The 72,089-nt window shown below is 43.6% G+C and overlaps 1 protein-coding gene across 1 annotated transcript; it reads left to right on the top strand.

Moving 5' to 3' along the window:
• Window positions 1–24,543: 24,543 nt before the first annotated feature.
• SLCO4C1 (solute carrier organic anion transporter family member 4C1) lies at window positions 24,544–55,224 on the top strand. Its single transcript, XM_035100188.2, has 13 exons — window positions 24,544–25,205; window positions 30,254–30,517; window positions 38,881–39,078; window positions 39,630–39,726; window positions 40,210–40,331; window positions 43,985–44,094; window positions 44,457–44,601; window positions 46,346–46,541; window positions 49,607–49,763; window positions 50,147–50,328; window positions 51,601–51,665; window positions 52,660–52,797; window positions 53,907–55,224. Exons 1-13 carry the CDS (start codon window positions 24,968–24,970, stop codon window positions 54,029–54,031), a joined length of 2,037 nt encoding a protein of 678 aa, XP_034956079.2. The 5' UTR covers window positions 24,544–24,967; the 3' UTR covers window positions 54,032–55,224.
• Window positions 55,225–72,089: the final 16,865 nt, after the last annotated feature.

The following is a 72,089-nucleotide window of genomic DNA, read 5'->3' on the forward strand; positions in this document are numbered from 1 at the left end:
AGTGAGACCCGGAGACTGACCTTCTGTGTTGTGGGTGGGTAAGATTGGTCAGCCTCAGCACCCGATTGGTAGGTCCCTCAATGTTGGGTTCAATCTGGCCAATGGGGCGCAGTCCAAACGGATTGAGGGACCTATATATGCCCATGCACGTGACCCAGAGCTTCCTATTTCGGCGCGTGCATTCGGAACAGCCGCCCACTTCTCCCTACTTTTAGGGCTTTTTTTGCTTGACCATGCTATGCTGTCATGTGTCGTCTGTCGTTGGGACAGGGGCACGGCAGGAATTTTCCCCACTTGGCTGATTGGCTGTTGCCATTTGGGTTTCACCTGCCGCGTAGCAAATCGTCACAACTTGTAAGGTTGCAGAGATAGGCACTGGTTCAGGTGACAGGGATGGGAGAATGCTCTCGGCATCCCTATGTGAGGGGCATTCCGTTAAAGCAGGCATCCCCAAACTGCGGCCCTCTAGATGTTTTGGCCTACAACTCCCATGATCCCTAGCTAACAGGACCAGTGGTTGGGGAAGATGGGAATTGTAGTCCAAAACATCTGGAGGGCCAAAGTTTGGGGATGCGTGCATTAAAGGAATCCAGGGACTCAAATGGTTTGGTCAACCCCTGAGAGGGAGTTGTGCCCGTGCCTGAGTCCAGGGGGACATCTGGGTGGTGGACGTAGCCTGTTCCCGGCTTGCCGCCTATCCAGTTGTTCACCCTAGCTATGCTGGTGCCCTGGGTCAGCGCTACCTGCCAGGGTGCAGGGAGCTAGTCGAACCAGAGCCTATGCAACCACTCACTTTCTGTAATCAGTAAAGTTGTGGCCTAAATTCTGCCAAAAACCAAACTATAATTTGAGTTGTGTGAATTTATTTAGGGGGGAGGTCTCTGGGTCTGAACACGCAAGTGGAAATTCCATTGAAAAAAATGAGACTTACTAGTCATCCATTTGCAGCAAACATAAACATGCACTTTCTAATTTCAATAATGATTTGAATGAGATACAATAGATTTGCATAAATGAGAAAGGGTGGATAATTACAGGGGATTGCTTGAAATGATTAAACAATTGGGCACTAGTGTGTGTGTGTGTGTGTGTGTGTGAGAGAGAGAGAGAGAGAGAGAGAGAGAGAGAGAGAGAGAGAGAGAGAGAGATTTGGTAAACAGATTGTTTGGTGTGCTTCTTTTTAGACTTAATAAATATTCCCAGATATTGTAACTTCTGATCTTGTCACCTCTCAGTGACATGTTAAAATATTTGAATGACCATTCATGTTGTCCTCTGCCCTTCAAATATAATATAAAATAATAATAATAATAATAATAATAATGAGAATTTTTAAAAAATTCAGGAGAATTTCATGGCTTTAATTCTGCATTAAATCCATCTGTGGAATAATGTTCTGTTTTCTCCTCTCACCCTCTTTCAGCACAGCAGCTTGACATAATTATTTGTACTGGCAGATGCAATGATGTTTCGAAACATCCTCTAGTTAACTTTACTTTCAGTTTGCCAAGTTTTCACTCTGCCTGCACTGACTTGTTGGTAGTGGCTGGAATTTGCACAGTTCTTTCTTTCTTTCTTTCTTTCTTTCTTTCTTTCTTTCTTTCTTTCTTTCTTTCTTTCTTTCTTTCTTTCATAATGTTTAGAGGTACTCTCAGTTTCCTACTCATATTGAAATACTGCCCCTCAATGAGGCCAAACTTAGATTCACAAAATGTTTAGGGGTATGCGTACCCCTGTGGCCCCCCAGAAAAAAGCACTGGTTATATTACATCTTTGCCCAGAAAACTGTAAGAGCAATCCAGTAGCAATGGGGGTGGGAAATCCTGCCGCAACTGTGGCACCTGAAAGCCTGCCAGCTAGCTGTGGCCAGGATGAGATGTGAGTGGTGTGTCCTTTTCTCTCCCCTTCCTCTTCTTCCCCTCTTTTTTCTCCTCTCCCCATTGACTCTGAGATGCCCTTAGAAATAAAGATGTACCAAATTTTAACACAGCTGTGATCAGTTTGCCTACCCCACCCCCAAACAAAGACTGCCAAGATAGCTCAGTTGTTAGACATAAGACTATTAATTTCAGGGTCGTGGGTTCAAGCCATACATTGGGCAAGAAGATTCCTGCATTGCAGGGGGTTGGAGTAGATAACCCATTTGTGGTCTCTTTCAACTCTACAGTTCTATGATTCTATGACTTTGGTCCCTGCTCTTTATAACTCCAATTTACCCACCCACCCCACCTGCCAAATAAATGTTGCACACAAAGTAGGGAGGAGGAGGGATTCATTTGTAGAAAAGGAGGTGCAGTCGGTACTTGCTTGCGTCATATCCCTTGTACGGTGCAAAGCTGATCAGTTATGAGTTGCAGTATACAAACATTAACATAGACCTGAGAACTGGCTATAGATTGAGAACTGGCTGTAGATTGGGGTGGCCCCCCCATTTGGTCCACGAGGACATTTTGGCCAAGCTACACCACCTGCCCTTATATCAGGTGTGGGTCTGGTCAGGGCAGGGCTTGGCTGAAAGAGCATTTGCAGGCATTGCTGACCAGCTGGTTGAAAGTGCTTGCAAAGGCCCTTTCAAAGCGCAGAGCAAGATAGCACTTTGGGAGGAGCTTCTGAAGATTCCTCCCGGCAAAAACCTTGTAGAGAGATAACAATCTGGATTGCTGGGCTAGAAAAGTTCTCCACCCCAGTGTAAATGTTAAACTCAGTTCAATCTTAGTTTTCAAACACTGCTCAAAACAGGTGCTACTAAAAGAAAATTGCATTCCCTTTTATATGATTCCTTTTCCTGCTGCTGTTCAAGTAGGCTTTTGCGAAGTAAGCTGGTACTTGCAACAGAGATATATTGCGGTCTGTGCAGTAGAAAGCCAGGAGCTATATCTGAGACTTTGTTTGGCATCTATTAGGAGGTCACTTCCCTGTAGCTAGAAGATTCTGACTGTACAAGATTCAGTATAACAGGCAGAGAAAGACAAACCTGAGCACTGTGTGCTGTTAGGCAGGAATATAGATTAAGAATGAATGTTATCTGTTTTAGTCCTCACTCATGTCATTCTAATCACTACTTAGGACCTCTCCCTCAAATGGAAATAATTTATTAGAGATAAGAGTAGGTTAACAGAGTACATTCTTTTGATCTTCCAGGCGTTGGCATAAGTGGATCTCTGGCTGGGTTAGGGCCACGCCAGCTGAAGTCCCTCATCCCAACTCAAAGATATGGCAGCATAAATCCTCCATTCTAGCTCAGCTGAAGGAACCCTCACTGAGCTGAAGCTAGGGTAGCCACGGTCCTAAAAGAGCAGGATGGGGCAATGGAAATTGCAGAACACACAAAAAATATGTATATTTCCATATTCCTATTCCAAACTATCTTCAGCTTGGTCATATGACCTAGCAACTCAGTGGAAGTTACACTGGCAAAACGGGTGGTGTAATTTTTGGTTTTTTTTTTAAGATGAGTAGCTCCATTCCTGAACAGAGTTTGCAACTGAGATAAAGTTACACATAATTTAACTCAGTGTAAATTTAGTTGGCTTCCTATACTTTGAATTGTTGTTCGTTTGTTGCCAAAGTTTAGTCACCTGCCAGTGTGAGGCAGCCTTGAAGTACCCAGGAACTTCATTTTTTGACCCTGGAGGTACATATGCAGCAAGAATAAGAAAAACATGTATCTCAGATGACAGAATTTACACAATCAAAAAAGTATGTTACTGTAACTTTGTTAAGAAAATGTCAACATGTTAATCTCTTCGTTTACAAAACAGCTTCTCATTATGCTGAACTGCCAGTACTATTTTACAAAGGGGATTACTAGAAGGCAAATATTGCTTCATGTCTTTTAAAGGTTCACTTTTCTTACTGGATACTTAGGTACAAATTTATGTTGTACAGTAGAAGAGGGGAATGACTTTTGCCTAAATCTACGTGAATGAATAGTTTCAAGAACCTGGAGAGTGGATTGCACAAACATACTTACAGCAGCGCCATATCTTTCAACTTGTCAAACAGGGCAAGTCTGTCCTGCTATTGCTGCATGCCAATTTGAAACCTCATTATAAAACGTTATTGCGGAAAATGCTAGGTGTGTCAAGTTGTGCCAAGTTGTGGAGGCAACTCAACCTACTCATAGGCTGCTTCACAAAAAACAATCTCTTCATCATGGCTCTTGTCTCCCAAATTTCTTATGCCTCTGCATTCTCTATTGCATCATCCAGATGATGAATGCATTTATGAAATTCATTTGTCAACATAACAGTGCATAAAAAAATGTTAATGGGTGCCAGTTTTTCTTGCTTTAGAAGCAGCTACTCACAGTAAGCTTGTAGGTGGTTGAGGCACACATTTCATACCTCCTTGTAAATGTCTTTACCTAAACCACATCTGGCATTTAGTGACTCAATTGACAACACAAATGGCCTGCTCATATTTAAGCTGGTTAACTACAGTTGACTTACATTTAAAATCTTTTTACCTGCTTCCACACTAGGCGTTTACTGTGGAATAGTCATGCTTTATTCATTCACTTTTACAGGACATCTGAACAACACTGTGAGGAAAACACAGCCCTCTCATTCCCTCCCTACTCAGCGTCCAATATTTTTTTCAGTTATCAGAAAATTCAGCTTTTAAGAAACTGAAAGGAATACTGTAGTTATGGAATTTCCTCATGTGTAGATGGCTTGATGTGCTGCTATTTTGGTGGATTCTAGCCATTTCTTTCTCTGTGGTCTCTCTCTCTTTTCTAGGAATCAACACCCACCTGGAAACAACTTCTATCAAGAACGGGTAGACTTTCACAAAAGTTATGTGTATATATATCTCAGTAGTTACTATTGTTGTGGCATGCATCTGCCTCAAGAGAGAATGGAGTGCGCCCTTGGGGGTGAAGTCAAACTGCTGTGTTAACAGTACTGAAGTGACCTCCCCAGGATGTAAGCCTGGGCAGTGTGTATGGAGGTCCTGGGCTGCCCAGACAAGACCCCCCCCCTTTCAGTCTCACTGATGTGGTCTAAAGGAAAGCAGAGCAATAGGCTTGGCACCAGCTCGGCTGCAGAAGTTGCCAGAAGGAGGCATACAAGATGCCATCCAACTGCCTTAGGGACCCCACTCAGGATTTGTGTAGGGTTTATCCCTTAGCCTTTTCTTTCCCCAAAGATAACCTGCAATGCAGAGGAGGTTAAGGATCAGAGTTTTCCTTCTCCTAAATGGGCCACCTTCCCAGTTTGCAAGCACCATTTGTCACTCACTTCCCTCTACAGCACATGCAGAAACTACCTTCTTGATCACTGGTCCCACGCCATAGGGTCAATCCACCAGAGCCTGTCATTGCATGCAGGGAAGGTCCTTAATTTATCAAGGCTACCCTCACCTGGTTAAGCTGGTCAGTCAAAGCTGTTGCCAGGATGTGGCCACTGTTGCATGTTGACAACTTCAAAGAGTCGCAGGTGAGAGCTGGGGGCAGGGAGGGCACCAAAGATAGACAAAGTATCCCAGAAGGAGCACAACATGTCCCCCACCAGAGTGCCAGATTTACATATAAGCTAAACAAGCTATATCTTAGGGCCCCACTCTCTTGCCCCCCCCAAAAATTAATGGAACCCCCCCCCCCCTGGATGTACATTTTCAAAGTATAAGATAAAAAAACAACTAAAATAAAACATTCATACAGCAACAGTGTGTTGTGTTGTGTTGTGTTGTGTTGTGATGTAAGTAATGGGCCCTGCCTGCTGGCCTGCCCCCTAAAATATCACTAGTTTGCTCATTTCTATATATAGGGTGCCTACATTCTGCATGGACTTGTTGTATGCCAACATGTGCAAATGGCTTTGGATACCTATTAGGAAGGGAGTCCAGTTGGTGGTATGGGGTCTTTTCGCTGTGCTGTTGTATTGTGAGGGGAATAGTGGTTGTATGGGGTACTTTTTTCTTTTATTTACATTGCAATGTAGTCGAAGCAAAATTCCAAGTATGGTTGATACTTGGCCAATAAATTATTCTATTCTATTCTACTCTACTCTATTCTATTCTATTCTAATTTCCGTATAGCATATATTAAACACAAAAAGCAGTGACAATTTGTTGTTGACAGCTGGACATATAAAGGGCTCCATTACCTTCAGTAGCTTTGGGCCTCATCAAACCTAAATCCAGCCCTGCTATCCCCTCCTCTAATAACCCATACATACTATAAGGTGTGCTTTATGACACAACTCTACAGGGGTTTTAAGATGAAGCAAAGATTGAAAACCAAAACCAAAAAAGGAGAGGCATGACATCGAATACTTAAGCAACTTAAGCCACAAAATACATAAAGACAGAATATTCTTATAAGGGCAGCAGCTATTTTGTCAAATGCATTCTAAACATGACCTCCTGGGCTTTTACTAGACTGTTCCAGAAAAGTGACATTTTCGTGCTTACTGATATAGATCTAATTTATTGGCAGATGGGCAGGATTATAAGAGGTGAGCTGCACCGCTTACTGATTTGCCCTTCTTACTATCTGAGTTATAATTAGCTGGATGGTTACAACAGGGCCATTGATTTATGCAATGCAGGGTGCCAGCACATTACTCACATAAACAGATTGCTTGTCACTGGACATTCAGACATGTTGAACATAAAAGCCACCCAACAAGTTTGCTCAATCCCTCTTGTTGTTCTTCCAACGAGGAACTTGATTTCACCAGCACTTTCTCTTGTCAACGCCAATGGGTACTTTAAATCTGGCAGAAAGGGCAACATTGTGGATTTATTCCTTTGCACCGGTGGAAATTGAAGGCTCAGGGTGGGGGAAGCTCTCAGTGTGAATTAGTTCAAACCAAATGCAAGTGTTGCTTTTCAAACCCCTTTTGTGTCTTCCCAATATTTAGCTGTAATTCTTGCAATGCAGGGGGTTGGACTAGATGGAGCTTGATATCCCTTCCAACTCTACAGTTCTATGATCCTTTGAATTTTGAAGGATCTGTAGGGTTGGTCAAAGACATTTTGTTGACTTTAATCTTACTTCAACACTGGAAGCATCCTCCACACATATAGGCCCCAATGCTCCTAGGGGCCAAGGCAGTTTCAGCTCCCCAAATTATTTTTTTGAGGGGGCTGGGCCCCCTCAATGTTCAGAGGCTGTTCCGCTCCACCCCATGGCTCCTCACAATGTTGCACATGCGATGTCACAACATCGTGTTAGAGCCCCTCAATCAACTAGATGGATATCAGGTTAGTTTTCGGGGCTCAGGAGGGCATGGTAAAACACACCTCTCCTCTGATTCCTTGCTACTGTTCCCTCCCCTCCCCAAACATTTGGCTAATGGTAGGGTCTGCCTGGTCTCTTTGCCTCCTACACTTGCAGTTAACTTTTTTGTACGGGCCACAGTCCCCAAGATTATACTGGATGGATTCACTTCCACAAGTCTGACTGAAAATGAATGAATTTGCCCGAGAACAGATCCAAGCATGTGCAGTTAGGACCGGCGTGTTTCTTCTGCACTTATAGAAGCAGTTTTGCCACACACAAATTGTTCTACAATCGTACTGATGCTCAGTGGATTACAGCAATCCTAGAAGGCAAAGCAATTTCAGTGCACTGAACTGGCAAAAAATATGAGAGTTTTTCCATATTGCGGGGAAAACAATGTTCAAATTGTTCACTCAAACACCTAGATCTTTTCCCTACACTTTTAAAAAAATGAAAATGCCCTATTTTTTAAAAAAACTCATTTCCTTGAGTTTTAGGGCTCAGCTTACAAGTTTCTATAAAATGCAGTATTTCAAAACAAGCTAAAACATTCCCCACCTTTCCCTGAGAGTACAAATTGCACCACACTGCACTTGTGAGGATGAATCATGTCTATGTGCTATTTTCATGCATACCCCTCCTCTGTATTGCTTTAGCAATGTTCTCCAGCCTGTGTCTTGGACTGTGTGCAGATGTGACATTTTCCTTGTGATATGAATGTGTCATCATTGCCTGCAGCAGTTCCTATTTACATTTTTTTAAATAAAAAAATCATCTTGCTGTGGTGTTTCTAGCGTGTTTCAAGCACTGCCTGCAGTATTCTGGTTCATTCTTCCGGAAGAAAGAGGAAGTTTGCAGGTGTCTCTTGGTTAGTTCCTGTGACATCACTGCAGCTGAGAATAAGGAACATTGAAGGAGCAGTTTTGCAACTGTTTTAAATAATAAAATTAAACCCTGATTCTTTTTTTTTAAAGTAAGATGAATAAATAATACATATGCGGGTGGAGCTGTGGGTTAAACCACAGAGCCTAGGGCTTGCCGATCAGAAGGTCGGCAGTTCGAATCCCTGTGACGGGGTGAGCTCCCGTTGCTCGGTCCCTGCTCCTGCCAACCTAGCAGTTCGAAAGCACGTCAAAGTGCAAGTAGATAAATAGGTACCGCTACAGCGGGGAGGTAGATGGCATTTCTGTGTGCTGCTCTGGTTCGCCAGAAGCAGCTTTGCCATGCTGGCCACATGACCTGGAAGCTGTACGCCGGCTCCCTCGGCCAATAAGGCAAGATGAGCGCTGCAACCCCAGAGTCGGTCACGACTGGACCTAATGGTCAGGGGTCCCTTTACCTTTACCTTTATGCATTATAAAAGCATTGAGCCTCCTTTAAAATGGTACTAGTGCAAATCTACCCATTCCTCAAAATGCCCTGACATTTTTCTTTTAATTTCCTAAAAACTACAGTATATTAACTAAGCAGACCATGTTTCTCTTCTCTGAGACTAGAGCAGTTGTGGGGCTTGCTATAAGAAAGAAAGAAAGAAAGAAAGAAAGAAAGAAAGAAAGAAAGAAAGAAAGAAAGAAAGAAAGAAGCTGGAAAATGAACAAATGAACGAACTTTACAGCAATAATCTCCTGTATTATGTTTGCCTGATTACCCAGCTAGGGGTTATTAGTAACTTCTTGTTGTTGTTTAGTCGTTTAGTCGTGTCCGACTCTTCGTGACCCCATGGACCAGAGTACGCCAGGCACTGCTGTCTTCCACTGCTTCCTGCAGTTTGGTCAAACTCATGTTTGTAGCTTCAAGAACACTGTCCAGCCATCTCGTCCTCTGTCATCCCCTTCTCCTTGTGCCCTCCATCTTTCCCAACATCAGGGTCTTTTCCAGGGAGTCTTCTCTTCTCATGAGGTGGCCAAAGTACTGTAGCCTCAGCTTCAGGATCTGTCCTTCCAGTGAGCACTCGGGGCTGATTTCCTTCAGAATGGATAGGTTTGATCTTCTTCCAGTCCATGGACTCTCTATTAGTAACTAGGTATAAATTATTCTTCTAAATTAAAGTTCCATCTGCATCACTCCGGTTTCCTTTGGAAAGCAGGCATAGACTGGAACTGTACTGTTTTCTGATAAATCTTTTTAAGTTGCCTGCCAAGGTTGTTCTTACTTATTTTTAAGCTACAGCACACAATAGACCCAGAATTTCAGACACTAGACCCGAGAAGAGCCAGTGTAGTCGTTAATCAAGGACCTGGGAATGTGGGGTTCAAATTTGTACTTGGTCTTAAAGCTCACTGGATGACCTAGTGACTGCCTCTCAGCCTAACCTACCTCACAGGGTTGCTGTGGGAATTATACACCACCTTGAGCTACTTGAAGAAAAAGATGGGCTACAGTATACGCAATAAGTAAGAATTAGGATTCCCAGCCATTCAGGTCTTTTTCAAATGGCAATTATGTTTTAAGCAAATTGCTGCCTCGGTTGAGGTGCTGCTTGACCTCTCACTCCCGAGAGTGAAGCAAAAGGGAGGAGGCTGATACTGGGTGATAAATCACATACATTTTCATATTAAATTCACTCAGCCACTGACTTCCTTGGGAAGGGCTGGGCTGCCTGAAACCCTGGAGAGACAGTTCCAAGTCAGCGTAGACAAAACTGAGCAAGACGGACCAGTGGTCTAAGGCAACTCCCAATGGTCCATTTCACCCCACTTGAAACCAGTTAGGACTACATGTTACTTCTTGACATGAGAGGACCTCCTTGTGTGGTTCTTCTTCATCGCATTAAGTGTTTCTGTTTCAGTGCTGCATATTCCAGTGGTAGATACTGCAAACGTGTTGAGATGGATATGCTGATCTTCCAGCCAGTGGGGGAGCATTCCTTGCTGGTTGCCCAGGGCAGGTGTGTGCATGCCAGGGTGAGCATGGCACATCATGGGGGCAGAGTGCCATGGAGCCGTGGCAGGTATGCCACCAGAGAAACCCCTGTCCAGTGGAGTTGAGTGGGGCTGCACCTGGTCCTCTGGTCCCCCACTTTGCTTTGAGGGACGGACTTATAGCATGCTGCGAGCTTGCCACCGCTTTGGGAAACTTGCAAAAGTGGGACAGGGCTGGCCAGGCACATGCCTGTTGCGTCCTTCTTGAGCCGCCATCCAGGTGGAGAGAAGGATGCAACAGCTCACGACATTCTGCCAGCTACACGGGCTGACAGGGTGCCGTGAGGAATGTGCCGCCCCCCAAAAAAACCTGTACCCTGGGTGACATCTCCACCCCCACCCCTTCCACACTATGCCTCTGTGGACATGGAAAAACCACATGGAGGCAGTTCTAGCTTGCAACACCTGTGTGCACCTGTGAATGAAACCCATAAACTAACACATATTCTTCCAAGCTGAATTCTTAGCTCTAGCTTAATAGCTAATTAGTCGAGTTCCTGGATCTGCCCACTTGAGGGAATCTCCCTCTCCATAACAAGTTGAACTAGTGTACATGCAGTAACACTGACCCACCCCGTGTGTATGTCAGTGAAATGGCCCAGCAGCACAGAGGCAAATTCCAATAACCCATTGCTACTCCCTCTTGATTATCCCCTTGTGACTCAGTTTTGGGTTTCAGTGTTTTCGTGCATCTTTCCATTTTACCCTTCTCTTCAGTACTGAGAAGGTGGGGATGGAGGAAAGAGAGTTTCTCAACCTCCTTCTCACAGATTATCAACACCGTGACTCAGCTAAAGAGTGTCTGTTCCAAGGCAGTGAGGGTGGAAAACTTGGGCAATTGTGGCACCTGCAACAAAATGCTTCCATTAGCCTCCGCCACTAAGAGAATACCAAGAAAATGCTGATAAGCTAGTCAGCTAATCAAGCACTCCATTAACATTTGACAAACTTTAAGGGACTTGAGCCAGTGGTGTAGTGAGGGTTGCCAGAACCCAGGGCAAGGCAAGTGCGGTGGTACCTTGGGTTAAGAACTTAATTCGTTCTGGAGGTCCGTTCTTCACCTGAAACTGCCGCCGCGCTGCGACTGCGCGATTTCTGTTCTCATCCTGAAGCAAAGTTCTTAATCCAAGGTACTAGTTCTGGGTTAGCGGAGTCTGTAACCTGATGCATCTGTAACCTGTAGCGTCTGTACCCCAAGGTACCACTATATTGTGCCCCCTAACCCATGGGAGACAAGGCAGGTAGGGATAGAGGAGCGAGACTATCTAGGTGCCCATTGTTACGTGGCAACGTTTATTTGCCCCGTCATGTTGAAAAACTGTATAGACTGTTCAATATAGGATCTGTTCTTAAGTGACATACAGAGAACAAACAGAGGCAAGAGGGAATTGGCTAATGTGTAGCATACTTTACAAGCTGCCCATTTTCAACTCTTTTCAAGGCTCCATGTCCTTGGAAGAAAGGGCAGGGGTCAGAAAATGACTATATCCACTGTCCCCCCCCCCAATTCTCCCACCTGTCACTTCTCTACTTTATTAGCTGTCTTCTTCTTTCTCTAACCACTTTTCTCCCACCTTGCCACAAACAGTGCTTCTAAGAGGTTTTCTGAGTCAGATGTACAATATAATGAAAGATACTAGCCTAATTCAAGTGTTCTTTCAAAGCATTGTTCTTTCATTGACTTTATCATTAATTTGGTTTTTTTAAAAAAACTCCACATAAATGTAACTTCACATATATATATATATATATATATATATAGAGAGAGAGAGAGAGAGAGAGAGAGAGAGAGAGAGAGAGAGAGAGAGAGAGTGTTATGAAAATTTTAGGGGGTTAGGCTGAATGCCTGGATCCCTTTCTAATTCTTGGAATAGCCAGTCTACCTTCCTGGTCAGGTGATAGCCTGAGTGATGGGTCATTAAGAGAACAAAGAAAGGGGCTCTGTGCAAGATAGCAAGTAGGTGGGGGCCCCTCCCGCAACTCATGTTGGTTAGAAGGATAAAGGCAAAGTTTAGAGCGGAGAGTTTTGGAGTGATGTGAGCAAGATGCAAAACAGCAAGTGGGGGTGGGGTTTGAGAGAAAGCGTGCATTGATTGATTTCCATATGAATCCAAGGCTGCAGCTAATGGGGGAAACAATACTCTCTTGTGGTGCTGGTGCTGTGAACTCCTCCACCATAGGCCCAGGTTGTATATATGTATAAATAAACCATATATCACATGGTGCATGGCATACATCAATATATATTTGTAGACTTTAAATGTTTTTTATTGGTGCATTGAAAGTGTTAGTATAGTGTACAGACATCTGAAGGCAGCCCTGTTTAGGGAAGCTTTTAACGTTTAATAGACTATTGTATTTTAATATTCTGTTGGAAGCCACCCAGAGTGGCCTATTATTACTGTGGAAAATATGTATGTTAAAAACAACAGTATTACTCCAATAATGCATGACTAGAAAACATGTATTAACGTTATGTCCTCTCAGATTTGCTGTGAAATTTGTCAGCTTCAATAAAGTCCAAATGCAATTTATCCTTTGGACGGTCTGCTGGGAATTTCTGTCGCTTCAAATATTGAAAAGAAGCTATTTGATTTTTGTTTTTAAGATGGCCTAGCCACCTCACCTGCCCACTACAATGACAACTGATTCTGTTTGATTGCTGATCATGCCTCCGTTTAGCTGAACACTTTCTGCTTTAGCACATTAAAAGAAAAGAAAAGAATTCGTGTCCTAGTCACCCAGTCATGTGGTTCAGACATAAAGCCAGATGGTCACTATAGTTCAGTGTTAGGTGCCTACAGAACACAAGCATAAATGAAACAGTTTGAAAGGTCTCCTTGCATGAAACACAGTATTGTATGATTATGACCACAGTCTTTCTTTTTTTGGAAGTAGGTTATTCTATTTAAAAATGTTGGGGTGTTTCTTTTTGTGCCTGTTTTCCTGATGACTGATTTCCATTTCTCAGGTAGTTGAGCATACTGTATGACAAAAGAATTATACACAACCTGTTCATAACCACCTATTTCTTCTTCTTCTTCTCAAGCTAGTTATATTATGGAACCCATCCAAAAGTTGGTTTTCACTAGAAACATATTAACTTTGAATGTCCCCATGCATAGGTTTCTATCTTTCATTGTCTCCTGATCTGTCTTTCTTTCTCGGTGAATATGATATCCCTTCAAAAGCTGTGAGATTGGCAGAAGAGGCAGTGTGGCATGTTTCACAAGTACAGCTTTCCTCCATTACAATGCCTGATGAATTTCTGCCTGTCGTGCATCTGTTACACAGGAATAGCCAACAATGGCTACTTCTGTGTTAAGAGGAACAGGCTCTCTATCACTAAACAGATTGCAATTTACAAACCTACCCTTTTCTTCCACACCAACGGGCATGTTAAGTGAACAATCAGCATAAGACAGGGCTCATCCTTAGCTCTTTTTGTGCTGTATTTTATTGCAAGTGTCCTGTAATTTCTAGGCATGGGGGAACCTGCTGTTTACTTCTGAATTGGAACAAATGTCAATTGGGTTTTCTGTGGATTGATGCTTGTTCCAATTCAACAGTAAACAAGAGGGTTTTCCCCGTACCTGGAAATCACAAGACAAATAGAAGTGTGCTTGAGCCCATACTGTCCACACAGAAAAGGATGGAATGTGCTACAAACCCACAGGCAACTCTTTCAAATGGAAAAGTTGGGGTCCATTTTGTGAAATGCATATACTGAGTCTGCAGAAGCAGCTATTAGGAAGTGGATTGCACAGAGAAAGAGACTTTTCTGAGCCAGCCACATTTGAGTAATCTCTCCATGAGAGGTTGTTATAAGCCACCACAGAGGAAACCAACTTACCTGAAGCAGGTAGGTAGCCGTGTTGGTCTGAGTCGAAGCAAAATAAAAAAAATCCTTCAGTAGCACCTTAAAGACCAACTAAGTTTTTATTTTGGTATGAGCTTTCGTGTGCATGCACACTTCTTCAGATACACTTGAAACAGAAGAGTCAGACCCTTATACAGAGGGTGGGTGAGTGGGGAATGGGTGATGGGCTGATGGGAGTGGTAAACCTGTAGATGGCTGTTAACGACTGCTGATGACTGCAATTGGTCCTGCAGGGAAAAAGCAAGGGCTGAGGCGCTAAAGAAAGCTTGATCATGCATAATGAGATAAGAATCCAATGTCTTTGTTCATCCCAGGTGGCTCCATGGTTTTAAGCTTGGTAATGAGTTCCAATTCAGCAACTTCTCTTATTCAGCAACTGCTTACCTGAAGCAGACAGTCTGCTAACTAACTGCATGTCGGCCAGCATCAGACCGTGGCTACTGACCTTCATCTGAGCTGTGCAGTAACTCAGCATTTGCTGGGAAAACACTGCCCGAGCTGTTTTTGGCCAGAAAATGCTGTAATGTTGAGAGAGTAACACCCTTTTAGTCACAAAATAAGCAATATTGGGAAAATCCCTCTAAAACACCTACATGGTCCCAGCAGCACTGCTGTTAAAAAGTCGTTGAACCACATTGACCTTATTAAACTTGTCTTAGAGTTGCAGGCGAACTTTTTGATTGCTTGGACATACTAAGCAAAGAACCCTCTCATTTGTGAAAGAATGTTCAAGTAGAGTGGACTGAAGGGGAAACGTATTTTCTTCAACTCTTTAAAGATAGCAGCAAATTTGTCGTGCCATAATCCACCGTGAAGCTTATGTGTCCTTAAGCCCCACTGTTTTCAGCTGGGATGCATCTCCTACCTAACTTTTGGCCTCCATTCTGATGCAGCAGATATCAATTGTCAAAACTACGACATGCTGAATGGAATGGAACTTAAGGCTGCAATTGTAAGCGTGCTTACTAGAGCAGATCCCACTGAAAGCAGACATTCTGAGTAAATGTACCTATGCTTGCACTGCACATTTGGTATACTATCTTGTTCCATTATTGTTGTGTATTAAAGTAATAGCACAGCCAAGTATGTACTGTAATATAGAGTTTATTGTAGTGTATTACAGAGTGTATTTGAATGTACAAGTTCCAGCGGGAACGTCTATCATTTGCTGGTTCAGAGTGCAGGATTTGGATCCACTGCCGGATTGGTTTCCGCTGGAGGGAATCTTTGCCATAGGTTCCCACCAAAATGTATCTTTCCCCTGCTAGTTCTCTGTTACTATGTAAGCCCCAGTTTTCCCCATTCCCTGTGTTCTGGCTCTTACCTGTTCTTTGAAGTAAAGAGATTTTTACCAGATCCTCGCCTCCTGTTTCTTATTTGCACTGAGCTGAAATCACTGAAGACCCACTACACTACAATTATATTGTTACACACAAGCCAATATCTGAGTGGCAAGAGACTTCAGGGGTCCCAGCACTCACTCAGGGTTTGATTTCCTTGGAATGAAAGTTACTAAAGACAGTGGTGTCTTTAAACATACCGGTATTTGATTTTATTTATGCATATATTTCTTTACATATATGTACAAGCACATATATACTGAACATAGGACTCAATTAACACTCCAACAGATTGTGCTTCCCCATTAAGTTTCCATGGGTGCAGCTGCTGTACAATTATCTACTAGCCTTTGGGTGTGTGTGTGTGTGTGTGAAAACCAGACCTTGGAATGGTTTGGTATAGAGCAGGCACCCTCAAACTCCGACCCTCCAGATGTTTTGGACTACAATTCCCATATTCCCCGACCACTGGTCCTGTTAGCTAGGGATCATGGGAGTTGTAGGCTAAAACATCTGGAGGGCCGCAGTTTGGGGATGCCTGGTTTAGAGAATGTTTCCGTGCTTCATTTCAGACCTAATAAATATTCCTAGATATTGTAACTTCTTGTCACCTCTCAGCGACATGTTAAAATGTTTGAGTGACTATTCGTGCTGTCCTCTGTCCTTCAAAAATAATATAAAATAATATAAATTCCAGGAAAATTCCCTGGCTCTATTTCTGTATCAGAATGTATCTGTGGAATAATTTTTCTGTTTTCTCCTCTCACCCTCTTTCAACACAGCAGCTTTGCAGAATTATTTGTACTGGCAGATGTAGCACTGTTTTAAAGCATCCTCCTAGTTAATTTTACTTTCAGTTTGCTAAGTTTCCCCCCTGCCTGCACTGACTTGCTTGGTACTGGTTGGAATTTGCACAGTTATATTACATCTTTGCCCCAAAAATGGCAAGAACGATTTTATGGTAATGGTGGTGGGAGAGCTGAGGGAGAAGCAAATTCCACATCTGAAGCCCTGCCAGCTAGCTGTGGTCAGGATAGATGTGAGTGGTGCATCCTTTTCTCTCCCCGCTTCATCTGCTTCCCCTCTTTTTTCTCCCCTCCCCATTGGCTCTGAGCTGCACACCCAGGGTGTGTGTGTGTGTGTGAGAGAGAGAGAGACAGAGAGAAGTTAATTGAAACAGAAATTCAAGATATGTGTGCCTTTACACTTTTTATCTCTTTTGTTAGATCTGTATGGGAAGTATGGAGATGACAGCAAAGGCAGAGACGGCGGTAAGAAGAAAGAAAATGCATGCAAGAGTGATAAAAGGAGGAGAGAAGAAAGCAGGCGGAGAATGAGAAAAAGCAGGGAGGAGAAGGTATTCATTTGCAGAAAAGCAGGTGCAGTCAGTATTATTGATGAAGAGTTATGAGTTGCAGCACCATGCAAACATTGGCATAAACCTGTGCTTGGAAAAATGCCTAAAAGTGTGGGGAGGAATACCTTAAGGACAACTTTAACTGTTTCATTTACTGGATCTTATAGACCCTGTGTAATGCAATCCCATGGAAGTTTTCTTAGAAGTAAGTCCCATTGTGTTCACTTGGGAGTTTACTCACCTAGTAAGTGTGTTTAGGTTATTTTAGCATCAGTGATTGAATCTGCACTCCTAATATTCACCTCATTCAATGGATCTTATTGTTTAAAGTGGTCATCAGATTAACAACTGTGTCTTTAACACATATGGCTTTATTTACACAAATGTATAAGCACATATGTACTGAGCACAGGACTCACAAAATTAGCCCTCCAGAAGATCACGCTTCCCCATTACGCTTCCAGGGCTGGGGCTGCTGTCCTCAAAGCCATAGCTTTGGACTCAGCACAGACAGCAGCTTACTTACACCTCTCTGGGTCTTTCTAGCTTCCAACTCCAGGCACTTTGGGACAGGACTAAAACAGAAGGTTAGTTCCTGGGCAATTGTTTTCCTACCTACAAGACTATGTGCTTCCAGCTGGTGTGTGTGTGTGTGTGTGTGTGTGTGTGTGTGTAACAGGCCTACTCCCTCCTGAAAGATCCTAACCAGCCAGCTGTTCCTATGGCAATGCATATGTACTTGAGCAGCTCTTTAGAAATAGAAATGGATAAATTAAATTAAGATTTGGTTTTTAGAAGATGGGGAATAAACTGCTAAAGATGTATTATAATGAAATCCAGAAAGAAGGGAATGAGGGAAGTCACTTGATGATGTGAATGAAAATAAGGTTTATATCAGAAATGTTTGTATGTGTTTTTGTTTTTAGTTATGTTTTTTATTAGTTTGTTTGTTGTATTTTGTTCATTTATTGTTTGTTGTTATTTCCTACAAAATGAATAAATATTACCGTATTTAAAAAAGAAAGAAAGAAATAGAAATAGGTGCCTAACAGACTTGGATAGGCCCATTCCTGTAACAAAGAGACTGGTTTGACCACTTCAGCAGTTCCTTCCACTTGGTGAATTCAGTGGGATTTACCCCTGAGAAAATGTTCTTTGGATTGCCTGAGTATTTTAGCTGGATGAGGGCCAACAGCTGGGGTCAATAGTTCAGTTTCTAACTGAATTTATTTATAATTTCCGGTATCAATTATTACAGATGTTGGGTGCACAAAACTATGCAGCTGAGAAGTATGAAATCTGCTAGCTTTCTTTTTCTTTTATGCAGTACCTGTTTTGGTAGCGTATTGCTATCAAAATGTTGGATCCTGGTTTCTAAGGGTGTATCCACACTTCCGCTTGCCCTGCTGCTTTCTCCCAGGGAAAACAGATCTTTAGTGCTCAATTGGCACAAGTGGCATTTCAGGTTTTCTCCAGATTGATGGTTGCTCTGATTTAGCATTAAAGAACAGGTTTTCCTTGGGAAAGGAGTGGGTCAAATGGAAAACTGCTTGGACCCATGGTTTCTAGGCCTGGGACAAGCTAAAGTGTGGATGAGCACTAATTGTTTATATACATTTTTTGGTGGAGCATAACATTATTTAGCAGGCATATTTATCACCATGGGTGTCTCATCGATTCTGAGCACCTGGAGGAGTCATGTACTGATCTGAGGATGAACCATAACAAAGTGCTTTTAAGATTAGGAGCAGAGATAATAAAGAAAAGTTCGAAACATGCATGCAGAGAACTGATCCTTATAACATTCTTGGTTGGTAGATCAAAACAAAACAAAACAGAAATAAGGTTAAATGTTCACTTTCATCCAAGGGCATTGACCTCGTCTTCTGTGCATGTATTGTTGTCGTTGTTATTTATTAAATTTGCATATCAATCTTCCTCCGTAGATCTCAGGGTAGTTTACAGCATAAAAATGCAAGATAAAAAAACAAAATACATAATAAGAACAAGAACAAACCAAGCAGAAACAATATAGGATGTTGGTCGGCCAGAAGCCTGGCTGAAGAGAAACATTTTTGCCAGGTGAACTTCCCTGGAGTGAGCATTCCTCAAACCACTGCAGCAAAGGCCCGGGCCTGTCATGGAGGTGGCACATGAAAATGATGATTGCAGGGTCTGGGTAAGTTATGCATATCCAGGGTTGGTTTCCCCCCCAGCCAGAGCTCACAGAAGCTCAGCTCTGGCACCTCTCAGGTGGGTGCCATTGCCATTCTAAGAGAACAAGAGAGAAGTTCATGGTGAGCTCTGGCACCTCTTTTTCTAGAAAATAGCACTGTGCACACCTCAATTCTCTTAACAGTGCTTACCTGGGCAGGGGTGTAGCCAGGATGAAAATCAGGGGGGCAAGGGGCGGGGCCAAGGGGCGGGGGAGGGGCCACAGCGGGGCAAGGAAAGCTCCCTTTTCCCTTGCCAGCTTTCCCTCCTCCCGCCCCGGCGATGGCGGAGGGGGAGGAGGGGATCGGAGCAGCCCGATTTCGGGCTGCTCCGACTCCCTCCTCCCCCTCCGCGATCGGCAGGGGCGAGGGGGAGCCAGGATCAGCCCGATTTCGGGCTGCTCCGACTCCCTCCTCCCCCTCCGCGATCGGCAGGGGCGAGGGGGAGCCAGGATCAGCCTGATTTGGGGCTGCTCCGACTCCCTCCTCCCCCTCCGTGATCGGCAGGGGCGAGGGGGAGCCAGGATCAGCCCGATTTCGGGCTGCTCTGATCCCCTCCTCCCCCCCTGCAATCGCCGGGGCAGGTGGAGGGAAAGCCCCAGAGCTGCGCAAAGCGGTTGCCTGGCTTTCCCTCCGCCTGCTCCACAGCCAGCCAGGGAGAAGGGTGACGGCACCGGGCGGGCAGCGAGGCAGGCTGGCCAGCGGCCCTGCTTCTAGGGAGGGGCAATTGCCCCCTCCTGCCCCCCTGCCTACGCCCATGTACCTGGGTTTGGGTTCCATTAGGAAAGGTCACAGGAGCCATATTGGCATTTTGCAAAAGTGATGTTTATTTACAGCATTAAACACCCCCCACACAGAGAAAAGTCCTGCTGCTCCAGCATCAGACCTTCAGGGAAGCAGCTGGCACCAGGTTCTTGCAGAAAAGAACTGAGTTCCCTGTGTCTCTCTTGAGCCTCTCCCCGGATTGCAGGCATTTGAATCACAACATTCCTTAATGGGGAGGGAGGCACCTTACGGGAACATTCAAGCCACTAGCCAATATACAGTTCCAGTGGCAGCCCTTGTTTGGCCAAACATTTGGCAAACAATGTGCCTTGAATAAATGATGTACCCGGGCCAGACCTGCATGGCTAATTTCAGGCTCAATAACCCTCAGAATCAAGAATTGGAAGGGATCCCGAAAGATCATCCAAGCAAGCAAGAAAACAAAATAAAACAAAACAAAACAACACCCCCCCCCCGATGCTGCTTTTCCTTGACAAAAATGAAATGTCAGGTGTTTGTCACACATATTTCCATGTGATGCATTCTTCAATCCTGAGATCACTTTTATACAAGATTGGACAAATCCATAATCATGGAGGACAGCTATGATATACCTAATCAGCAGAGGGCAGCCTTCAACCTGCAGGCCAAATGAGGCCCACTGAGCCACACGAGCCTGGCTTTTGGGGAAGGGCTAGGCATGGCCACTTTTCCTCCCTTCGTGTCATATTGCCTCAGATGCAGGACAGGTGAAGCCACAGCTGCTGAGGAAAAACTTGGAACATACAGACCTGACTTATCACATGACACTTCAGGAGCCATGGATGGCCAAAGTGGGGAAGGAGTTAACACTGTCCTAACCAACCCATTCTCTTCCTTCCCAGCCTCACTTTCTCTTTCCCCAGGCTGTGGAATGGGACTGGGCAGCAGAGGAACTAATCCTACTTTATGCAGATGGGGATGGGTGAGCAAGAGACAGCTGAAGAGGGCTGGACAGAGAAGGGAAAACAACCCTTACCTATCTACTACGGTACCTCCCCCAGCCCTTCATAGATATATGTGTATGTGTTTGCAAGTACAAAAACCAAACATATATTTTACAGTGCCGGACTTACATATAAGCTAAAGAAGCTATAGCTTAGCCCCCCCCCCTAATTTCACTATTAATATACTTCTTCTTAATTGTATTACAGTTCAACAATTACTTTGATAAAATACATATTTTGTTATGTGCAAATGGCTTTAGATACCTAGGTAAAGGTAAAGGGACCCCTGACCGTTAAGTCCAGTCACGGACGACTCTGGGGTTGCGGCACTCATCTTGCTTTACGTTTTGTCCGCAGCTTCTAGCTGCGGCGTTTTGTCCGCAGACAGCTTCCAGGTCATGTGACCAGCATGACTAAGCCACTTCTGGCGAACCAGAGCAGCACACGGAAACGCCGTTTACCTTTCTACCTATTTATCTACAGTCATACCTCGGTTTAAGTACGCTTCGGTTTGAGTACTTTCAGTTTAAGTACTCCGCGGACCCGTCTGGAACGGATTAATCCACTTTCCATTACTTTCAATGGGAAAGTTCGCTTCAGGTCAAGTACGCTTCAGGTTCAGTACGGACTTCCGGAACCAATTAAGTACTTAACCCGAGGTACCACTGTACTTGCACTTTGATGTCCTTTCAGACTGCTAGGTTGGCAGGAGCAGGGACTGAGCAACGGGAGCTCACCCTGTCGCATGGATTCAAACTGCTGACCTCCTGAGCCCTAGGCTCTGGTTAGACCACAGTGCCACTCTATTAGGTCCATAAATTACCATATAGCATATATTCAACACAAAAAAACAGTGACAATTTGTTGTTGACAAAGGACAGCTGGACATATAAAGGGCCCCATTACCTTCCGTAGCTTAGGGCCTCATCAAACCTAAATCCGGCCCTGCATATATATACACACATACATACAGTTCCCATGCTTCCATTTAATAAAAGGTTATATGTGTAGTTTGCATGCAAGCCTGCAGTTCTCATATGTAACCGTATGACACCCATTTTAGGATCTTATGACACTGAGACCAGGGTATGTCCAGAAACAGAAAGTTTAAAGATTTATGAAGTCAAAGAATACCACCAATTAATAATTCAGGCAATTTAGTGTAATAAAAGTGAATCAGCATAGTTATTAAAATGGTGTAAGACAGAATCAGTTAACACAAAAAAATTCCTTCAGTAGCACCTTAAAGACCAACTAAGTTTTTATTTTGGTATGAGCTTTCGTGTGCATGCACACTTCTTCAGATACGTTAACACAGACATTCATACGAAGTAGCTCAGTTGGCAGAGCATGAGACATTTAATCTCAGGATTGTAAATTCAAGCCCCACATTGGGCAAAAGGGCCCTGCATTACTGGGCTTGGACTAGATGACCCTTGGCATCCTCTCCAACTCTACAATTCCATGTTTCTTTGATTCTACGATAAGCAATGCATGACCAAACAGGCTACGTTTCAAAGGAGTGAAACTATCAGCCTCCATGGAGAAAGGAGGATGCTATGAAATTGGCCAGGGAAAGATTTGGGGGGGGGGGGAGGGCGACAGAGATCTTGACAGGAAGGAGAAGGGGGCCTGTGGCTGATTGGGTGAAGGTCTTCTCAGAAAGAAAATGGACATTGACTTGAACCACTTGCTTTAGGAAAAGAAGGGGAGATTGATGGAACAGGAGAAAGAGAGCAGATCACCCAGAGAAAGAGGTGTGTGATTGGGCTTGAAAGCAGAATGTAGGAGAAGAGAGGAAAAGAGAGTGGGGGCTTGACTTGTCAGTGAGAGTGTGTGCAATATTTGTTCGTATTTCTGTGAGTTTTGCATTTGATGTAGTAGGTGGATTCCTCTTCAGCGACAGAGAGTGATAGAGGAGAAGGATGGAGGTCCTGAGGAGAGTTCTTGTAATGATTTAAATGAAAGCAAAGACTTAAAAAAAAGCTGTTTTCCTGTCTTATCAAACTCAGGATGTCTATATAACTGGGTTGAGAGGTGATAACCTATCTGAAGAGCTTGTCGCTTCCTGATCTAGCAATAGGAAGCTAAACATTAACTGTGATCATACCTGTCTGTCATTTCTAAGTGGAGGACTTAATTTTCCAGTTTAACAAGTAACCCAAGAAGGGTCACAGCGGGCCACAAATTAATAGCTGCCAATCAACAATTATCCCCTGGGAGGCTTAAAAGCACAACACCATTAAAAATACAATATATAATATTTAAAGTCAACAAGCAACAGCAAAAGACAGAAAAGGGGAAAAAAAACCACAGGAAAAAAGCCCTCACAAGAGACTTTGCTATCATACACTGGTTATGCCTATTTTCCATGTTTAGAAACATAGAATTATAGAGTTGGAAGGGACCAAGAGGGTCATCTAGTCCAACCCCCTGCAATGGAGGTCTTTTGCTCAACGCGGGACTCGAACCCACCTGAGATTAAGTCTCATGCTCTACCGGCTGAGCTAGTAACTTGAAGGATCAGATACAATTTGTTTAAAATTTGAGTCTTGCCAACACTTAGATCAAAGTGGACATCCAACACATCTGATAACAAGAAGGGAGGAGAGAAACACATACATTTATTAAAGCATAGCAAGCTTCGGTATTCCTTGCTTCTGCCAGTAATTCCACATGAAATCAGTGGAAGTAGCCATATTGTAAACCTGGTCTCCCTTTCTTCCCAAAGGTTAGAGGTGATATAGCTTTGATACCTCATGATCATATTCAGAAGGAATGTGGATTGCAGCAGTTGGGAACCTCTGACCCTCCAGATATTTCTTAACTACAACTCCTATCAGCCCTAGCAAACATGGCCAGTGCCAGGGGATGATGGCACTTGCAGTTCAGCAACACCTGAGCACCAAAGGCTCCCCATATGTCATGCCTTGGGCTGTGTGCACATTACTGTTTATTTACTCTGGCTCCATTGTGCTCCCACCGCTGGCGTCTGCAGCTGTATGCACATGGCGTTAGCCACAATCCATCTATATCCCGTGGCTTCTTGAGAAATACTTGGGTACTTTCCCTCAAAGAAGCTGTTGAGTCGAGGTGGGTACATTTCAGGCAGCTGTTGCGCATGCGCAGATGACAGCACATGCACAAATGGCTGGAGGAAACAAATCGAGTATTGGGCAACCAGATGAAGACAACCCTGCCGTCTCTCTGGTGTATTGAACTAGGTAAGAAAGTGACTTGAAACGCAACAGGGGCAGGGAAATGACCTCACTGTGTTTCAAGCATCAAATGTGCCCTCAGCCTCACTCGTGGTCCAAATCAGCCTGGTTGCCATGGCACCCCTGACCAACTGCCACTCTTAACTGTCACCAAGCAGGCTGCCTCCGACATTCCAGATCTTCCTTAGGAAGGGCTCATCTCCCTGCAATAGTTAACTTCTTCTTCTTTTTTTTTTTAAAAAAAACCCCATTCTGCTTGCCATTTGTGGAAGCTTTAGTTATTCATTTAAAAAGCTGGATTACCTTTTCACCTGGCCCATTGATTCCATAGGCACTAAATAAACAAATATTTCTTAGGCACCCGTTTGCAACATTTTCACATGCGCTTCACCTGCTTAGGGATGCGGCAACATGGCAAGGGCTGTGTTTGTGTTTCATGAGGAAAGAAATCTGGGAAGCTGAGTGGCAGCCCTAAACAAAAACACCTTAGGAGACGCAATATTTAGGTGGACGTTGGTGACACCTAGAGGTTCCCTGTTCTTTATTTCTTTAATCTGAATCTGAAACTATTGGAAGGCAGTGTGAGAGACAGACAGACAGACAGACAGACAGGGATGTCCATCAGTGGTTCTGTTGTTGTTGTTCTTATTTGTGGCCTTTTGCCCCTCAGCCTGCTCCCTGCGCTGCTTTTCCTCACGCCTAGGTGAGCCGAACGAGGACAACCGTCGCCTTGGCCATGTGAGCTGGGAAAACGCGCGCGCGCACACCAAACTGGTCATTCCAGCAGAGCCACGCTCGCTCGCCATCTCTCCCCAAGAGGTCCCCACCTCCCGGGGAGTTTCATCCTCGGGTTTCTGCAGCTCCTCCCGGTTCCTTAAACCGGGACGGTCTCCTTGCCACACCGCCTGCTGTTCTCTTTCCATTATTCTCCAAGCGTTCTCTGATCTTGGAACCGCGGAGGCTGCTGCTGGGAGCCGGCCTCGAGTCTCCGGAGACGGTGGTGGGTGTGGGGAAAGTCGGTAGCAGGTGCTTCAGGTCCTTCCTGGGCTGCGCGCCATGAAGAAAGATGGCGTGGACAACCCGGCTTTCGAGCCTTCCAGCCCGGATGGCGCCGAGCACAAGCGGGCGACGCTCTCCTCAGGCAGCCTCGGCCGTCCGTCGTTGGGCGCGTCGTACAGTTTGGACCCGGAGGAGCACCTCTGCGGCATCGGCAGGTTCGCGCCCGCCGCGCTGCAGGTCTGCAACAGCCCCAAGGGCTACTTGCTCTTCTACAGTCTCCTCTCCGTCTTCCAAGGTGAGGAGAAAAGAAGACAGCGGGGTCCCCCCCCCCTCACTCCCAGGGGACAGGGATTTCCCCCCGCAAGGCTTCCAAGGCGTGCGTGGTCAAGTGCGCCCTTGTGGCGCATGGGTTGCGGTGGTGTGGAGGAAGGCGAATGGAAAAGAAAGTGCAAGTAGAGGGCGGGGAGGGGGGGAAGGATTCAGATCAAATGTCTGGGATAGCTCAGTTGGTAGAGAATGAAACTCTTTTTCTCAGGGTTCGAGCCCCATGGACTGGTCCCTTCCAACTGTACAATTTGATGGTTTGATGAAACTATACGTTCCTCCCCCACCTGCACCCCGGCCACCTCCCCAAACAGAGGAGCCAACTCCTTGGGGGACCCAGCCCCCTCGGATATTTATTGATGGGCATTGCCATTCAAATGGTATGTGCGCACCATGTCTTGTGATCTATGATGCGGGGTGGGGTTTACCTGCCCCCCCCATATTTAAGTTGGCACCCCTGCCCCACCCCAAATCATGGGTATCCTTCAAGGTTGTGCATTGAAGGGATCTCTCGTATTTCACTGTGATCAAGATTTGGCAATGCACGTGATTGGACTAAAATTCACTAGATGACTTTTGGGGCCTCTTACAACTTGATGATTCTATAATTATTTGCACATCACTGGTTCAGGGTTTTGGGGCACCACAAAACCTAGCTGAATCAGGCCACTGGTCCTTCTGGTAGGCTTAGTGTGACCTACGCCAGGAGTGGCCAACCTGGATTTGTAGAGTTGGAAGAGATGTTGAGGATCCTCTTCTAACCCAAATCCCTGCAAGGCAGCCGTCCCATATTGGAATTGAACCTTCAACTTTGGCTTTATCACCACCGCACTCGAATCAACTGAACAACCTCGATGTTGCTGGGCTCTCAGCTCCTACCAACCCTGACATCACAGACCATTTATTTTATTATTTTTATTCATTTCATCACATTTATACCTCACCATTTTTTCTCCAAGGAGCCAGAGGTGGCAAATGGGGTTCTCCCTCCCATCTCATTTAATCCGCACGGCATCCCTGTGAGGTAGGTTAGGCGGAGAGGCAACAATTGGCTCAAGGTCACCCAGTGAGGTACATGGCTGAGTGAAGATTTCAACCCTGGTCTTGCAGCCCTGGTCTGACCCTTTAACCCAGTGTTTCTCAACCAGTGTGCCTCCAGATGTTTTGGGACTACAACTCCCATCATCCCTAGCTAGCAAGACCAGTGGTCAGGAATGATGGGAGTTGTAGTCCCAAAACATCTGGAGGCACACTGGTTGAGAAACACTGCTTTAACCAATACTCCACACTGGCTTTTGTCAGGGGATGAGAGGAGTGGTCCAGCCACATCTGGAGGGCAGTGGGTTAGCCCCCTACCCCAGCCTACACTAACTCTAATGTTTCAGAGTGAGTTTCTTCTTTCCATATGTGGAGATTGAACCTGGGATCTTTTGTGTTCTCCCACTAAGCTAAGTTGGCTGCAATTTGTCCCTGCTGCAGCAGCAATGTCAGTGAGCAAACTCAGCCACTGCTTTTTATACAGTAGTCCTCTTTGCCATACTATTCAGAGGAAGGGGACAGGTGAGGGGTGGCTGAAACTGCTCCTTGTAGCTGTGGCCACTGCTTGCTCACCCCCCAGTGGTGGAGCTCTCTGTTACTCTTATCCTGGATAGCTCGGTTGGTTAGAGCAAGGTGCTGAAAATACCAAGGTGGCAAGTTTGATCCCCTCATGGGATGGCTGTATATTCCTGCATTGCAGATGGTTGGACGAGATCAGGCATCCCCAAACTGTGGCCCTCCAGATGTTTTGGCCTACAACTCCCATGATCCCTAGCTAACAGGACCAGTGGTCAGGGATGATGGGAATTGTAGTCCAAAACATCTGGAGGGCCGAAGTTTGGGGATGCCTGGACTAGATGAACCTCAGAGTTCCTTCCAAACTCTACAATTCTATGATTCTGTGAAATGTATGGATGGACAATGTGTGCATTATCTTTATGTATTTGTTTCATTTCTGTCCCACCTTTCCTCCAATGAACTCATGGCACTGTACATTGTTCTCTCACCTCACCATTTGTCCTCACAGCACCCCTGCAAGGTAGTTTAAGCCGAGAGATCATGACTGGCAAAAAGTTACCCTGTTCGGTTAATGGCTAAGTGGGGATTTGAACCTGGGTCTCCCAGGTCCTGGTTCAACACTCTAACCAGCAATCCATCCTTTAACATCCATGAACTGTAAAATAAAATGAGGCTGCAGTCCAAAAGCATGCCTATTTAAAACCAACAAAATGAAAAAAAGGCCTTTATCTGAAAATATACCTCTTCATGTGAAATATACTAGAAATCTGTGGGACAAAGCTCTTGGTGAGAAGGCCTTAACTTCTCCTTACCACTGCCACCACCTACTTCCCTATCCACCAGAGAACCTGCTATCTCAGTGATGGCAAACCTATGACACACGTGTCAGATGTGACACGCAGAGCCCTCACTGCTGGCACGCGCCCCATCGGCCCATTCACGCTGTTGTTGTTCTCACGCCACAGCTTGTCTCTGCTGTTAAAACCTGGATCCTTTTTTGCTGCTGTTGTTGCTGGTAGCCAGAGATTGGTTTTTTAACCCTTTCTGTGCTGTTTTTTTGGCACTTTGACAGACGATGATTGGGTGTAACAGCGTTCATTTTTAACCCGTTCTGTGCTGGTTTTTTTGGCGCTTTGGCAGACTATGTCGGTGCTGCGTGTTAGTTCCAGCGAAGGTATTATTCGTCATTTATTTCTGTTCTCTTTCCCCCCCCCAAAAAGCGCAGCAGCTTTTGCACCCCCCCCAAAAAAAACCCTCCCAAACTTTGGTCAGCAGCTCCCCAAAAAAGCTCAACAACTCTGGGCACTTTGTGATAAATAAGGGGTTCCTGGTTTGGTTTGGTTAAATAATTAGTTTCTGGTTTATTAAATACAGTTATATATTACAATTATACATCTTTGTTATTTAAACTATAAATATCGCGAAATTATGGGTTTTTTTCTCGAAGTGACACACCACCCAAGTTATGCTTGGTTTTTTGACGAATTTTGACACACCAAGCTCAAAAGGTTGCTCATCACTGTACTATCTCTTAATCCTTTACTGACACCCTGTGGGAGGCTGGGCAGAGGGCCAATCCTTTCAACTTTCACTCGCTTGCCCAGTTTAAGTGTGAAGGAGAAAAAACAAGGCAGCTCCCACTGCCTGGGGCAAAGACACAAACACAACACAGTGGAAGATACAACCCACACACTCAATGGTGGCACCAGGAAAAAATTTGGGGGGGGGAGGAGCAGGGGGCACAGAAATGGCAAAGCATATTTCTAGGTGGACAAGTTGTGTCCCAGAAGTTAACATAAAGTAAAACAACAGAATATTTTAATGGGAGTCCAGCAGTGGGAGGGCAAGTGTGGGGGTGAGCTGCTTGTTCCCTGGCAGCACCCATAGATCCACTGGAGGGAGATTCTTCCAGAAGCAAACTCAGGGGTTTGTGCCACCATGTCTTCCTGAGGCCGATGCCAAGCCTGCTGATGGCGCCAGCCTGTTACCACCCTCCTGTGCTATGTGCTAATTTGGCTAACAGTTCAGGAAGTGCTCTGGTGTCCTTTCACAGTTGTGGAGATGAAGGTGCTTTCTGCAGGAACAACTTTCCCCTGCCAAGTCCTGGAATGACCTTCTGAAAACAATGGTTCAAGGTGCAGGAGGACGATTGACTCTCTGTGCTCAGGGACACTCGAAGCTATTGGGTTCAGCAGAACCACCTCCCCAGTTTTATAGCCACAGCTTTGGATTTGAATCCTCACTATGTTTACAGATCTGACTGGCCATTTTTATTAGTCTTCCAAGGTGGTAGTAATGCGATATTGAGTATACACCAGCAACTGACTGTCTTTTGCTAAGAGATCGAATTTCACAAGGACAGTTCTTACGTTACAATGGCAGCTTTGTTGCACTTCCTTGTGCCTCTGTCCCATATCGCTCTGGTAACCTTTGCATGCAGAAAATCACATGAAGTGGATTGATTGAAGATAACGTTCCTTCCATCAGTCTGTTACACACAATTTCCTATATGCAAGACATGGCAAAAACAGTGTGGGATGGAGCCATAAGGAAGTGTCGGCCACACCAGAGATGATGGGACCTTCTGCTACTTGAAGTAGAAGCGAATTGGAGTCTCCCATCCTTCTCTCATGTTGAGTTGAGGTTGTGCTGAGGGATAGGTTCGTTTCTTAACCCTGTCCCTCCCACCTTCTTTCCTGCTTTTAAGGGTGCTAAACCCAAATCTTGCCTCTCTTTGTTGTGGGTGTGGATGAGCTTTGTCCCACACATTAGATTAAATGTTAGGAAAGCAAACAACACATAGGCACATTTTTGTTCCTTCAGGAATCATAGGTAGCCAAAGACTTTCTACAAGGCATGATGTGTCACATCAGTGGGCAGAGGACCTGAAAAACAAGTTCTGCCTATTGCATACATCCCGTGCATACATCACGGGATAAGAATACGCCGAACCCGAAAGTGCCAGAACGGGTTACTTCCAGGTTCGGCGTTTCGCGCATGCGCAGAAGCGCCGAATGACGTCACGCGCATGCAGAAGTGCTAAATTGCGTGGTGAGCATGCGCAGATTCGGTGCTTCAGGTTGCACACTGCTCAGTTTGCAAACGGGGCTCCTGAACGGATCCTGTTCGCATCCAGAGGTACCACTGTACTGCTTAATCATTCGCATTTCTAAACAGTGTCTGAAATGATGAATCTATAAATAACACACATACATAACCCAGCTCCAACTACTTCACTGTGTATATTTTGGCTCAAATCATTGTACCAATTTCACAATAATAAAATACTTTGGGGGAAACAATACTGATGTATAAAGAACAGAAAGTTACCCAGCCATGTTGTTGTTGTTGTTGGCGGCATCTGTCTGTCTTGCTAGACAAGGGAGCCTATGTAGAAAGGTGCTATCATAAAAAAATCAATGTATCCTTCGATTATCTGATTTTATGTCTCTTTTCTTTTAGGCATTGTGGTAAATGGACTGGTAAACGTGAGCATTTCCACCATTGAGAAGCGTTATGATTTGAACAGCTCCCTCACTGGTATAATCTCCTCCGGCTATGACATTTCCTTCTGTTTGCTCTGCCTTTTTATATCCTTCTATGGAGAAAGAGGGCACAAACCAAGATGGCTGGCCTTTGCATCTTTCTTGATAGCACTAGGAGGACTTGTTTATTCCTTGCCACATTTTACTGCAGGACCATATATATACGGGGGGAAAGTAGAAGGTAAGATATTATGTTTTAAATGTTTCTTTCATTGTCATTTTGAAGTTATGGTTCCTGTGTGTGTGTGTGTGTGTGTGTGTGTGTGTGTGTGTGTGTCTATATCTATATCTGTCTATCTAAACACAAGTTGAATTTATACATTTTGTATACAGTCATACCTTGGATCTCAAAAGCCTTGGCTCACGAACAAATCAGCTCCCAAATGATCGAATCTCGGAAGTGAGTGTTCCTGTTTTTGAACGATTTTCAGAAGCTGCGCCTTGGTTTTTGATCGGTTTCCCACCCCCTCCTTTTTATACCTGACATTGACAACATTTATCTATGGGGTCTTCTTGTTTTGCTTAGTGTGCAATGTACCTTTATGTAAAAGCCAATAGATGGATTCCACCCATGCTCATAAAATAAGACCCATTGAATGCTCTGTCAGTAGAGATTCAGCAGGTGCCTTCTGTTTCAACTTTAAATGCCTGCAGGCAATTTTGATGAAACCTATGTGGTTTTCACTGTTTGCGTGTGGAGACCTTTTAACCACCCCCAGAAATAAATTCAGACAAGACTCAAATTTTTGGTTTGGTTTTTGGCATAATTTAGGCCACAACTTTATTGATCACAATCAAGTGAGTGGTTGCATAGGCTCTGGTTCGACTAGCTCCCTGCACCCTTGCAGGCAGCGCTGAGTCTGGGCACCAACCATAAGTCAGCCATGGGTGAACACCTGGGATAGTGACAAGCAGGACCCTGCTTGGCCATCACCCAGATGTCCCTTGGACTCAGGCTCAGGGCACAACCCCTCACAGGGAAGACCAACCATGAGTCTGTGTATTCCTTCTTAAAGGAATACCCAACACATAGGGATGGCTAGGCATCCTGCCACCCCTATCCACCTGAACCAGAGCCTATTCTCAACCTTACAAGTTGTGACGATTTGCTACGCGGCAGGCGAAACCCAAATGGCACCAGCCAATCAGCCAAGTGGGGAAAATTCCTGCCGTGCCCCTGTCCCAACGACAGGTGACACACGATGCTATAGCAAGGCCAAGCGCTAGCCCTAATAATAGGGAGAGGTGGGCGGGTGTTCAGATGCACTGAACCCAAAAGAGGAAGCTCAGGGACACGTGCATCAGCTTAAATAGTGGTCCCTCAATAGCTTTGACTGGCGTCCCTCTTGCCCAATTGCACCCAAGATTGAGGGACCACCAATAGGGTGTTGTGGCCGCTCCAGTGTTCCCACCCACAACACAGGGTCTGGTTGTCAGGTCGCACCGCAACATGTGCCCTCTTGTTAGGGAGGACCTGATATATCAGTATCATAGTCATGAACCGCTTTGTTGTTGTTGTTTTTAGGATATAGCAGTATTTGAATAGATTGATACATAAATACATAGCATGATGCTACCATAATCAATAACGTGAACCTAGGGTGGGGCTATGCAGAGGAAGGGGTGAGGCTCGAGATTTGGATTGCTTTCTACTCTGAGTTATTCATGATGAAGTAACAGATTATAATTTGGCACGTGGTGGGGGTGGTGTGGGCATGACAGCAGGGTTGAGAGCACCCATGACACCAACTCCACTTATTAACCACAGGCTCTCTTGCCAGGGAGACTGCATCCTAGGACTTTGTAACCGGAGACAGGCCTGAGAGACTCTGAATGCGCACCTTTGTCTAACTCCAATGAACTCCATCCACTCCTATTATATTACTTAGAGTTCCCTTTAATTGTCTACCTGCCTGGTTTTGTCTTAGTGGCTTTCCCCCTTCTTTTCCTTGTTCCTCTTAAATCTCTCTCTCTCTCTCTCTCTCTCTCTCTCTCTCTCTCTCTCTCTCTCTCTCTCTCCTGTTGGCTTTTGTAGTGCCTTTCATCAAACCCGCTTTTAAAACTAAAAGCAGTTTGCAGCCCAGACTAGGGAGAGCTGCTGGAAGGGAATAAATGCCAGAAATGGGTGCAGATTTGTTTTTGTTTTTGTTTAATAAACATTTTTTATTAAATTTCCCACTTTAAATATCAAATATCCAATGATGGCCGGAGTGATGCTATTTTCAGCCATCTTCTACGGCGCCCCAAGCGGAAGTCCCACATTTGTTTTTTATGTGTGTTGCACGCAGTGTTTGAACTTGCTTGATTTTTATTTATTTATTAGAAGTTTGATACCCTTTTGTGTATTTCTGATTCTTAAGGGTGTATGTAATGTATGCATTATCACCTAAATATCTAGCATGGTGGTCCTTTAAGAGACCACTTTTCTTTTCTTTTTAACCTTTAAGAGAAACAGCTATGACCCAGAAGGCCAGCTCAGAGAGGTAATGCCTGGGTGAAGAAGTTAAATACCTACTCTGTGAGGGCTTCCAAGCCTCATCAAAAATAAAAATGGTCTTCTACCATTAGCTGACAGCATCTTAAAAAGCAGAGACATCACCTTGCCTACAAAGGTCTGTATAGTTAAAGCTATGGTTTTCCCAGTAGTGATGTATGGAAGTGAGAGCTGGACCATCAAGAAGGCTGATCGCCGAAGAATTGATGCTTTTGAATTATGGTGCTGGAGGAGACTCTTGAGAGTCCCATGGACTGCAAGAAGATCAAACCTATCCATTCTTCAGGAAATCAGCCCTGGCTGCTCACTGGAAGGACAGATCCTGAAGCTGAGGCTCCAATACTTTGGCCACCTCATGAGAAGAGAAGAGACTCCCTGGAAAAGACCCTGGTGTTGGGAAAGGTGGAGGGCACAAGGAGAAGGGGACGACAGAGGACGAGATGGTTGGACAGTGTTCTCGAAGCTACGAACATGAGTTTGACCAAACTGCGGGAGGCAGTGGAAGACAGGAGTGCCTGGCGTGCTCTGGTCCATGGGGTCACGAAGAGTCGGACACGACTAAACGACTAAACAACAACAAGTGAGTTTCTACATGAAGAGCAGAAGACAACACAAAGCAGGGATGGCCCACCCGTTGCCTCAAATAGCAGATCCATCCATCCCTCTGCCCACCCACCCACCTGAATGACACCACTGCCACCCACCTCCCTTTACTCCTCAGGCCGCCTCAGGCGGTGTGAATGCGTGCATCAGCATTCCTAATTTTGCCTAAGGCAGCAAAACATCCTGGGCTAGCCCTGACACAAAAGGTGTCTCATTTAATTCTTAATGTTATGTTTTAACATATAAATGGCATAATTGTACTATTGCATTGCATTATTAGCACCGCCGAACGAAGACCGACGAAGAGTCGGACACGACTAAACAACAACACAAACAAAAACAAATTAGCACCGCCATTTTAACCAAGGCTATGGAGCCTTTCTATCCCATAACAGAGGGGGGGGGGAAGGGAACCCAAACGTTTGGAACAGGTCACTTCAATCTAAGCATCTCACTTCTTGCAGTTTAGAGACCGTTACGTTTTCGGTTTCCTACCAGCAAACCAAAGCTGTTGGTGTAAATGAAAGTTAATCTCCCACAGTTGCAATGAAATATTGTTTGTGAAAGAAGTGGTCTCCATTTCCCACCGCTCCCCTTTAGCTCTCATTTATTTTCTTGTTGGCTCTTTTTACAAGTGGATTGTCGTGAAATTCTGTAATCTTCTTATTCTGTGAGAATCTGGCAGAAGAAAACATAATCCCATTACTCTTTATCGTAAGTGGAGTTAATGAGTGCTGGGAAAGGTTGCCTAGTAGGGAAGGATCCAACATCTTTGAATAGGTGCCTGACAGAGAGCATTGCAAACACAGCTCTGCAGTCAACCGGCTGCTTGGAAGAAGGCCACGTTGAGTTTCAGAACAGGTTGCCCCACTGAGAGGCTCGTTGGCTGAAGTGTGCGGGGAAAAAATACTTGAACTGAACTAAAAGAAATTATAAATACTACATCTAATGGCTGGCATTCAAGATTCTGGCCTATAGGCTGTGTACACACCATACCTTTAAATCATAGTTAAAACACATTCTTTCCCTCCAAGAGTTACGGTAAGTGCACTTTACCCTTCGCAGAGTTGCAATTCCAAACAACCCTTAACAAACCACAGTGCCCACAATTCTTTGAGGGAAAGAAGGTGCTTCAAATGTGCTTTAAAGGTGTAGTATGTACACAGCATAAGTTTGTTATAGCTCCTCAGCTGGTGCTAGGAAGATGGTATGGTAGACACATAGCTGCCAAGTCTCCCACTGAAAAATGCGGGATCAGCAGCGGCGTGGCACCGGAAGTTGCTTCTACGCATGTCTGGACATGTGTAGAAGCAACTTCCAGTGCTGGAGTCGTCCGATTTCCGGTGCCCATACATGGGTAGCGCGGCACTGGAAGTCGCTTCTACGCATGTCTGGACATGCGTAGAAGCGACTTCCGGTGCCGCTTTGCCCAATTTTTGGTGCCCAGGCATGGGCGGAGTGGCACCGGAAGTCGCATGTCCGGACATGCGTAGAAGCAACTTCCGGTGCCGCTCTGCCCAATTTTTTGCCCAGGCACGGGCAGAGCAGCACCAGAAGTCACATGTCCGGACATGCGTAGAAGCGACTTCCGGTGCCGCGCTACCCATGTCTGGGCACCAGAAATCGGGCAGCACCAGTACCCAAAATGGAGCCTCCCTGGCAGGTAGGAAATCCGGGGATTTACGGGATTTTTTCGAATCCGGGCTGCCAGTGGGAAACGGTTTAAGATACGGGGGTTTCCCACGAGAAATGGGAGACTTGGCAGCTATGGGTAGACATCAATAGGGTTTCATACATCTCATTCACTGAGGAACACCTGCCGCCCCAAACAAAGTAAATGAAGTACAGTAGAACAAGGCTTTAGTAGACTTTCAGATGGGGAAGAGTCAAATTAATACGTCTATTTGAGGCATCATCTTTTAGCCCAGTGGTCAAGCACGTTTCATCTTCATTGATATGGGATGACACAGACTCGCTTTCCCCCATTATACATTCAAACTGGCAAGGTTTCTAAGGAGGATAAAAATTGCCACACAATTGATGTTAGCAGAGCAGGGTTAGAGTGAGGACATAAGGAGAGCTCTGCTGGATCAGACTAAGGCTGGTCTCGTTCAGCATTCTGTTCTCACCATGGTCAAGCAGATGCCAACCGGAAGGCTGCAAGCAGGACCTGAGCACAAGAGTGAACGCCACAGGTGGGATTCTCAGCAACTCAGAGGCAGATGACTCTGCTCTATCAACTACTGTAAATACCTAGCAGTGGAGGTAGACCACAGCCATTGTGGTCAGCAGCCACTGATAGCCTTATCCTCCATGAATTTGTTTATTCCTTTTTAAAAGCCCTCCAACTTGGTGCCCATCACTGCCTCTTGGGGAGAGTGCTGTTGTGCTCAAAGGAAGCCTTTGTGGGCTTACCATAGGCTAACCACTTTGAGAACAGCATGCAGGACTAGATTCTGAATTTTCCAGCATCCAACTTCATTGGACGGCTGTGACTCCTAGTATCATGAGAGATGGAGAAAAACTTGCTTTACACTTTCTCCATACCATGCACAATTATATACATCCTTATCATTTTCCCACTTAGATTTTCTCCAAACTAACCCCCTCCAAAAGAACAGTGTAACCTTTCCTTATAGGGGACTTGCTCTAGCACCTTGTTTCAGCACCATAATATACTTCTTGAGATGCAGTGGCTAGAACTATGCACAGTAGTCCGAGTGTGCTTGCACTCTAGATTTGTGTTATGTCATTACAATTTTGGCAGTTTTATTTTCAATCTTTCCCCTAATGATCCTTAGGATGAAATTTACCTTTTTCACAGCTGCTTCACAGTGGGTAAACACCTTCAAGCTATCCACTGTGACCCCAAGGTCTTTTACCAGTTCAGACCTGATAAACATACATGGGAATTTAGGATCTTTTATTTTTATCACAGTGTGCATCTCTTGCTTACATTGAATTGCGCTTGACATTTTACTTCCCATTCACTCAGTTTAGAGGGATCCTTTTGGAGTTCCTTACAATCCCATGTTGTTTTAGCCGTCCTTTTTTTTTTTTTTTTTGGATCATCAACTAACTTGACTGCCATAGCCACATCCCTCTAAAGCTATATAACAAAAAGAATTTTTAATCAAAGCGTATTCAGTATTGAACCAGGCTTGTTTTTCTCATCTCCCTCCCCTTTGCTTAACATATCCATCTTGATGAAGAGTTTTGGTGGGCTCAAAAGTTGGAATTTTGGAATTTTTCAAAATAAAAATGGTAGTTTAACCTTTAACTATGCAAGTTAACACAGCCCACCCTTTTCTCCACTTGGCTTATTTGGTGGGTTTCTTTCCCAAAAAAGTTTGTTAGTTATTTGGTGGCGGGGACATGCAGAGGATTGGCAAATTGCACTCCAGGAGATGATACCATTGTCCCTGCTGTGAAATAGTCCTAAGGTACATGTCTTAGTTTTCTCCCATTCAAGTGACAGGCTGCCAGTTTTCTTCCATACAGGTGTAGTGTTCCAATAGACCCCTCCAAGAACATCACACTTGGGCACATATAATAGTGAAGAGCAGCAAATTTGACACAGGCTCCTCCGCTTTAAACTTACAATGAGAGCTGTTCCCCCCGCCTTTCCACTCTGGAACCCTTAAAATATGAGGCCTTTCTATCTATCTCTTCCTTGCTATGATGATAGGCATATATTCTTAGCAATGTAAACACTTCAGTGACTTATAAAGTCGCCCTTTTCTTTCCTTGGCGGCCAAAAAGATCAGAAAAAAGACCCTGGGAAATTTGCAGTGAACTGTAAGGGAGACGCAGAAATCTAAATATTTGTGGCACGACACCTGTTTTGCTTTAATTTATTTTTGATTCAGATTAGTCATGGCCAATGGATAGTACAAGAAAGTTATTTGGATTGGAATAAACATAATGAATGATACCAGCAGTTTGTGGCTTCATTTGAAAAAAAGATTAGATGTATTCTTCTCTCTCTCTTTAAAAATCCTACATTTCTTCAGGTGAACACTGTTTTGATAGACGATGATTCTCATACTTCAGATTAATTAAATGGGAGCTCCCTCTAGTGGCATTTATTATTATACCTCCTTTCGATAGTGAACGCTAATGGCGAACACCACCAGGACTGTAGTAAAAATGGGCCAAGAGGGAAGCAGCAGCAGGCTTGAGGGATTCTGAACTTTATAAAGGAAAAAAAGAACTTTATAAGTTCCCCTCCCTCAAAAATACAACAGCAGCTCAATAAAGACTGAGCAAGTTCAATAGCCACAACAAAATGGGATGTCCTGCTTAGAGGGAATAGCTGGACTGGGGGGGGGGGATTAGATAGGAGGATACACAGCAAAATTTTGTTGCAGATTCCACTTACTATGCTACTAATGTGCACCCATAATAATGCTTTGAAAAACCTAGGAACATTGGAAGCTTCCTTATGCAGAGTGCTGGTCCATCTAGTTCAATATTGTCTACAATGACTGGTGATGGCTCTCCATAATTCCGAGCAGGAAAATTGCAACCTGGGACATTCTGCATGCAAAGCAGATGTCCTACCACCAAGGAAGAACTTCGTACCATCTGAAAGCTTGCCGTCCATATTTTCATACACATTGGGTCAATAAAAATGTAGTCTTACCTGCGCTGCTTATGTGATATGAATATCCAAGCTATATCAATACAATACTCTTTCAATTGAGCAAAGTTAAAATATTCCCAGAAGAAAAGTCAGTGATCTTCATGGAGCAGTGCTGACATTATGCACAGTGAATATTTTGCAGCTCTGTGAAAGGTATTTCATACATGTATGTCGGGTTATTTATGATGATGGATAAAAATGCACTATATAATTGTATATAATAATAATAACAACAACAACAGCAACATCTCTCTAGATAGCACTTTTTTCTGTGTGAGAAGGTGTTCAAAGTACATAAGATATTATTTTAGTAATCCTTACCCACCACTCTGCAATGGTGATATTATCTCTAATGGTGATATTATATAAATTGAAGGTGGGCAAAGTACAGAAGTTGAAAGGTAGTTTCATTTTAACACTTTACATTTCGTTGTTGTGATTCATTCTCACTCGCTTCCAATGTCACCCCCTGTTCCAGGGCTATCCAACACGATGCCCTCCAGATGTTGCTGGCCTTCAACTCCCATCAGCCCCAGCCAGCATAGCCAATCATCAGGGTTGATGGGAGTTGTAGTCCTCACATGGGCTACCCAATTTTTTTTGGGGGGGGAAACAACCATTGAAAGTTGTTATCCTGAACAGCCTGCATCTTCTCCCCATGTCACCTTAAAAGCTGCTTTGTAACTTCTTTAGTGTTCTGCACCAATTGCTGGGTTCAGTGGTACCTTGGACAACCCAAGACCTATGCTAATTCATCTGAAAGCAAATAAATTTCATTGATGTAACAAACTTTCACTTCCAGATATCTGTCCAGTAGACCTGGCTGCAATTAAGAATGCCACATGCGACCCTGGCATAAAAAAGAGTCAACTCTCCAACTACTTCTACGTTTTCCTGCTGGGGCAGCTGATTTTGGGAGCAGGTGGGACTCCTCTTTACACACTGGGAACAGCTTTCATCGACGATAGTGTCCCCAAGCACAAGTCTTCAGTCTACATAGGTAAGCTTAGCTGAAATTGATTTCGAGAAATGCCCATTTATATTGATTATCCGTCAATATTTGGAAGAATGTCCATAGTACCTCTTGTGCCTTCTGTTTGTTTGCTTACCATTGTATACATGCCCACAAGAGACATAAGCCCTGCTAAGTCCAATGCTAAGTCCAGTGTGTGCAAAACCGCAAGAGGTTGAACACATGCAATAAATAAATAAATGGCATAGTGGTTAGAATGCTGGACTAGGGCATAGATTCAAATCCCCACTTGGCCATGAAGCTCATTGAGATGCCCTTTTGCGGGGATAAAATGGGGAGGGGGGGAGAACAAGGTCTACCGCCTTGAGCTGCTTGGAGGAAAGGTGGCGCATAAATGTCATAATGGATAAAAATAAATAAGTTGAATATATGTGGGGTTGCTCCTGGGACCAGCTTCAGCCTCCTGCATGTTTACTCTGCATGCTTTCAGTGGGCTTCTGTGGAATCTAAAAGTGATCGTCTAGGCCAAATGCATTTTGGATCCTTACAATACAAACTATTATCTTTCTACTCTGCAGGAATTGGTTATTCCATGTCATTGCTGGGTCCGGCTATCGGTTATGTATTAGGAGGACAGATGCTTAACATTTATGTTGATTTCAATCGTGGCCCAAGGCAAGGAGGGTTTTTATTCTTCTTTTTTCCTTTTACTTCCATAGTGTTACCCTAGAACTCCATTCCCCGCCCCCAACAGCAATGTTACTAAACTCTGCATTTTAGCCTTATGCCGAACAGATAAAAATATATCCACTGGATGTTGAACTGGACTTGGGGGACTTGCGTTAGGATGTTGGAACAGCCACAGAGTTAAGAGGCATTTTCCTTACGTAGTTAACTTACTGTTTATTTGCTTTTGATCAATGAAGTAAAAAATAAAACCAAAAAAATAAAAGATAGTAATTTCCCCAGCTGGTGAGGCAGCAGTACCATTGTTTATATAATTGTTATTATGTTGGATCTTGAAGGGCTCAGTATGTGATGAATAAGCCAGAGGTGTATAATTTATCTTGCAGAATAGCCTGGCAGAATGTACTGGAAAGTGACTCAGCTAATCATGTCTGTATTAAAACTGTGTTTGCTAAATTACTATCTTTCTAGACCCGACATCACTCAAGAAGATCCACGTTGGGTTGGAGCTTGGTGGGTAGCGTTTGTTGCATGCAGTTTCTCTACGTGCCTTTTGGTAGCACCGTTTTCATATTTCCCAAAGCAATTGCCAGGTAAACACATTTTCTGAAGCAGGAGAGAAGTGCCGTCCTGAGCGGTTAGGGCCTCGAATATCTAGTTGGAAGCTCTAAGGTTCTAGTATGAAAGAGGCTTGGAATATATACCCTGCCTTGGCCTAAACATGGCTTCAGTGTTCCTGTTTTATGGTGACCTAGATTTTGTGAGATGCTTGAGAATCATTTGCGTTTGTTGTTTTAGCCCTCATAGCCATCAACGGAGAGATCACAATTACGTCTGCCCACTTGCACGCGAGAAATTCCACTAGTGCAACAAGTTTTGCCTTCTGCCTTCCAATGCCTTGCCCCCCTCACATCTGCTCCAGAATATCCCCTTATCCTCCAAAATAGATGTGGCAGTCCTTTGTGGGCTGAAGGTGGAGAGGAGGCCAAAGAAGTCCCATTGTGCTAGCTCATGCTATGTTGCTTTCCCCTAGGCTTATCTGGCAGGTAATATTACTGAAGTACAGTGGTACCTCGCTAGACGAATGCCCCGCCAGATGAATTTTTCGCTAGACGAATGGGTTTTGCGATCGGAGGTTGCCTCGCAAGATGAATTCATTTTGTGAAAAATTCATTTAGTGAATCGCGGTTTCCCATAGGAATGCATTGAAATTCAATTAATGCGTTCCTATGGGAGGGGAAAAAATTCAATGCATTCCTATGGGATTCGCAAGATGAATTTTTCGCAAAACTTAAATTCGTCTTGCGAGGCACCACTGTACTGAAAGCAGCGTGCACACACACATACACACACACAGGTATTACAACAGAATCATGAAGCCACCATTTTTTAATTTTTTGATAGAGACAGATATAAATCTGAGACTTCTATGTAGTTTACCTGCACTAGTCTACTTTAATCACACTTTAGAACATTCCAGTTGGGGAAATAAAACAAGTGAGCTGACTGCATTCTTCTCAAATCTGCTAAAGAAAAAGGAGAAGGCTTTTCTTCTCTGCTTCCCTTTCCCCTTTTGTCTGAATAGATTAACATTAAAGGTGGGATGGTGCATAAATATCGCCTTATCATAGCTGCTTGTTGGCTTGGATGTGTCATCCGTTGGGGATTTGGATTCATTCGTATATTTGTGTGCATGTGTAAAACTAACAAGAACTGCCACAATCTAGCATTTTTAGTTAGCAAGAATGCCTCTTATAATATAATCCCAATATTTAGGAATCACTCGGATGTCTTATAAAATAATTTTAAAAACCCATAATTATGAGAAAAACATAACTCTTCCTTGCACATTGGCTAAGAAGGTGGGAAGGGCAGGTGCAGATGAACTGCAGGTTAAAAGACTGTAAAACTGAATCTGTTTAAGGGATCAGGTTTTACCTTTAGAAAGGTAGAAAGGTATAAACGAAGAAACTTTTCTCAAACACCTGGGCTATAATGATTTTGGCCAGGTGGACCCCAAGACCTTGTTTGCAGGAAAATTGCCATCTTACTCTAACGTATCTCAGAAAATGGCCACAAGCTTATGTCTCTCAGACAAAATACCGAGTCCCCTCATGAATCCCTGCAGTTGTGCTGACAGGGTAGGACTTTGAGGCAGAAGTCCAGGGTCCCACTTAGCAGAATAATGCAGCATGGGACTGGCTTTTCCTATTCTCATCCAAGGTTGTAATCCTTTACCCAGTTTCCTGGCTGCGCCACTGGGGAAGTTCCCTCTGACGCATAAAGAGATTTTCTTTTTTTCTTTTTTTAAGCAGGGGTGGAATCCTCGTCCTCAAACTTGGGTGAAGTGATGCATCACCCAGTACTGATGCAGCGGCATAGTCAGGGTATCCCGTTAGAAAGGCTTGGTGTAAGTCTCTGTCCAGAAGCCAAGTGTGGGGCAGATGGACCATAGAGCTTCCAGCAGTGGCCTTAGGACCAGTGGCGGAGCTTCATGCTCTGGCACTGGGGGTGGAGAGCAGGCGTGGGCGTGGCTTGTATGCATCCCAGGGGCATGGCGCATGCCCTGGGGGCATGGTGCGGGGCAGCCACGATGGCACCTCACTGGGATCATGGTGCTGGAGGCGGTACGCTCCCCCCACCTCATCTTCCTCTGCCAGTGCTTAGGACGGCCACCTCCATAGACTGGCATCTTGGGGAGGCCATATCCTTGGAACGACCCTGCAGCGGTTTCAGCCCTCCTGCAGGAGGCTGAAAGGGATATATAGCCAATGCCTGAGCCAATGATCCACCTACACCTGTAATCAATAAAGTTGTGGCCATTTTCAACCCAATTAGTTGTCTTTCCGAGCCTGTTCTGCCACAGGTTATCTCGTTGGTGGGAGGCAGGGCCGTCTTAAGGGTATCCAGCACCGTGGTGCAAAAATCCCTCTGCCCCCCCCGTTTCCATCCGGCCTGAACTCACCTCCAGGAAGGATCACCTGCTGTACCCTGGCCTCAACGAGGAAGGGCGGGCGACGGGCATTTTTTTTTAATAAACATTTATTTATTTTTAAATAAATGAAAGTAAAAAGAGTAAAAATAAAACTAATAGTAATAGTAATAATAATAATAATAATAATAATAATAATAATAATAATAAGGTGGTGATAGTGGTGGCAGCGGCAGGGGCGGCAAGACTGAGGCTCCTCGCCTCAAAGTGTCCCTCTCCCCATCCAGGGTGGGGATGGCAGCAGCAGCAGCCATGAGGCCAGGGCTCTCCCTCTTCCCCTCCAGAGCACCGGTGCTCCACGGGCCGGGCTGCCCCAGGCCTCGGAGCTCCACCCGGTTGATGGCCGGGCGCCCTCGGCTCTGGCTGGGCGCGATCGCTGGGGGGGGGGGGGACGCAGTGGCGGTCTCGGTGGCTCTTGGTGGCTCAGGAGCCCTCAGGCAGCGTGAGCACGCCAGCTGCTCTGAAGAGCTCCACGGCAGCGTGCCCATCACCACCTTGCCTCACCGGAAGTCCCGCCTCTACCAATGAAACGCAGCACTGGGATGAGGAATGACCCAGGCGCTGCAGAGCGGAACAGGGTCCTAGTGCCCCTGCTCTGCCTCGCTTACCTCCCTGCTCTCCCTGACGCAGCTGGCGGGTGTGCAGGAGGGAAAGGGGAGGCTGCTGCGCAACTCCCCCACTTGCTGGGGCACCCCAGTGGGAAAGATGGGCCTGCCGGCAGGTAGGGAATGAGGACTCTGTGACTTGGCCTGCAAGAGATTTTCTTCTTTTCTTCTTTTAAAAAGCAGAGTTGTCTTTTAAATGTCCTGGCTGTGCTTTTTAAATAGACAAACCAGACCGAATATAAGCCAATCCCTATCAGCCACAGTTGGCAGGAAGAAAGGCTTGTGTGAGTCAATTAGAGATGTTGAAAAAGAAATTAAATGTGCTGAGTTTTTCACACCATGGATGGATAAGAGTGTCGGACTCCTTGTAGCTGTTTATACGTGAACAGTACATGTTCAACAGGGTGGGGGAGGAGGGAAACAGACTCCAGTTCACCAAGGAATCACATACACACATGTGCCCATCCAAGCAAATTGGCTGACTCCAAATGGTCCCAGATATGGAGCTTTGTGAAGTTAATTTGTCAAACATTAAAAACAGCAGCTTATTTCCTTGTGATTTCTGTTCTCTTGTGCCAGGTACAGCTGTTAATCATGCCTTTGTGTTATCCTATATATGCTTGATGATCTTTCTCCCACCGCCCCCCAGGTACACACAAAATTCGAGCTGAAAAGATTTCTGAAGCACATCATGGTGGAGCTGACATTCAGCCTGATTATGGTGGGAAGAGTCTCAGAGACTTTCTGCTGACACTCTGGGTAATTATAAGCAAGGAATCTAGAACAGTTTCCTCAGATTCATGTCATTGCCTATTTGTGTGCTTGAAGCGCAAATAACACTTCCATAGGCAACATGAACCTGTGCTCAGGTTTCATTTCTGGTAGGGTGCTAGGTAAGATTGGGTGCCTGATCACATTATTTAATTCATAACTTTTGGTAAATGGGACAAAGTAAAAAACAGAATTATAACCCCGAAGCAAAGGACAAATGCTTTTACTAGGAATAATACAGTTTATCAACACATACATTTTTTTAAAAAAATCAACAACACCCACAAGTAAATCTGCTTGCCAATGCACAATGTCAGAAGTCACAAAATAATTCCTCCCCTTTTTTCTAGTTGCTTCTGAGGAACCCCGTGCTGATGTGTCTTGTATTCGCTGCTGCAATGGAAGGCTGTGTTGCCACTGGCATGGCAACTTTCTTGCCCAAATTTATAGAAAATCAGTTTGGATATACATCTAGCTATTCAGCCACCTTAGGGGGTAATGTATTTCTCTTTATTTATTTTACAGAATATGCTCTTAATCTGTTTACTGCTTGAGTTAAATAACAAGAGCAGAGTAAAACTGGATTAGTAATACAAAGTCTGCAGTTCTAAACAGGTTTGCTGGGGAATATGGTCCCTGCGAGGCTTATTTCTGTGCAAATATGTTTTCCTAGTGCATGGCTAAGAACATACCCTCCAAGTGTCCCTATTCCCTAGGAACAGTCCCGGAATTACAGAAGCCATCCCGGTTTCTGATTTGACCCCCAAAGGCCCTGCTTTTCCTGAATAGGATGTCCCTATTTTCATTGGAGAAATGTTGGAGGGTGTGTGTTTGTAAGAATCAGCTAGGAACTGAGCTAATGTCTCTTGGCCTGCACGCTGATCCCTTTGAAAGGAATCAGGGAAACTAGCCACAATGACTGTTTATACCTCTGTGTCAGAGACAGTATTTCTGAATGTTGATTGCTGGGAATCACTATTGGGAAGAATGCTTACAGGCTCCCCTGGGCATGGACTTGGCCACCTGGAGATCAAGATGCTAGACTTTGACAGCCTTTGGCCTGATCAGGCAAGAATGTTCTTATATTCTTTAGCAGTATGAAACTCCTGTTGGCCAGATCTTTATTTAATTGCCCTGGGTATGTCAGACACTGGTCTTGACTATGTGGTTCCCTTGGTTATTTCAGATATTTCTAAACTGAGGGAAAATGTCCTCCACAGATTTGCTTCCCCACACAGAAACAGTGAATTGGAAAGGGGACATACCATCTTTTTGTGCTGGTGTGGGAAAGTTTTTCTGAACATTTTATTGTGCTAACAAACTGGTAGTAGTAGCAGCTTTTAAGAAGTCATCTTTTTCCACTTTCCATGTGTGTGAACACAATTCTATCCCCTGCCCCAAATGTGAGAGCACCTTTCCAGAATATGTCAGTGTGGCTCTTGGGAGGAGGCTGTACCATAAAGAGGTTTTACTGGGGACACAGCGTAACATGTAGTTTGGCACTGAGAAAGCATGCTAGCCAGAAGAGAAAGTGCAGTTGAGATCAAAGATATATAACCTTTGGCTCTTGTGTGTGACATTAGATTCATGCATAACAGCGCTGTTAGGTTCACTGGCCCTGTGATGCGCAGTAAAAGTTGACTGGCAAACCACATGGTTACAAAATCAAAATGATTTGAAGCATGTGGTAAGATGGATTTTGGAGTGGCAAGCTAGGGTGCAGTGACTAGAGTGCTGAACTAGGACCTAGGAGAGACACAGGCTCAAATCCCCACTCAACTGTGAAACTTATTTGGTGACCTTCTGCCTCTCAGTCTAACCTACCTCACAGGGTTGCTGTGACAATATGGGGAAGTTCGTGCACACTACCTTGAGTTCCTTGAAGGAAATGGTGGGATATAAATATTATAATAATAAATAAACTGATTTAACTGTTGTTTAGGTATTATTTAACGTCCAAGATATTCTTAAGCCCTTTTTGTGTGTTACAGTCATGTAGGTCTTTCATGGGTAGGAAGGGAAATGGGGCCTAGCCCTGCCTCCTTGATGTTGGTAGCTGTGTGCAATGTTGTGGTAGGATTAGCATTATAACCCACTTTTGCTTCTATCTGTGAAAGTTTTATGTGCATTTACCATTTCTATATGTTCACTGTTTTATATTTTCTTGAATTATTGATGACTGCCATTATTAACAATAAATGTTAATTCAAGTCTCTGTTGTCACCTTGTTTTCCCGCAGGACTTGTGTTGGTCCCAGGAGCAGCAATAGGTCAAATCATAAGTGGTATCTTAGTTTCCAAGCTCAAACTAAGTTGCAAAAACATAATCAAGTTCATCGTCTTTACTTGTTCAGTGGCACTTGTATTATGTTTGGTCTTTTTAATTGCTGTCTGTGGGAATACACCATTTGCAGGTGTTTCAGAAAATTATAACGGGTAAGTATTTGTTCAAAAGATAACAATGAGATGGGCCTGACTGTGTGTATACTGCTATGAGTGTATACTGTGTGTGTACTGTTGATGACAACGCTCAGAGGATGACCTCCAAACCATCTTAAATATATTCACAGAAGCTTGCAAAAAGTTTGGCCTATCACTCAACATCCAAACAACCAAAGTGCTGCACCAACAAGTACAAAATAACCCCTCTGCAGTGCCACAAATCCAACTCAATGGTGTAACATTGGAAAATGTCCATCACTTCTCCAGTTATCTTTACACAAGGGCCGACATTGATGCCGAAATCCAGCATTGCCTGAGCTCTGCGCATGCGGCTTTCTTCTGATTGAAGTGCAGAGTGTTTGAGGACTGGGTCGTTCAAAGGGAAACCAAAATGCTTGTTTACAAAGCTATTGTACTACCAACCTTACCGTATGCTTGTGAAACATGGACCACTTATAAACGCCTTCTGCAGCTCCTCAAAAGATTCCATCAACGGTGTCTCTGAAAATTTTTACACATCACTTGGCAAGACAGGTGAACTAATAGTGTGCTGGAAGAAGCAAAGATCATCAGTGTTGAAGCAATGATTATTCAACATCAGCTTTATTGGACTGGTCATGTTGTGTGGGTGCCTGATTATCATCTTCCAAAGCGACTTCTCTATTCCGAACTTAAAAATGGAAAGCGTAATGCTGGTGGTCAACAAAAGAGGTTTAAAGACTGTCTCAAGGCAAATCTAAAAAATGTAGTATGAACACCCAATTGCCTGCAAGCGCTCCAATTGGAGAACAGCCTTTACCAAAGGTGTCATGGGCTTTGAAGACACTTGAACTCAGGACGCAAGGGAGAAACGCCCTAAGAGGAAGGCACATTTGGCAAACCCTCACTGTGATCAACTCCTTCCCAGAAACCTTTGTCCCCACTGTGGAAGGACGTGTGGATCCAGAATTGCCCTCCACAGTCACTTATGGACACACTGTTAAAACCGTGTTTATGGAAGACAATATTAGTCAGCTATGAATGATCGCCAAAGAAGAAGACTGCTAAGAGAACAAAATCAAGGCAGCTAGTTCTTGGGGTTAGGTGTTCTGAGCCTAATTATGCATGCATCACTTGATAGCTAATCAGGGCTGTCACAACACACAGTGTGATTCATCAGCAGTTCATTAGTCCTGTCACATTTGACGGAGCTTATCATCTATTAGTCATATATTGGGGGCTTATCCAGTATAGCAACACAAAGGCAGCTTTCTGTTCATGTTCTCTAGATTGGAGCCATGGATTCTGGCTTCTGATAACTATTAAGTATTGACAAATATCTCCTTTTGGTACAAGGAATACTAGAAAGTGGTGGTAGTCTTCCTCCAAGTGTAGTTGGATGAAATGGACTACCTGGTCCCATTTCAGTCAACACCATGGTCTAGCGTTGAAACAGCCTTGGTTCTGATGGATGACTTTTGTTAGAAGAGAGGCGGAAGGAATGTGAACCTACTGATTTCCCTTCTCGGTGGCTTTTGAAACTGTCAACCCTGGTATCTTACTGGACGAGTGATGTGGGTTGGGAACCCTCCTACCTGGAGGGTTGGTTCACTGCTCTGTTTAGACACCTACTGAAGACCTCTCTCCCCAGGCACATTATTTAGTTAGCATTTGTTTAAATTATTTTATCTTTGTTCTTAATGATGGTTTTATGTATATTTATTTTTAACTGGTTTGTATATTTTAGCCATGTTTTATACAGTGGTACCTCGCAAGACGAATTTTTCGCAAGACGAACGCGTCTTGCGATCTGATGGTGACTCGCAAGACAAATTCATTTTGCGAAAAATTCACCTTGCGAATTGTGGTTTCCCATAGGAATGCATTGAAATTTAATTAATGCGTTCCTGTGGGCAAATTTTTTTTCGATGCATTCCTATGGGAAACCACGATTCGCAAGGCGGATTTTTCGCAAAACGAATTGACTCGCGGAACGAATTAAATTCGTCTTGCGAGGCACCACTGTATATAATTTGACCTGTGCGCCATTTGGATATTTTTTTTTTGAGCAAGCAGTTTATAAATTTCCAAGATAAAATTGTAAATAAATAAGTATCATGGTGGGGGGAGGGGACTTCATCTCCATACTGTGTGCTGTGTAATCCCGCATGGTCCCGCCTTGTCTCCTATGCTCTTTAATAATCTATTTGAAGTCCTCAGAGGGTTTGGAGTGAAAGGTCCATTGTCTTGTTTGGAGAACATCCTAGGTTCATTCTCTGGTATATCTAATTTTAAAAGAACCTTAGGTATCAGGGATGGGGAAGACCCCGTTAGAGGCTTTGGAAGGCAGCTACCAGCTACAGTACGCAGCACTGGAGCAGATGAACCAATGCTCTGACCATGTATAAATGTGTTCATATTTTAAAAAAATGGTTCAGTGACCCCCCCCCCCCCCACCAACATCAAACCCTGATGTTAAATAAAATGCAGTGCTAACAGCGAAGGTGCTAATTTTAGCCACACAATTTCTCATATTCACTTTGTGAATAGAATAATAAATATGAGATTTCATTCTAAACCTCTTGCCATGTATCTCGCAGAGGACAAGAGGTTGCATGCCTCTGAATATCAGTGCTGGGGGACAACAGCAGGAGAAAGCTATTGTGGAATACTCTGCCAACAGAGATTCGCCAGGCACCTTCTGCTTCAACTTTTCAACACCTGCTGAAAACTTTTCTATTCTGTCAGGATTATGTAGGCAATTAATAATACAGCTTTCCATTATTTCAGATTTTAAAATTGTTTGCATGGGTTTTTGTCGTATGATTTTAGGTTTAACTTTCAGAAAACGCTCTGAAACCAGGCATATGAATATTTTGATAAATATCATGCCTGCATGCAGGATTCCTGACAGCACTTGGCTAGCCACAGTGGGAAACACAAGGCAAGACTAAATTAGATTTTGGTCTGATCCTGTAGAGATCTTAAGTTCTTACTCTTTAATTGTTCAGAATATGTTCTTAGGAGATACCCAAAGCTGCATATGCTTAGCTGATTTGACTTTTATCTCTCTGTTTCAGGACAGGCACATTATCAAACTTAACTGCGCCTTGCAATGCCCAGTGTAGATGCTTGCGTTCAAACTATTTACCAGTCTGTGGCACAGATGGAGTCCAGTATTTTTCTGCATGTTATGCAGGATGTACCTCTACTGTTACTATTAAAGACGGTTCAAAGGTATTGCCATTTTATATCATGGGTTGAGAATGCAGAATTTACCTTAGGTCTAAAGGGTGGCAAAATGAATTTGGCTGGCAGGCAGGGTCCTTATTTCCCCCACCTCAGGTTACGAACTTAATTAGTTCCGGAAGTCCATTGTTAACCTGAAGCGTTCTTAACCCAAGGTACGCATTTCCTACATGGGCCTCCCGTGGCCCCGGAAGTGGATTGCGTGTGGATCGGCGTCAGGGTCCTCCCTTTCCTGTTGAAATGAAGGCAGTTCCATAGAAACATCTTCTCTGTTTCTGCTGTAATTGGTTAAGCACTTTGTTATTCAGTATTGCTAATATTGGAAATAGTGATTACTTCATTTGCTATGCTCATATATGCACTGTTTATAGGTCTTCACCAACTGTGACTGTGTTGTGAATTCCAAATTTACCATTGAGAATATCAACCATGGGGCTACCCTTGGGAAATGTCCATCAAGATGTTCAACCCTGCCTCTGTTCCTTGGCTTCTTCTTCTTCACTATTGTTTTTACGTTCATGGCAGTGACTCCAACAACAGTGGCCATTCTAAGGTAGTTTTCAATCTGTTTATTTCTTACTTATTGATCACTGCAAAATGTTATAAATTTCCTCTCTAAATTTTTAAAATAAAAAATAAAAACCACTCATTCTTTTTGCCCCTCTCTGTCCTCCTTCTCTAGCACAATTCAGAAAGCAACAGAGGGTTACATCCAACTAAGTTATACTCAGAGTAGGCACATTGGAATCAACACAGCTAAGTTAGACATGCACATTCATTTCAATGGGCAGTATTGAGCTAAATAAATGTGTGAACAGAATGACTTCCGCTTGTCCAATGGGACTTTCCCTGTTCTCCTTTGGCAAGTAGGTGCGCCCTCGCCTAAACTTGGACTCCCGCACAGTTGATTTGTTCATCTGTGGGCAGCAGCAGGACTCAAGTTTGATGTCATTTGGTCTCCACTGGAAGCTAACATTTTAATTTCCTGCACTATAGCCCAGCACTGGAAAAAGGGCATTTATTTAACAGGGACCCAAGTTAGGCACCAGTGGTAGGCATGGTGGGTTTTCCAGAACCCTGGCAGCTGTCTGATGATGCTGATGATGGGTGCTGATATCAGGCCGGACACTAATCCATATTGGCTGGAGCTTATGATGTCATTTTTTTCCCCCTATTCCAGAATTCACACCAGCAGCCTGGATAGCCAAAACAGTTAAGATATTTTGTAGGCAATGTATTGCATAACAACTTCTTCTTTGTGGCTAACAGTATCCCTTGCTGTATGTGTGTTTTGGAACTATCATATGATGCAAAAACTGTTCTTTGATGTTGTTGAATCACATAATAATGTTGCCTTTCCTTTCCTTTAAAACTAGACGTCAGCATGGAACAATTTACAGATATATTATTGAACTTGATTTTCTTGTTTATCATGCTTTTATTGGGTCTCTTGTTTATTCTTAAAGACTGCATTTTTCCTAAGTAGTCATTGTATCTACAAAATTACAGAATGAAAACAAAAACTGGTTTCATACTTCCAAATGAGAAGTAACAAATGGAAGCATGATTTGAAAATATAGATGAACAGAAGAATCAGTAGATTTGAAAGTTACATTGCTGCCATTTTCTTAAACTTTAAATCTTAATGTATTTTAAAATTGGATGAGCTTTTCATACCAATTTTGGTGCTGTGCCTCACTGCTGTTTTAACATTTGTATTTTTAAGATAGCTATGCATGTTTTATACTGTCAACCATCCTCATAATTTCTGCTTGAAGGATGGTATAAATCTCTGTTAAACAATAAATCAAACTTTGGTTTACAGGTGTGTACCAGAAAGACACCGATCATTTGCGATGGGAGTTCACATGCTCTTTCTACGAATTTTGGGTATGTTTTCTAAAACCTCTATACTTAAGTAGGAACTAAGAACAATGGTCACAGTTCTAAGGATCACAAGTGCCCCGAGGCTCCATAGTTATCTATGGAAAATGAAGGATCAGGATGTTACCTGTACAAATGCAGGTAACAGGTGACTGGATCATGGCTGACGTACACTATCATTAGCTCTGTTCAGGCTCAAGTTTAAAACATATCTTTCTTATGTTGATATTGACTCTGGAGGAGAGACCACACACTTTTTTTCCAGGGAAAAAACAGCTTTACAAACAAACAAACAAACAAACAAACAAACAAACAAACAAACACCACCACCACAACCCAGGGGAAAACTGTCCCCCCCCTTTTTCTGTTTTTTTCCAGGCCTTTACATCTCTACCGTACTCCGCTACTGCTTATCAGCCAAATTTGACCAGTGGATTGGGCCCCTCAGAGTGTCTCCCGTCACTGAAAATTGTTGGGTGTGGGGATTTGCCCTCCCTTGCTTCAACAGTTCCAAATTTGTCTGATAGTTCTGTGTTAAGAACTTTGCCAAGCTCTATGTTTCATTTCCATTTTGATGATATATCAAGCGAAAACTTATTAAAGATTGAGGAAAAACATCAATATGGTGACGCTAGCTAGTGTGTACATTCAAAGGGCATGATGAAGGCACAGAGAAATGTTTTTGTTTGAGAGAGCACATTGCAGAGGTAACTGAGAACAGGAGGACCTCGATCATAATCTGAATCTTAAAATATTAAATATTTTAACATTTCCCATAGTTTTAGACATATAAACTACGTCTTTAAGTCTTGCAATCATGCATTTTGTTAAAGGCAAAAATATATTTATATTATTCTGGAACGCTTGAAGCTTTAATAAGAGCCTTCTTTATTGGCTATAGAAGTCCAGTATTGGTACAACATCTCTATTTTTACAGCATAGTTTCCGCATCTGAGTTTGCATTTTCAGTTGTTGTTTTTCACCACTCCATTTTCTACAGGCAGCATACCTGGACCAATCCTGTTTGGTGTTTCAATAGACAGTACCTGTACGCTATGGGATATGGATAAGTGTGGAGTTAAAGGAGCATGTTGGACCTATAACAACCACAAAATGGCCTATATGTTAGTGGGCATAAGTAAGTATCTCTCCAAAGCCTTGTGCTCCAAATAGTCTTGAGTCTGAACAATTCCAGTGAAGATATAGGATGGGGGAGGCACCTTGCAGTTAGAATTAACTGTTTTATTTCTCATTTGGTATGCTAAGCAAACTGAATGCATGGTCTGAGGATCAGCAGTTTCTGGTTTTTATTGCTCACTAGGGGCAACCTAAGGTGCCCTGGTGCTTGCTGGAAGTTACTGTGACAGACATGGACAGATGTCTGTTTCATATGAATGCAGTGATGAGACCATAAATGGCTGACAACAGACGTGAAAGAGGAAACTGGAAGTCATCCCTTGTTAGGACAGACTCACCTGGTAGGGTGGAGCTGCAGCAATAGCCTCCCAGCAGAGGTGTCGCTGCTGCTTACCAAGATGGGGGTGGGGTGGGGGGTGGCTACCTAATGGTGAGATTGGCACTTTGTTGGAACCAATCAGCTGCCCTGGTTGATATGGTCACACAGCCTCAGCCTTGCACACTGGTGGAAGAAGCTGGGTGTGGGGGGGGGGCACTGCTCCGGCTGTCATCCCTAAGCGGGGGTGACATTTGGCACTTCATCCGCCCGTGACTCAGACTCCCATGCCTACTGCGAGCCACTGGGGAAGGAGCAGGGGGGGCGGTTCCTCCTCCCCTTCCCGCTTGCCTGCCTCCTTCCCATCCTCTCCTCCAGCCGGGAGTCACAGGCGGGCGGTCCACCGTTGCCCCGTGCTCCTGGCTGGAGGTCGGTGGGTGTGTGCACGGTTATCCCACCCCTCGGAAACACACCCGCCCTGGGCAGGGCGGGCATATGCTCCGTCTGGCAGGCCTCCCTCTACACAGAGCGCTACTTCTGCCTCTTTCTATAGCCCCCTCAGCTGGCCCAGTGCCAATTGTAGACTGCAGCTTAATTGGCTGCCTTTTAACTTATCAACAAATCAATCAATGTATGGAATACCAAAGCTTCAATATAGGTTTATGTTTTTGAGATCTCCAAAGAGGTGTGAAATCAATCTACAACACGATAAACCGAAAGCTATCGCTAATTGCTAATTTAGCCAAAGGGAAATGGTTAAAATGCTGTAAATCTTCCTTCTTTCCCTTTTGCAGGCGCCATTGCCAAAATCATGTCCATCAGTTTTTATACTACAGCAGTTTTCTTATATAACCCTCCACCAGAGCAACTGGCGGATTCAGTGAAGAAAGAAGAAGCAGTGACTTCTGTACAACTTTAACACGACGAACCCCTAAATTTTTCATAGAAACTCTCACTCAAAAACTAAGACTGAAGCGATGGCTTTCTAAGAATGTGTCATAGCAGCTGGCTCTGCTAAATATGAATCATGCCAGCATGGGAGCACATCTTGAGCAACTGTTTCAAGTTTTTTTAAACAAACAAACAAATAAATAAATAAACACAGCCTGTCAGGATTATTTCAGTCACCTCAAACAATGTTTCATTCAGGAAAAATTACCATGAGGTTGGATCCAGACTTCCCAGAAATACAATTTCATTAAGAGTATTCTTCCACTAGGTGAGAAGATGAGGAGAAGAGGAAATATTCATTGATTTCCCACTTCCTTCCTCAACCTCCTCTGACAACCTCCCAAATTCGCACCAGCCTGGGAGGAGGAGGGGTTGGGGGTTGCAGAGGAAAGAGGAAACTGACAAAAATTGTCCCCAGAAATAAACCTCAATGGGAGGTACCACTGCATCAGAATCTCTTCTGCAAACAGAAAAGGCAAATCTGGATCCAACCCCCTAGAATGTTGCAGAACATAAAATAGCACTTTGTTTTAATCATATGTCGAAGAGATCAAGCCTTCGGAGGCACATTTAAATTTTATGTTGTTTGTTTCTGGTCATCAGCAGCTGGCTTTAGGAGTTTGTGGGCCACCAGCAGATTTATGACACTGCTGAACCCCACAGAAGCACTTTCTGTATGAAATAGCAGATATGTGTAACTACTGCTGTATTGTGAATAATGACAGCCACATGCACAGACCCCACTTATTCATGCAGTTGGTATCTCCACAAGCCCAGCAGTTGCCCATAAACTCCTGAGCATCCGACCTGACCTGTCAGTGAACTGTGATGCACTACAGAGAATTAGCCACCTAAGAGCTACTATAATTTTACTTGTTGAAAGCTCTTGGAATGTTGCACACTATGCAACAATACTGTTGGCTAGTTGACCATAGTTGCAAAGTGCTTTAAATTTATTTGCACCTCTGTCTCTCAAAGGATAAATGTGGATTGTTTACATAGCTTGCCAGGTTGACAAAACCGAGTGCCTGTTTTCTAGGCTTTCTTTGACTTGTAGGCTTTGACTTGATAGAAATGGTACAATTACACGATGGGCGTGTGAAAATCTTTCTAGCGATTTTCTTGAATTCTTTTGTTGAGCCAAACAAAGACAAAATGCTCCGGCAAATGCCTCTCTTGTTCATATATGTATGAAATTATATATATGCTTTTATATACATGAAAGCATATATAATGTTATACAACAGAGGCATTTGCCGGAGCATTTTGTCTTTGTGTGGCTCAACAAAAGAATTCAAGAAAATCTCTAGAAAGATTTTCACATGCAGGACCCAGTACCATTGTTTAATTGTATACATAATTGTGTGTGTGTGTGTGTGTGTGTGTGTGTAACCATAGGAATACTAACTCAAAAAACTCTGTTCAAGAAGGTTATTTTAAGCTCTTTTTTATGTTCAAGAAAAATGGTTGCCGCCATGTCTCCAAACCCATTTGATGTAACTACTTGAACCTTTCGGCTATGCCTGTTTATAAACAGACTAATTTTAGTCAGGAGAATCATCTGTATTTTATCTACTATTTAAACCTGAAAACTAGTTAAACCAATAACACAACACATTTTTATGTGCCTTACAGTGCCATTAGCTGTATGTCACCATTCATATATGAATAGTGGCAATCTCAGATGAATTTTTTTTGTATGTCTGAACACTCAGATACACAACTTTCACTGAACTGTATCTGAGAAGTGCAGAAATAATATGTCTATATTTGGACATTCATAAAATTAATTTGTGATTCTTGTCATTCCAACATCAAGGTAAACATTCTCATGTGTTCTCAATATTAGTGCCATAAAATGGAGTGTGTTGAATCTTAAAGGTCTTCATAAACGCTAGGATATGTGGGGATGTTATCATTTCCCACCTTATTTTCTATCACATGTCTTTCCATTAATTCCAAAATAATGGTGAGAATGGGTAATTTAGGATGCATTTACAGCATCTTATGCCCCCAGCAGTCATGAAAATATTGCTATTTGAATGTATGGAGCAGAGAGAATGTTGCAGCTTCAGTGTTTCACAACATGACTTGCCTCTTTTTATAAGGGTATCAGAAAAGTGATCCTTGGGATCATTGGAGTAAAAAAGTTCTGTAACAGATCACCAAAAAAAAAAGAAGCCTGCACAAGTAAGGTTCTCTTCAGCACAAGCAAATGATATACTTTACTCTTCCTGCTTTTCAAGCTTTTTCAGTTCTACATTTTTTTTGTTAGTTTTGTCTCAGTATTTTGATTCACAAGCAAGGTGAGTCATAATCTCTTCTTGCAGTGATATGAACAAAGTTATCAACCGTACTGTTTGTGTCTTTCTTTTATAATGCAAATACATCCATAGGGTTAGAAAACATCTATGGTTTTATATGTATGTTGGATTATTATGTTAAAGAGCTGATCATTTTAGAAGCATTAAAATGCATTTAGAAAGAAATAGTTGGGGGGGGGAACTAATTAATTTTTGCCATTTTAAGCTAGCCTTATTATGATTGCCAAAACTTTTCTTAAACCAAATGCCTTAAAGAGTTCAGCCACAATCCAAAATGTGGGTGATCAAGGCAATGGGAAGATTTTCTTTTCTTTTCCTCCATAGCAATCTGGTTCTGTCAGATTGCTTTTTGCGGCTCCCCCTTGGGAATTGTTGGGAGTACTTTATTGCGTTTAGACAAAATGAAGTTGCTTGCACAGAGCTACTTACATAACATTGGCAAACACATTTCTCTAAATTTTGGTGAATAGACTATAGTCCTGGACCCATTTATGCGTAATTTTGCTGCAGAAATCACTGTGTTCTCTTTCTGATACCTTTCTATACACATTACTATTTAGGTGCTGGATTGTATATGAATCTTCTTTCAATTACAGTGTAAAGAACTTATCAAGATTTTTTTTAAGTGTCAAATAGTATTTTCCAATGGAAGCCATCTAACAGAGTTAGGTATGCTCAGGCTCTGTGGACATTATGATTTTGGTCTTTGCAAGCTAACAGAATGCTCTTTTATATTGCCACTGAGTGCCAGATAATTGCACTATTTTGTTGTATCAATAAATGTATTTTTGTGTGCATATATGCAGATCACACAGCTCTATGCAAAGATCCCGAACAGACTGTACTCCTGTTGTGTTCAACAGTTTCACATAATATTTTGAATGAAAGAGTATTTATTTTAGAGCATCACAGCCTTACAATTTTTATTTTGTTCAAACAGATTATTTTTAAATATTTGACTTTGAATAAAGATTTGTTTCAAATGTATTATTGCTGTGGACTCTGTTTTCTTTCTGAATGATTTAATAATGCTGTTGCATTTTCTTGTTAGCTTAAAAGTTTTAAACCAAATGTTGCATTGTTGATTCCAAATATCAGATATAAGGCATCAGTAATCAAGGAAAAAGTTAAAGCTGCCAGCAGGGCTATTTCCCAGGTCATTATTTTTATATATTTTATTCAGGTTGCAATTTGTATCCATGTCTCAGTAGATAAATGTACGACTGCATTCTGATAAGATTTAAAACTCACATTCCAGTTAGGATTGTCAAAGAGAGGGGTGCAAAATCAGAGAACAATATGTCAATATAAAATCAGACAAATGAACTAGTAAAACAAACACTAATTATAAAGTAAGCCTTAGCAACAGAAAGCCTGTCAAAAATATATGAAACACACATTTAAAGGGGACACTACTGAAACTCTCAGCAGTGGGCACCAGCCAAATAGATGACAGGACTTGCAAATGGTTCTGTGATCTTAAATAGCAGAAAGGCATTTCTCTTAAGTTACACAGCATCAAAGCTCTGTTGGGCGATGGGCACCAGACAACCCCAGCTTCTAGGTTCACTTACCTGTTTTGAGTCCTATTGCTGGAACAACCACACTAGTGCCACTTCCACAGTTTTACGAGTGCATATAACATCTTTTTGCTTACATCTACGAAAAGCATGCGTTGTGTGAAGAAGTGGCTCATATCGGGCCATGAGAAAAGAGGACCAAACTTTTTAGCGTTATTCCGCCATCAGATGGTGCTGTTGTTTCTCGTAACACAACCTCTCTGGGAAGCTGAATAAGGTTTTTAGGCTTTGCTTAGTTTTTTTTAAAGATCGGAGTAAAGAAGCTGCAACAGATTCAATCCTTTATCACAAGAAAAGCAACCACCACTTAAAAGGGTGGGGCGGTTGTTGTTGTTGTTGTTGTTGTTGTTGTTGTTGTTGTTATTATTATTATTATTATTATTATTATTGTCTTCTAATGGGGGAAACGACAAGTCAATCTTGTTTTCCGTGTCAAAGCTATTGCTACTTGTGCTGCCACTGAAAAGTGGCTGATCAACCCTGTGCTCTGTGGACCTTGTTGCCCGCATCAAACAAAGTCAATAATGTGACATCAAACAGTAGCATAACTATGGTTTGCTTTGTAATGGCGTCCATCTCTTAACAAGATCACAGTCCAAAAAGTTTCCACCTAACAAATTGTTGTGGATTCATTGGAAATGAGTGGCAATCTTCTTTGAGTTAAAGCACACTTGTGTATGTGTTTGAGCTTTGAACTTATTTTGAGTTTAAGTAGTCTGCATTGTACAAATTGGTAATCCCAATGGGTATGAACAATCTTCTGCGGTATCTTCTGTGTATGATTTGTTTCTCATTATACCTTCAGTGACCATGACTTTACATTTTTAATGTTATCCCTCTTGAGATTGTAGTATGCTTTTTCAAAAGCAATTGTCCTTTTCTGTTCGTAAGTAAAAAAGAAAAAGCCCACACAAATTCCATTTATAGAACATATTTTTAGTTCAAGGGCCTTTGTTTTCATAAAGACACCCACACATATCAACATATCACTAATCAACTCTAGGTGGTCATCTTGAATGGAGGAGCTGGCGGATGGGATTTCCAGCCCTGTGGATGCTTTTTCCAGCTCAGAAACTACATAAGGTAAAGAAAGAATAGTGCGGCTGATTCTGTCAGGAGGCAAGGAAGAAGCCAACTAGATAGCAGGAAATGGAAGTTGTAAATATGGATGACAGATGGTCCAAGAGTAGATGTGAGACATTGGTGAGTAAGACTATACTCTGTGTCAGGAGATGAAATATGGAGCTTAGCATTGGATGGACCTTTCAGAGCAGGAGAAGAAGGCCCTATGGGGTTTGAAAAGGGATGGCTGCACATGGTTTGCACTCTAGGCTGAAATCCTGGAGGGCCACTGCCAGTTAGCATATTGAGCTAATGGACCAGTAGTCTCACTTGGTTTCAGACAGGACCAGGGACAATAATGGAAGACTGAACGATGTCTGCTCCCACATTCACATCCAAACAATTTTCAACCTGTCCTGTGCTACTGAACCCACTGATTCTCTGCACTTAAATACTCCAACTAGCCTACATTAAAATCTCCACTTCGCCTACAGGCAGGGGTGCCAAATTGAATCAAATATTGGGGACGGGGGTATAATCGATCATAAGACATTGCACACACAAACCATTTGAATGACAATGCCCATCAACTTTTTTTGGGGGGGTCTAGCCCCCTGAAATATTTTATTGGGGGAGCCGAAGGGACCTTGGTCCCTGGGAGTTGGCTCCCATGCCTACAGGCATACAGCAACCACAAGAAAAGAAGACACAGTTTTTAGTCTGAACAGGAACTGACAAAAAGATCAGGCCACATAATCCCATTACTCTATCCAGTTTCTCTTTTTGTTTCTAACCAAGGAGGATTTTTAAATAAAAAAATCAGCAAGCTAGAGCAGCCCGCAGTGCGGATGACAGGGACTCAGGAACTCCGAGCTAATTACCTACAGTAAGTGAATTGGAGCTGTTGAAGTGAGATATTGGCGAATAAGCATATTAAAGCAGCCATAAGAGGAGACGTGAAATGAGACAAAAGAAATGAGGGATGAAACTGTAATGCTTGGAAGGAAAGGCTTCAAGAAGATTAAGAAAATGACATTACTATTGTGTTTCGGTCTAGTCAAAGTGGGTGACCTTCATCTGAAATGTTTTGTAAGTCAGTTCTTTATACTCCAAGAGCATGGGCACATATCAAAGTTGGTTGCACACAGATTCAACTCCATTCCTGGGGAAGTGTTTAAACGTTGGGAGGAATTGCAGCAGAAATCAACCACCTCAGCAGATCACAACCTTTCAGAGACATCCCTGAAGAAACGGAACTAATATTCAGATGAGTTCACATTGCAAGTTTGTGTTATGTGAATTTATGTTAATATCATGTATTTTGCCTAATTATTGCTCATGTCACATTTTCCTGCCATGCCCCTAATTTGTTAGTGATATTTCCTTGCTGTCTTTCTGAGACACTGCTTATAGACAACCACAGTACTCCAAATTGTTCTTCGTCACTCTTAATTTTCTCCCACCTTCCAGGCCTTGCTGGATCCCAACTGAATGCCTGCTCCATTCATCTTACACAAAAATTAGCCAATTAGCCAGAGTTGTGTATATTCTCTTAGCATCACTCACCATTTTGATGCATGCAACATCACTGTGATTCTATGGGTGTTGTGTAGACACGGTGGGTTGTATTCAACCTAGTGTGAATTCAAGGTCTTTTAACTGCTAATGCAATGGGACTTTCCATCCTGTCCTTCTTTCACACACACCCAAATCTGTTCCAGGGGTTCTAGGGGGTGTGGTCCTGCTTAAAGTCCCAGAGATCCATGAGGAATTGAGTAAAGATTGGACCAGGGCCAGCATCACGGGGTGGTTTCTGAGACCTGGAAGCTTGAGCCTATTGCCAGCCATTGTGTAATAGCAGCAACTATTGTTACCTGTCGTCTCTATCTGGACAGTAACCCTTCCTCGGGATTGCACTTCTCCTCTCTACCCTTCTTCGCCAGACAGAAGGTAGTCTTGTGGTCCTTGCTGCTGCCTATTGCTTGCTCATTGCCTGACTGGGTGAGTCAGGGGAGCTGTGGCAAAGCTGTGGCCAGGAGCTGCAGCCACTGCTAATTTGCAGGTGGGAAACCAGAGCAGCACACGGAAACGCCGTTTACCTTCCCGCTGTAGCTGTTTGTCTACTTGAACTTTGACGTGCTTTTGAACTGCTAGGTTGGCAAGAGCTGGGACTGAGTAACGGGAACTCACCCCATCGCGGGGATTTGAACCGCTGACCTTCCGATCGACAAGCCCTAGCTCAGTGGTTTAGACCACAGCGCCACCCGTGTCCCAATGTGGTATAAGCACATAAAAAAAGCCTTCTGGATCAGGCCAATGGTCCATCAAGCTCAGCATCCTGTTCTCACAGTGGCTAACCAGAAGCCTATGGTAAGCCCAAATGCAGGGCCTGAGCGCAACAGTACTCTGCCCACTCGTGATTCCAAGCAAACTCGAAGAAGAACATACCTGTTGTGGCTATTAGCCATTGGTAGCCTTGTCTTTTATGAATTTGTATTATCTTCTTTAAAAGCCATCCAAGTTGCTGGCTAGCAAAAAGTCCTCACGGGATGACATTTTGCCAAGTGCTGCCCAAAACTTGGAGCTGGCCCTTGGTTGGACTGCTCTACATTCCTTCCCATAGTCCTCAGTCCCAAAGTACAAGTAGCCAAGATCCTGTGTCACCAAGCATGCAATTTCCTTTACCATATTGCCATGATTCCATTTCATAACTCTGCCTGATCGTATTTTGTATTCTGTACTTAGGAGTTTTCTCCATGTATAGCATGTGGAGTGCTGAGCTCAACTCGCATCTGCCATCACTTCTGCTGATAATGCACAATGATCGCGTAGCACACGAGATTGTATTGTTTGACCTTTTGGGACAATTGATCAAAACATTTGCTTCAGGTGTATTCCAGAGGAAGGAAAAGAAGAGCCTCAGAACAGGTATTGAAAAAGAAATGAGATGTTCCTTTGACAGAAGAACCTTCATCTCGCATCCCCGAGGAAGGTTGTCATCAGCTGAAAAGTGCTGGGAATTTTATATTTTATTATTTGATAACGATTTGCTTTTCAGTACCATTTAGCAGCTTTGCCTGCTCTTTTGATTGCATTTGTTTATTTGTTTGGTGCTTTCCCCGCTTTTTCCTTCAGCCTTGATTTCAGAGCACAATGAGTTTTGCTTTTTTTTTCTAGCTCACCTCCACCCCACTGATTTCGGCAGGAAACAGGAAAAGGAAACCAACTTCTAAAAGCAGACACACAAGAGTGTGTTTTGGAGAGGTTTGAACCTTGCCAAGCCCCGTGGTCCTAATAGAGATGCCAGTCTCTCTACCTCCAGGTCATAAAAGCAAACACTGGGCGAATGCTGCTAGTGTGATACGCTCTTCCTTAGCTGATCTGCAGAGATGAGAAGCAGGGGGTTGTGTGCCTGTGTGGTGCAACCCTTCTGCTTGAAGTTTGGGTGGCAACACCTATTTCTGCATGTGGCCCCCAGCGGGTTGGTGAATGGTGAAAGTGGCCCTCAGGCCCAAAAATGTTACCCACCCCGGTTGTACAGGAATTCCAGGGAATTTTGAGTTTGTAAACATCATTGTATTCTTGATGGGCAGAGAGGTGTGGATTATTCATCCTATGTGGAATTTATGTTAATTTATCATTGCCAGTGTCTTGGTTGATTTCAGGAGACATACCCAATACCTACCACAAAACCTGCCAACAGCTGTAATCAATAAAGCTGTGACCTGGATAATCCCATACTGCTGACATGGCAGGACCCCCAAGGACAGTGGCAGAGGAAGCCGCTGTGTTACCCGGGGTGGCAAATTGCCATGCGCCCTGGGGGGCGCGTCACTATGTAACGGCGCATGCATCACTACATAACGAAGCTGCTAATGTGTACAACGTAGAGGGGGATCCCCCCCCCCTGCAACTTCAAAACGGAGCCTAAACGGAGCCTCCAGCTCCGTTATAAGATGCCTGCAAACATGACATGAAGGCTGGCAACATTAATCCTGCTGTGTGGGAATCCCTTGCAAACGACCACAGTGCCTAAACAGACAGTCAGGTTGTGTATCCACAGCAGTGACCAGGGAAGAAATGATCACTGGGAGGAGCAGAGAGAGAAGAAATTCCATGGCACATCTGTAGCAGTGAAACTGGACATCTTCATCTGTCCCAGCTGTAACAAAACATGTCTCTCCCTTATTGGTCTGTACAGCCACAGCAGGTGCTGTAACTTTCCAGTGGTTTCACTTTATCGCTGATGGCACACTCCTCCATCCATTGGATGACAATGCTGTCATGTGTCTTATAATAATAAATGAACAAAACCAATCTGTGTTGTTTTCAGCTTCCTTCTGCCCTTGGCTTCACTGCATCTGGGCCCACAATCAGTGGTGTAGCATGGAGAGGGCTCACAGCGGCAGTTGCCCCGGGTGCAAAAAATTTAGGGCACACAATTTCAACACTTGGTGCTGCCTCAGTACAGCTGTGCGCTTCCATCGCTGGGCTCCATTGAAAACGGCCTCTCTATGCAAACCAGGAAGAGGCCTTTCCAGACAATGGAATGACTCTTCTTATCTCTGCAGCTGCAATCTCCTGGGTGACATGGATGCTGTTAGGCAGTTGAATGTAGATCTGTACTCTATCCATTTCCCTCCCTTTCACCCCCATCCCCTCTGCACGGCCCCAGGCACTGGCAACCCATGCTATGCCACTGCCCACAATAGACAACATCTACTTATTGGGTGGGGGATTCCTTTTCTTTTGTCCCCCTTCTTTAATTATATTGTAATAGACAATGGGGAGACTTTTCTTTCAACTTTCTTTTCTTTCTTCTTTTTAGAGCATCAAACCAACTTTATTTAAGTTTTGCAGGGCTCCCTCAGTCTGTGATCTCTTCTTCTCGCCTCAAGCCAGAGAAAGTGAGTGTTGCTCTTAATTAGTTCCTGGTTCATCCCAGGAAGCTCAACACACCCAGGTTGCATCTTGTGGCTCTTTGATATTGTTACAGCAAGCAACTGCTGCGCTCGCAGTTTCTGGCAGTGTCACAGCTGGGTTGCAAATGGTGCATCATATAGAAAGATAATCTGATGTGCCCACAGAAACCCTCCAAGCTATTGTGCAACACTTTGTTGATACTAGAGGGTGGTAGGAATTACAAACGCTGGAAGATCAGTCCTGAATTCTGAAAAAACAAATACGTGCAATTCAGTACCATCTTGGGATCAGAGAAAAATACTAAGTGGAACAGGATCTCATATGCAATAGTGTCTCATACAGTTGGGTATCCTGATGAAGATAATTTCCTAATCATGCTGTGGGTTAGCATCAAGTGAAAATGAGTAAGAACCTGTGCAGGTATTCTGCATTGAACATGAGGAAGGTCTGGGGCTGTGCACAAAGAGCTTGCATTGGGGACAGAGCTTGCATTTGTGCCTCCTGCCCCTGTCCTTGGACACAGTAAGAACTCACATGTTCGGGCAAATGCATGAACAGGCTTTTTTGGTCTTAGGGCAGGTGAATTGGAAGGCCATCTTGCACAGTGAGGCCTCTCCTTCACACTCACAATAGAAAAGGATATATGGCAGTTCTCGTTTGTAGTCTCCGTTCATTCTTGTTGCAAATATAAAATGAGATAACCCTATAACTGTCCCACCTTGAATATATTGATGGAAGGGCAGGATAAAAAAGGTAAAGGAAAAGGAGCCGACGTTTTTTCCGGGTCATGTGGCCAGCATGATTAAGCCACTTCTGGAGAAAGCAGAACAGCGCATGGAAATGCCGTTTACCTTCCCGCCGGAGCAGTACCTATTTATCTACTTGCACTTTGATGTGCTTTCGAACTGCTAGGTTGGCAGGAGTTGGGACAGAGCAACAGGAGCTCACCCCGTCATGGGGATTCGAACCACTGACCTTTCAATTGTCGAGCCCAAGGCTCAGTGGTTTACACCAGTGTTTCTCAACCAGTGTGCCTCCAGATGTTTTGGGACTACAACTCCCATCATTCCTGACCACTGGTCTTGCTAGCTAGGGATGATGGGAGTTGTAGTCCCAAAACATCTGGAGGCACACTGGTTGAGAAACACTGGTTTACACCACAGCACCACCCGCGTCCCTCTCAACAGAAATCTGCTGCATTTCATCATCTGTGACCTGCTTTTCTTGCTAGGAAGGATACCCCCTCTTACATTTTCTTGGCTCTAGACACCTGGACACGCATCAGGAAAAGAAAACAACCTATATGCTCTTTATGTGTGAGAATTCAACCCGATTATCTGCAGGGTCTTTTTCTGCATTCTGCAAGATATGGTCAAGATGGTGCTTGCGTAAGTTCTTCACTGTCTAATATGGAATTCGGTAGTTGTATAAAATCTTACCCTGGATACTGAGATGTCATTTCAAGATTTATTCCACATGGGAGAGAATGTATTTTTCGCAGTATATAGTATTTGTCACCACTGGCAAGCTGGCAAGACTAGAAGGTAATACGGTTTCACCAAAGAACAAGAATATTCTGAGCTTGGAGAATGGAGCTCAAGAGATGGAGATTTATCATACTATTTTTAAAATATACATTTATGTCCCAAGTTTATTTTTCAATGGGAGAAAAAAACCCCAGGCTTCAGGCATATAATACAAATTGCTCCAAGTTGGCCAATGGAAGGGTCCTTTGATGTTTCTCCTCCTTTCTCCTGCAAGGTAACTGATGACAGGTGGAGGACCCCCCCCCCAATTGCAGTTCATATCATCTCTTCCTAATACAAAAGAAATAGAAGACAGAAGCATTCAGATCAAGAAGAAAGAGCTTAGCTATTTTTGCATTCAGCAGGACTGAAGGTTTCATATTCTGGTTCCATACAAAGATATCTAGTTGGAAATCCATGACTAGCTTTCATTCACTTAGTTTAAAACAGCGGGAAGAAACCTCAGGCCTGGGGGCCAAAAGTGGCTTCCAAACCTTTCTATCTGGCCCTCAGCATATTCTCCAGACTTAGCTGGGGGGTATTGTTTTTGTTGCTATGCATTTTTGGGTTTTTAAAATATTGTAAACCGCCCTGTGATCATCAGATGAAAAGCGGCTTAGGAATTTAATAAACAAAATAATAAATGAACAAACCCTATTCCAGACCCTACAAGTGCCCCTATTTTCTAGGGACAGTCCTGGATTTACAGAAGCTGTCCTGGTTTCTGATTTGATCCCAGAATGTCCTGCTTTTCCTTAGGACGTCTCTATTTTCATTGGAGAAATGTTGGAGGGTACAGAGTTATGTCACACACACACACACACACACACACACACACACACACACACACACACCAAGCCAAGGAGGTCATCTGAAGGCGGCTCTGTATAGGGAATGTTTTTTGTTTTTTTAAAAAAAGTTTAATGTTTTAGTTGTATATACAGTGGTACCTCGGTTTATGAACACAATTGGTTCCGGAAGTCTGTTCATAAACTGAAGCGTTCATAAACTGAAGTGAACTTTCCCATTGAAAGTAATGGAAAGTGAATTAATCCGTTCCAGACGGTCCGCGGAGTAAGCGTTCATAAACTGAAGCAAACTTTCCCATTGAAAGTAATGGAAAGTGGATTAATCCGTTCCAGACGGGTCCGCAGAGTACTTAAACTGAAGCGTTCATAAACTGAAGCATGGGTGTAATTGGTTCCGGAAGTCTGTTCATAAACTGAAGCGTTCATAAACTGAAGCAAACTTTCCCATTGAAAGTAATGGAAAATGAATTAATCCGTTCCAGATGGGTCTGCGGCGTTCATAAACCGAAAATTCATAAACCGAGGTGTTCATAAACCGAGGTTCCACTGTATGTTGGAAGCCGCTCAGAGCGGCTGGGGCAACCCAGTCAGATGGGGGGCATCTAAATAAAACACCACCACCACCACCACCATCATCAACAACAACAACTGAATAGGATGTCCCTTATTTCATTGGAGAAAGTTGGAGGGTATGCCCTTCCACAATCACAGCCCTCTCCAATACTTACTTCACACCCTGCTTGAATGTTTTTGCCTGGCTGGAATGTGCCCTTGAGCTGGCAACTGGTTGAGGTGTGGCAACTGAATGCATATAAACATTTATTTGGTAGGCCTGGTAATACCTCTTTAAACACAACAACAAAAACAACAACTGCTCTCATCCCTCGATGGTAGCTTATCTTTTTAAATGGAGTTCATTCGGATTTAATGTGGCTTTTGGCTGGGACTACTCATTGAAATGGGATCCATCTCAAGGACTGAAGCTACTCAAGGATATTGTGGGTAATTACTCAAGGATAATGTGAACAAAGGTAACCTGTTCTGACTAAATGTGCATGGATAGCCAGCACAAGATAAATTGTATGTAGTGTAGAATATGTATAGAATAGCAGCATACAAATGTAAGTACAATCCATGCACTAATCAAATTAAGATGAGATTTTGCTCTTTCAAAACAAACATTACTGCAGAGAGGTACAAACTGTATGGATAAATTTATGTAAATTGTGGATTCAAATTAATTCAATTGTTTTGTTCTTTTTGAGAAAGCCTTATTCTATCTTTTTTTTATTTTTAAAGTGGATTTTTTTTATCCTGTAGCACAAAAACAGGGGTGGAGAACCTGTGTCTCGCCAGATGTTGATGAGTGACAACTTCCATCAACCCCCGCCCATTGGCCATGCTGACAGGATTGATGGGAGGTGGAATTGAACAACATCTGCTAACTCCAGTGAGAGGACAAAAGTGAAATCTCATTACTAATTCATTCTAGGAAAATGAGATAGAACTGTTTTAGGAAGCAATCTGTGGAATCTAGGAGTACAGTGGTTTGAATTGTTGATATACTGTGCAATACATTTCAGATTATATGCATAACGGGTGCAATTATGAAACTCACACTTTATCTTTTTGCTGCAGTGTTTCAGGGAATATTGAGTTTTATTCATTGCCTTATGGCATGGTTGCACTCAGTAATGAAATTGCTACTAGTCACTATGAAATGTCCTTTTTATACAAGAATTGCAACATTACATTTGGTATAGGCAAGTCCCGCCCCTCATTCCTCACACTGTTTAAAGACTAAAGAACCCAAAAACTAGATGGACAAGGCCAACTTAATGAACTTTTTCTTCCATTTAATGAGTTGTACTGTATATATTCCCCCTCCCCAGGTGTGAGTCCTGATTGCAATACCAATGCATTTCAAACCTTCAGTGGTGCATACAGACTCCTGAAATTCGGATTTGGCATTAGCTATGAAGGAAGAGGCATTTAACACAAAAAGAAAGTCTCCAGTAGATAATTTTCTAAGTCACTCATTCCTTGTGTTATTTTAGTCGGCCCCCTAATGGTACGTTGGCGCCATTTATTGGAGTACTGTATAAGCAAAAGCTGCTGTACTCAGCACCAGACTAACCACCTGTCTGGTTCAATATTGCCCACCCCAGGGGTATGGGACTTCCAGCCAGGGGGTCCAATTTGGCCAATTAGGCAATTTCCCCAAGGCCACACCCACATGTCAATCAGCCGACACCACTAGGTTCTTGCTGGGAACTGGTACAATGACAAAGGAGCAGGATTTCACTCCCTTGATGAGTAGAGAGTTCGGTCCTTCTGGGCACTGCTTTGCCACCACATATGCTGCAGGGAACATGATGGAGAAGCAGAGAGCAGGAATGAAATCTCCACTTATCAGCTGATGAGTGGTCTTAAACCAGGGAACACTTTGGATCAGATAGTGGCTTCCTTGGCTATTGTGACTGTTGCTCAAAGGAGGCAATTAAATATAATTTCAGCTGCACATCACAACTCATATCCCCCTGGCTTGGGAAATAAGAACTGGCTGGCTGCTATAAGACTCCCAGATTCGTTCCCTTCCTCCTACATTGGGAAAGTTGTAGCTGAAAGAGTCTCCCGAGTCCTCCCACCATGTCACCAGACCACTGGGCTTCATCCTATCTGATTTCTGCCTGCAGCCTGCCTATATACATCCTACCCAAGGTAATTACTCCCATTTGTCCTGAGTGTCTGGCAATATTATATTTTTGATTCAGATTTGCAGCTAGGTGCATAGAGAATTTGGGGGGGGGGGCTTTGGTAACTGTAAAAACCAGCCAACAAGAAACATTAAACTCGGCTCGAGAAACGATATATCTCCACAAGAGAAAATATATCTGAAACTGAATCACCACAGCAAGGCCATGAGGTTCAAGTGTTGTTGTTTTTAGAAGCATATAATTACTTGTAGAATGAGCTGCGCTCTCTGTTTTTTTTACTATTTTCTGCCAGTGTGCCATTGCTAACTGGAACTGGTATAGTATGATCAGCTGATGTTTTAAAATACATATCATGATTGCATACGAAATAACCAGTTGTGACTTGCAATACAATTTACACAGTTCGGTTGTTCACCTTTATGTGTGAGAGAAGCTTCCCACGACCAGCTCCCGATATATTTAATGGAGCCTTTCAAATTCTTGCTTTGCATCTTCTCCTTTTTTACTGTGATGCCTCTGAACAACTACTGCAGCAAAACAAGTGAAGTCCTAAATTGATCACAAAATATATTTCATTTAAAACAATGGTACCGAAATGCAATAGACATATTAAGAATGTGACTGGCAATCAAAAGCAATCAAAAGCAAATTAGAATGTAATCAGGAATCAATTGTGTTAATGAAGTGCATTAGTTTAAATATATTACATCCTCAGAAAGGAAAATTACAATGAAGCAACAGAAGGAAGCCCCACTGAATTCAATGGACCAAACTCCTAGGTAAATGTGCATGGGAATGCAGCATTAAATTCCACATAATGTCCGTAGCAGCTACTTCCATCCTTGACATTTGAAAACTGGACACATATCAGCAATATACTCCATTTGATAAATTAATACAACTGATGATACAAAATGGCAGTTAGAATGGAAAACAAATCTAGAATGTTCTGTTTCTGTATAAAGAATGGCGTCAGGCTGAACCTATTACAAGAACGGATCAATAGGGCACTTAATGCTCCACTTTTTGCCTGTCTATCTAATAAAACAGCTAACAGAAATAGAAGAGCTACATAGGAACAGAGTAAAAATAAGAAAAATGGGAAGACCTCTGGATGGAGGCTAATAAGAGAGGCCATTAAATAGATATATAAAACCATGAAGAATATTGAGAAGGTCAGGCTGCCACTTCCACTTTCCTTTATCCAATAAAGAGCAAGGTGACATTCTATGAATCTGAAAAGTGTAAAGTTAATAGAAGAACACTGTGGAACTCATGGCTACATAGATCAGGTGCAGGGAACTGTGGTTTTTCTCCAAATGTTGCTGAACTACAATTCCCATCCGTCCCCAGAGGCATGGTCAAGGGCCAGGGATGATGGGAGTTGTGGTTCAGCAACATCTGGGGAACCAAACGTTTTCCCCACATCATTTCAGCCAGGTGTTTACTTGTGCCTGTTATCTATTGATTCCAACGTACATACGGGGTGTGTGCCTATGGGTGGACATGTTCTGTTTGGGAATATCTTCATTTACAGCCCAACAAGGAGAATGTAACTGTTTGGCTGTGACAGTTTGTGTTTGTCGTGGCCTTGAAGGCCACTTTGAATGCAAGGTTGGCATTTGTGTCTGGTACCAGTACTGATTGGTTATTGATTGGCAGTTGGGGTTGTGTGGCACCAAGTGTTGCAATTATATAGTTGGAAGTAGGTGTACAGAAATAGTTATATAACCTTCAGGGTAACAGTCTCCTCTGGTATAGAGCCGGGGCCCTCTCAGCTACAATTCCCAGGGTGGTTTAACAATAAATTTCTCTTCCCAAGGAACTTTGGGAATTGTAGCTCTCTGAGGGGAATTGGGGTTTCCTAACAACTCTCAGCAAGGTGCTTTGGGGGAAGGCATGTGTGTTTAAAGTGGTAGGATACTACTTTTAAAAAATAAAATTTTATTAAGCCTTTTCATAAAGGTAAAGGGTAAAGGGACCCCTGACCATTAGGTCCAGTCGTGACCGACTCTGGGGTTGCAGCGCTCGTCTCACTTTATTGGCCGAGGGAGCCAGCGTACAGCTTCCAGGTCATGTGGCCAGCATGACTAAGCTGCTTCTAGCGAACCAGAGCAGCGCACAGAAACACCGTTTACCTCCCTGCCGGAGTGGTACCTATTTATCTAATTGCACTTTGCTGTGCTTTCAAACTGCTAGGTTGGCAGGATCAGGGACCAAGCAACGGGAGCTCACCCCGTCATGGGGATTCGAACCGCCGACCTTCCGATCGGCAAGCCTTAGGCTCTGTGGTTAACCCACAGCGTCACCCACGTCCCAAGCCCTTTCATATTACAGTACAAAAGGAACTAATCTAGGTATGATACTTCATCCATCATTCAGCCCAGACACTGAGGTCCAGCTCTGAGGGCCTTCTGGCGGTTCCCTCACTGTGAGAAGTGAGGTTACAGGGAACCAGGCAGAGGGCCTTCTCAGTAGTAGCGCCCGCCCTGTGCAATGCCCTCCCATCAGATGTCAAGGAAATTAACAACTATCCGACTTTTAGAAGACATCTGAAGGCAGCCCTGTTTAGGGAAGTTCTTAATGTTTGATGTTTTATCGTGTTTTTAATATTCTGTTGGGAGCCGCCCAGAGTGGCTGGGGAGTCCTGGCCAGATGGGCTGGGTATATTTTATTTCAGGCTGGAGATATTTCAGCAGAGGCTGGAGAGGCATCTGCTCGGGAGGTTGTAGTTGTAGCTTGCATTGCTACAATTGAGTAAATTGTTGGACTCGACCCCTGCCAAGGTAGCTTTCAGTTCTGAGATTCTGTCCTGACCAGCTTGGTGATGTGAGAAGAAGCAGACACAATGTAACAGATAAACAATATACCATGAGATGGACAAGCTCCATTGAGGGGGGAAAACCTTATACAGTGGTGCCTCAACTTACGAATTTAATCCATTCCGAAGGCACCTTCGTAGGTCAAAAAATTCGTAAGTCGAAAAGCACCATTGGAAACGCGATTTCCCATAGGAATGCATTGGAAATGAAAAAATTTGTAAGTCGAAGCAGCCCCATCTAAAAATCCGTAAGTCGAAAAAACC

Source organism: Zootoca vivipara, chromosome 11 (assembly GCF_963506605.1).
Source record: "Zootoca vivipara chromosome 11, rZooViv1.1, whole genome shotgun sequence".
Taxonomy (NCBI): domain Eukaryota; kingdom Metazoa; phylum Chordata; class Lepidosauria; order Squamata; family Lacertidae; genus Zootoca; species Zootoca vivipara.

Coding starts and splice junctions, on each gene's coding strand:
- SLCO4C1 (XM_035100188.2), top strand. CDS start 24,968: ATGAAGAAAGATGGCGTGGACAACCCGGCTTTCGAGCCTTCCAGCCCG. Junction 51,666..52,659: donor GCTCTTTCTACGAATTTTGG/GTATGTTTTCTA, acceptor CATTTTCTACAG/GCAGCATACCTGGACCAATC. Junction 52,798..53,906: donor CTATATGTTAGTGGGCATAA/GTAAGTATCTCT, acceptor TCCCTTTTGCAG/GCGCCATTGCCAAAATCATG.